The sequence below is a fragment of the Cimex lectularius genome, unplaced genomic scaffold (genome assembly GCF_000648675.2).
Source record: "Cimex lectularius strain Harlan isolate CLEC.00 unplaced genomic scaffold, Clec_2.1 scaffold62, whole genome shotgun sequence".
NCBI classification, from domain to species: Eukaryota; Metazoa; Arthropoda; class Insecta; order Hemiptera; family Cimicidae; genus Cimex; species Cimex lectularius.
Window position 1 is genome coordinate 1,363,459 of NW_019392785.1, and position 51,774 is coordinate 1,415,232.

Below are 51,774 nucleotides of genomic sequence, written 5' to 3' on the forward strand. Positions count from 1 at the left end.
TGGAAAAAGCGTTAGGCCTAATCTTTACGGTCCGGCTCTCCGGGGCCATAAGGTCTCGTGCCCGATGGTTGACCGGCAGCCTTTTTAATGACCGATTTGGTATTCAAATTCGCCAGTTGGACTCAGCGGACCTTGGCAGCGCGTGCCGCACAAAAACCGTACGATCTTTGGACTAGGAAACCATAAAACCGTCTGTCCACATGCGGGCGTTATGACTCTAAACGAGCATCACGCTTAGTAACGTCAAACGCCTCACGGCTACTAGAAACAAGTTCCAACATATTATTTCTCCTAAAAAGTCCTTTATTTACTGTGGATATGGATAAAAATAATTTAGTAAGAATTATTGATAACCTTTTTTTCTAGAATCACGTTCCGATCGAATTGCCCTAATTGGTAGTGACTGATGATAGTGAACCGATTTTTGTGATATTCTTGATAATTTTGAAATTATTTGCAAGTTCATCCTTGATAGTTTTGAAATTATTTCCAAGTTAAACGTCTCACGCATAAAATAAGTAACATTCTTTAATATAACAAGTGGTAACATGAACTGCTAATTGCTTAGATTGCAGTGCCAAAAGTTCAATTATGTCGTCAAATCTTAAAATAAAAGTTGCAAATAGTATATCGAATTTACTACCTAAAATCAAAACAACTCCCAATCTTCTGATCATTTTGTTAAGTATCCCTTCCAGACAATACCACGATTGATTTATCATCAAATCATCAACTTGGGTCTATGGTTCTATTTAAGACTTTCATTCTATAGTGTATAACATTAATAAATAATTATTTTTATGTAAGGTCTTGGTTGAGATAAAAAGTCAGTGTCACGAGCGGGATTCGAACCCACGATCTTCGGCTAAACACGCCGCTGCTCTACCACTTGAACTTTCGTGACATATCCGGCCCGTGGCACTAACTTTTTCATTTTAACCAAACCTTACAAAAAAAAAAAAATAAAATAAAATAAATAAAAAAAAAAAATAAATTAAAAAAAAACTTAATTAATTGAAAGTTAAGTTATGAGTTGAGGGCTTTTAGGCCTTCTGTTTCCTTTTCAAAAAGGCCACAAGAGAGAATTTTGTAGTGCACGTCATCATCCGTGCCGCGTTCGGGGCGTAAAGTACTGTTGGACCTTTTGAAATTAAAGAGATATACCAAGATGTTGCCATGACCTGTAAAGGTTTACGCTAATGATATATAGTATTCTTTCTATGTAAGGTCTTGGTTGAGATAAAAAGTCAGTGTCACGAGCGGGATTCGAACTCACGATCTTCGGCTAAACACGCCGCTGCTCTACCACTTGAGCAATCGTGAGTTCGATTCTCTCGGACACCAACTTTCCGTCTCAACCTACAACTGTTCGAATTTTCCCACTTTTTGCCATTTTCAATGTTAATAAATAACAGCAGTCACTACGTATCATTTTACTTACTTGTTTTTTTGTACAGCTCGAATAAAACACCATTGTCACGTTGAACTGTAACTGAATTGTAACTGATTAAGATGTACACTAGTACAAGGCCAGAAAAATAAAAAATTGTAACTGCTTTCACAAACTCGTCCCCATGAAGACATTGACGACCACTATTCGAGTAACGGGTCTCGGTCGTAAAAACCCTTTAATTTTTATTGGTAACGAACTATTTTTTGAGGAGAGTTTTAAAAAACCCAAGCATATTACATCACATATATTAATGTTTTCCTTTTTTGCTCAACCAAATGGTTATAGAAAATGCCTAACATCTTTAATTTTGGAGAAATGATGATGATGGGAATTATAGATAACAGGAAGCAGGGGTTTTGTATTTCCCAAGCACTACAGCCATTTGGCTTAATGTTGTTTACCCTAGTTCCTTAGTTCAGTTCAATTGACTAGATGTAAGAAGTACATATTAGGTAACTGACTGTCATTACTACTATGTCTCTTTTTGGTACCCTAGGTTATGTCTTGATTGACCGGTTGCTTCATACTCTAACTTGATATGAGTGGCAGTTTCATTGCATAATCTAAAAATATAATTATCATTTAATATATCCATTTGTAAGTGTTTTCTTAAATGCCAGTGACTGGTATATAGGCCTACTTTCCTGAGTGTTCCCTTTCTAACTGTACCTTTTCCTTTTGTTTTGTGTGAACCCATTCTGATTTCATAAAGTTCAGTTTGTCTGCTTGTTCATTAACCAAAATTCTTTTGTGCCCTAGTACCCAAGATACCGTCAGGTTGTTATGTTTCCCTAACATTTAGTTTAGGAGATTCATTGATTATCTTGAATGTGACTTTTTTACGTAATAATGCTTTAAGAACAGCTTGGCTGTTCGATCTCATGAGCTTTTTGTCACTGTTCCTCTTTTTTTATGGTAGAGCATTGATAGCATGTATTTCTTGGTGAGGCCTTAACTGACTTCGATTTATGCTGATTCATTTCCAACCAATTGTTAATCAGCATAGACGTTTGTGAAATAATACTGGGTGATTTGAGAATGGATTGAATTTTATCAGTGGTTGAGTTAGTTGTGATTTATGCTATCTATCCCACGCCACCCACTATAAAATATTCAGGTTTCAAGAGTATATTTTACATGTAAAATATCGGAGTAGAATAAATTTAAACAATCCTGTTGTATTATCATGTGGGATCATCCTAAACACAAGTTGGGATTCTGTAATAGCTTCCTCTTTTCGGTTGGATACTTTTGGCGTTCAAACCATGTGCTTTCACTCTGCTTTCTGTTCATCACTTATCGCTCATCTGCCACGGCTCGGATAACAGATGAAACTACGCTCTACGTGGAAAACCCATTTCACGCTTTTCGGTCCTCGTTCTTTTTTTCGGTTGACAATTATTCCTTGTAACCCACCCTAATGTTAACTATATTTATTTTAGAAAAAAAAACGTATTTACACAAAGAAAAGTAAAAGTAATCCTTCATGCAGTACAGAAAATAAATTATAAAAAGAAAAGTGATTTTATGAAGATCAGCTCCAATAACTTTTCACACGTAACATAAAACTCTTCCTTTTCAACAGTAGTCATAAAACACTTTATAAGCATTCACATGATAATTATCATCAAAGACAAATATTTACATTTTTAACATGGTACAAAAATTTTCGAGAAAAAAGTTGCTGGATTATTCAAAACTTTTTTCAAATATCAAAATTTTATGACAATCTGTAATTGTTGGTTACATGGTTACATTTTCATGTAATTTGATGATACATAGCTATATTTAAAACTATTTAAATCTTTACATCTATCACATATTCAATATTATCTCCCTCTTCCCTACGTACTTGTAAAAAGGAGGTCGCAGGGCCTTTCCTCTTAAGACGGCATAGGGGCTTGTAGTGAATGTAGCGAACTTGGTAAATTTTTGTGGAATTAAGTTTTGGTTAAATGGGATTTTAAGGTAGTGTGGAGGGCAGTATTGGAGACATAATACGTAACATTTATATGTGATCTGAAGACTTTAGATTAAAAGGATTGGTGACGTGCGACGTGGTGGGTTTAGTAGTTCCCCATAGTTTTATATTGTATGGCCAAATCGGTTGTAGTAGCGTTTTGTAAAGTGTAATTTTGTTTTCCATCTATGGCTTGATTGTCGTCCTATAAATTTGTAAAGTTAACCGTAGCGTCAGTGTAGGCCTTGTCGTTTCAGTCGTGTATACTTAATGCATAATTCAGAACCATTTAGACAGAATAGAATATTTATTGTTCAAGAAATCAAAACAAATCCTTTCATACAAGTAATACGTAAAGTATACGACTTAAGAACTATTACATCATTTACAACGAGATGTAAACGTTGTTGACATTCAATCCATTATATTTCGTGGTCCGATTGACCAAATAACGTCTTTCAATTAATTAATCTTTATATAAGGTATTGGTTGAAATGAAAAAGTTAGTGTCACGAGCGGGATTCGAACCCACGACCTTCGGCTAAATACGCCGCTGCTCTACCACTTGACCTATCTTGACTTCGATACAGGGGTGGTAGAGCAGCGGCGAATTTAGCCGAAGGTCCTGGGTTCGAATCCCGCTCGTGACACCAACTTTTTTATCTCAGCTAAAACTTTACATAAAGATTAATTAATTGAAAGAAATTTTTGACAGTGTTTTCCTTTCTCAAAGTTTATAAAATTAAAATAACTTAAAAAATAAATTAGAAAACACTAAATTTTTGAGCTATTCATTCTACATATTATTTTATCAAGTATTAATAGTAACAATACTAATTTAATAGATACTCAAATTTAATTATGTAAAATGTTTTAATAAAAGTAATCAAACGATCAAAAGTAAAAAGGAAGTAATCAAAATTTAAATTTACTTCCTTAAATCAATTTTTCCTCTAAGTCACGTAATATTTTACTTGTTGGGCGAACGATCAGGAAGATAATTTTCGATTTCCTTTGCAAGGGAAAAACATAAATTAGATGGCATACGTGCGATGTGTAATCATGTAATTTTAATGATTTTCAAGCATTGAAGTCATTTTTTGTTAACGTTTGTTTCAGCCAGTATTACATCATAAAAATCGGGATTTTTCCTTGTGGCAAAGAGACCATTTAGTCTCAAGTGATCTACAATCTCCATAATTGTTTATTCTAGGTGATTACTCATTGTTTTCTCTCGTTCACATATTATTGCAGGTTTATAAATGATGTGGGAGGTTCATGGGCAGAAAAGTAGCTAAAGTCTTTTTTTAAAAAATGCAGCCATTTAAGCCTCTCGATCTGTTACCGACTCTCTGTTTTTATGAAGTATTGTTTACATCGTTTTACACTTTGGTCGTAGTTTTCTTCTTTTCAAAACGTTTGGAAGTAGCAATGTTCCAAATAAATGTGATTACAAAAAGTATCTTTTACTTTTTTTTCTCTTTGGTCATCCTTTCCTTCTGTTTAAAACTTTTAGAAGCAGCTATGTTCCAAATAAGTGTGATTACAAAAAGTATCTCTTACTTCTTCTTTTCTTTGGTCGTTGTCTTCTTCTTTTCAAAACTTTTGGAAGTAGCAATGTTCCATATAAGTGTGATTACAAAAAGTATCTTTTACTTCTTTTTTTCTTTGGTCGTCCTTTTCTTCTGTTTAAAACTTTTAGAAGCAGCTATGTTCCAAATAAGTGTGATTACAGCAATTCACCCTGTATACTTGCATACAGTTTGCGATCATTTTGATTTTATATTCTTACCGTTTTGGTTTGTTAGAAATACCAAAAAACACGCTTTACCACCTTTTATGTACGAGGAATATAGTTTTCTTTTTTTCAATAAACATTCTCACGATTAGACCCATATGACAAGGATAGGACACTTCCAGCAGGCCCCGATGATATTCTACTCTATATTCTTGTTCGAAGCTTTGTAAGTTTCTGAAAAACAGGGGCAGCATCACTCGTCCATCTCAGGGTGATGCAATTTATCTAACAGTATTAAAGAAAGAAACGGATGGAAAGGAGAACGGGTTTCATATCTAAATGTTTTATTGCGTTCAATAGGCGAGGTGATCAAAAGGAATCCGGGATCGCTTCACGCTCAGAAAGAAATTGGTGCAATAGGACGCTCAACCCGGGATACCGGTGAAATACTTGAACCTTTTCTGGCGTAAATAATGAAAGCCGTTTACAGTTGGCAAGAAAAACTCTAAAATATTGTAGCAAAAAAGAACTCATAAACATGATCAAAGATCTTACGTTATGTTTTTTCGTTCGGGGATTCGGTCGAAATCTTCTTCAGGGCTTCTTAACATTATCAGTCAAAATTTTTCACATTTCTCATGTTTGTTTATTTACTTTTTACTACTGGCCAGTTTTTATATGTTCAATAAACATACAATAAATATACGTTTGGTTTGTCAGGAGGTACTACTCTTAGCCAACTTTTCTTTATTTATGTTCGTTCGTAATAATTTGCAAATCTGACCAAAATCGAATTTATTAATTAAAAATTGCTATTTTATATAAAACACAACACCTGAAACCAATTTGGTTACAGGACAATTCCCAAGGTTATTTCTAGGTTCTAAATATCGGGTTGTCCGGAAAATAATGCAGGATTTTAAGTTTTCATTTAAAAAAATCTATATAAAATATTCTGTTTACGTTTACAGGATTACTCATTTGTATNCGTTGTCTTCTTCTTTTCAAAACTTTTGGAAGTAGCAATGTTCCATATAAGTGTGATTACAAAAAGTATCTTTTACTTCTTTTTTTCTTTGGTCGTCCTTTTCTTCTGTTTAAAACTTTTAGAAGCAGCTATGTTCCAAAGAAGTGTGATTACAAAAAGTATCTCTTACTTCTTTTTTGCGTTTTTACTTCTTTGGTCGTCGTTTTCTTCTTTTTAAAACTTTTAGAACTAGCTATTATCCAAATAAGTGTGATTACAAAAAGTATTTTTTACTTCTTTTTCTCTTTGGTCGTCGCTTCCTTCCTTTTTAAATCCTTTCGAAATGCTTTTATAAGAAAACTAAGTCGATATACTAAAATGCTAGCTTCTCGTTTATACTTGTAGAGTAGCCACTAGACATACCAATATATACATCCTATACAAACGTAGAAAGAAGTCTGGTCAAATTCATTCTCCCCAAAGCACTCGATATTCTTCGGGTCGGGGTTGATTCCACATCATTCTCACTTGTAACTTACTTTTACTCCCCATATGTCATTCATTCACTTACCCCAGAGCACTAGATATTCCTCGGAGCGGGGGTCGAAAACCCGTATTTCAGGTTTAAAATAAGAGTCAAACAATGTTATTGATTCAAAAGCTTTTATTGTTCGTTATTATGTTACAAAAAAATAATGTTGAATAATTTGGCTAAAATAATCGTATAGCCTCTTAAATATAAATGATAAAACTGAAATAACTTACCTATAACGAATGGTACAATCCATGCAATTCATAACATTAAAAAAAATGATTCTAATGTGATTCAGGTAAACTAAGAATAATGCAATAATGGTAGTTTAAAATCATAACTTAAAAAGTGAAAAGTAAATGCCTGGGCAAATTACAAAAATATATATACAAAATTGTTTATTAAAAATTAAATGTGTAGTTAGTGTAATAAGGATCCTGAGCTATCGAACTTTTTTATTTATTTAAAAAAATACAACTTAAAGAAATGGTTCTGTCCAGTATTTGATAGTCGGACCGACTACTTGGGGTGGAATGCATCTTTCGATGACACCGGTCGTTCTCACTTTGTTCCTCAACTTGACGTCCTTCGGTTTTGTGACGTTTCTGTGATTAGTCATGAGCCTGCTTGGCGTCATGATTGATTTTTGACTCAACCCTGTTGCCTCGAGAAAGTTATCGTAGCTGACCCCGGGAGATCCTTCTTCCTTCTCTTTCTCGGTTTTTTTCTGCTCCTCTTCTTCTTTCTTTATTCCTAAATCTTCGAACCTGCGTACCATCTGTGAAACGGTCGGTTTTATTTCCTCCTTCGCCCCTTGCGAAGTGAGCAGAGTGGCGACCGGCGATGCGACTTTTATCATATTGGGCATACCGACTTTTGGCGGGGATTTGAAACCGAACGCAGTCCTCGTCGGGCTTTCTTGAATGCTGACTTTGAGCACTCCGCTGGAAGATCGAGGAGGCGTAAACATGTTATTGTAATCGATGTTTGCATTTTTTTTAGGTTTATGGTTAGGATGTAATAAGCCAGTCGGTATGTCACTGTGATGATTCCTCTCTTTGTGAGGTTTTATATGCAACCCCGTCACATCCAAAGTCCTCCCTCTTAACTGTTTGACTATTTCGTCGTCAAGAGCGGAGTTAGAAATGACATAAAGATCTTTATCTCCGTGATCTATCGGTTCTAGAATAGACAAAGGAATACCGAGTTGATCCTGAGAGATTTTATGGAACGGTTTGTCCGAAAACTCGACTTTTTTATTCTGAATTTTCGGTTTTGGAGGTAAAGGAGGGTTTATTCTGATCCTATCTTTGTCCAATTCGGAGAACGACGCTGATTTTTTCGATTGATTAGTGTCTTCTTCTTGCATGTCTTCGTCGAGAGGCGAATCCTCTTCGTCCATCCACACCGCGTGCCGCCTAGGATCCTTCTCGTCCTGTCTCAACGAGCGCTCCTCCAAAAAATCCTCTTGGTCCTTCAACAAAATCTGGTTTACGCACTGGAGCACCGGGTTGTCCTGGTACTTATCCGATTCTTCACCTTCGGGGATTCCAGTCGAAATATCCGGAACGCTTTTCGAAATCGGTGAAAACGACCCGCTGAATTTCGATACCGGGGAAAACGCGCTTAGGTCATGGACGTTTAAAACGCCTTTGGCCTGCATGACTGTGTAATCGCTTTCGTCTCCCAGGCAGGAACGAGTGCTCTCGGAAGACAGTGAATCAGGCTCTTTGCTTAAGTCGCTGATCCCTAATGAGCTGATAAGATCCGGTTTGGCATACTCCCTAAACACATCTTCCTCTTCCTCTACCTTAGTCTCCTCTTTGATTTCTTTACGAGGTTCCTCTTTGCCTTCTTTGAGCCTTTCAATCTCCAGCTTTTGGTTGTTAATTATATTGTCCTTTTCGGCTAGAAGGACTTTGATGCTCTTCTGTTCTCGTCTCAACCTGGCCTCTAAAACGAGCAGGGCGCGGAGCAGGCTGCTCAACTGTTTTTCTCGCTGTTCCCTGAAAGCGCGCATTTCGGCATCCTTCTCGGCCAACTTTTTTGTAAAAGCGGCGACCAGGTGGCGGCATCTCGCCGTCTGAACTTTCAACGCTTTCTTCGTTGACTCCAACTCCCTCCTTGTAGCTTTCAATTCCCCTTCCATCTGTAAATAAAAAGAAAAAGGTTAAAATAATGAAGTGTATTTTAAATCGATAAAGCTATGTAGAGGTTCAATAGGTAACACGAATCACAGACCATCTGGTCTCTCCTGGCTAGTTTCTAAAGAGAACCAATTTTGAATAGCCTTGTATATCCATTCACAGAACGTTTACAGGTCCATAATGATGATAATGGATACAAAAGCCTAAATCGTAGCGGCCTTGTGGCGCCCACACTTTTTGGTTCTTCTTTGCCATTTTCAAACAGTATGCGCATGATAAAACCTCTGTCAGACTTGAAAACGCGATATTCCTAAGTGTACTGCTTTTCTCAAAGAATATTTACACGGAACAGGAATAGAACTGTGGTTTGTGCAATCAGGAAATTACCGAAGCTTTGACAAAGAAACGCCCTTTAATGGAAATCTGGACTTATTAACGCTTGTCAAAAGCCATTTACTTGAACTTCGACCTTAATTTTATATAATGCGAAAAAGTAGTGTCAGAACAATTTTATGAACCTTTGATAAAGTCAGAGAAGATCTAACAAATTTAAAACAATAAAATCGATGTAAAACCTACATAATTATTATGCTTAACTGATAGAGATTAACTTAACTGAGATAGAATTTATAAATTTTGCAGACAAAAGTCATAGATATAAGCCATTTTAAGATGAACAACGAGATGGAAGTTATAACGGTCTAATTTTTTATCGTGCTGTATCCAGCCCTATGTTCAGCCAAATCTTCACCTTCGGCATGTGCTATTCAATAGCCTACCTTAAAACAGGCCGCGTCTGTTATAAGAAACCGCTTGATTGTTTTTTGTTGTTTAACAGCCGAATAGCAGGAAGTTCTGGGATCCCATAAAGACCGTGAAAGTAGTATCTGGCCGGGTTAGAGGAAGAAAGTCTGTCGATTTCGTCAAAAATCGCGGCCGTTCCCCTGGAAGTCAATTGCGAGATGTGTTCTGCCCGGTTAATGCCATGGCATTTTCTTCTTTCTCTCGTCCCCTTCACCGTCTCCGTCGAATGAGGTCTGATATTATCGGGCGTGAAATAAAGCGGTTTCTTATCTCAACGTTGCTCAAATAGATGACGATAGCGCAAAAAAACTTGTTAGCCAGGCATAAAGCGGAAACGCATTCGATTGTTATCGTAAAGAGAGACAAGTTGAGGTCGTTAGTATTGAAAAGCTAGCTCACAAATCTTACAGATATTTGATTCTATGTCCCTTGACTTCTTGAGTCAATTGCGGCATCTTTTGGCTAATGGATTTTATAGCAATAAATTTTGATCTTCACAAAACTGGATCAACCAATTGAGGGTGCAGGAAATATGTAGGACGCGTGTCGGTACAGAAGGAGGACGTTGATTAACCATTTCTTTCCCTTTGGTTTATTTTCCTTTAGAATCTGGATTCCGCTATGTACCGGATGAATATAAAGAAGCCCCCGACGGCGATTACTTTCGAATGCTGCCATTGTCCTGATCTTTATATCGTGACCATTGTTTCAATATATGTATAACTGGTCCGTTGATTAAGGCTTTCGATCGTGTCCACTTGTTGACCGCAATGTAATAACCATTTTCAGTTTTAGTATTAGTTTGCAACCTATTCGGAAGTATTTTGTTTTTTAAATTGTCTTTAATTGATTTTTACATCTGCATTCATTTGATGCAATAAGCAAAACAGATAAAATGCTACATATCAATTTATTTACGTTTTAGTGGTCAATTGACCATGTTACGTCTTTTAATTAATTATTCTTTCTATGTAAGGTCTTGGTTGAGATAAAAAAGTCACTGTTACAAGCGGGATTCGAACCCACGACCTTCGGGTAATACTACGCAACTCTATCAATTGAGCTATCGTGACCTTTACGAATTTTCCCTCTTTTTGCCCTTTTTCAAATGCCGTGTAATTGGATTCCCAGGAACTTAAGAGGTGGCCACGGGGAGCTGTTTAGTGAAGTGATACTTCTTTTAAGTATTAAATATTAATCCATTTACGTTTTTGTGTCAATTGACCAAGTTACTTCTTACAATTCATTAATCTTTATGTAAGGTATTGGTGAAATGAAAAAGTTAGTGTCACGAGCGGGATTCGAACCCACGACCTTCGGCTAAATACGGCTACCACTTGGGCTATCGCGGCTTCGATCCACTTGGACACCAACTTCCCATCTCACCCCCTCCGTGGCTATTTCATTAGTCGCCGAGAATCGAAAAGTTTACACGACTTTTGAAAAATGGCAAAAAGGAGGGAAAATTCGAAAGGTGAGGTTGAGAGTGGAAGTTAGTGTACGAGTGGATCGAAGTCACGATAGCTCAAGTGGTAGAGCAGCGGCGTATTTAGCCGAAGGCCGTGGGTTCGAATCCTGCTAGTGACACTTTTTTATCTCAACCAATACCTCACACAAAGATTAACTCTTTGAAATGTTATCCGGAAGAGCCGAATAATTTAGGGAATCCTAAACGAAGAGATTTTCTATGGAAGATAATTTAATCGGTGTGGCTAATTGTCTAGGAAGTCTATTAACGGATATAACGGACGAAGTATTATTTTGTCATCTAGTAACAAAAATAAAATTTGTTTGATAAAATAATTTAGATTACAAGAGTGGATGGTTGAATGAAGGTGTTAATCAGTTTTGGCTTATGATTTTTTAATATTTCTATCGTTCGTATCTAAGGGTTTTGGTTTGTAGTAAAACATACTATGTCAGGTTTGTATTTTGTAACTGTTATATGCATATAAAATGTATATGTGCAAATTACTGGTAATTGTTGTCGAATTTTGTTATATCACCTAGCGAAGTGTGCCACTCACGCTGTCATGACAATTTCCTTGAAGCAATTAGGCAATGACAGGATTTCTGAAAACCACCGTCACCGACAACTGGAAATTTATTCTACCAAGCGTACAGATTGAAATGAAAATTTGTATTTTCATACAGGGTTGTTTTACATGTTTTGACCAAACGTCACGACGACGAGAAAGAGCCGTGGGAAACTGAGTGGCGAGGGGGCGAAATTGCACGACGGCTAACCCGGTCTCACCTTGAAAAACGATTGCGCACGTCGGAATTTTGTTTGCATACCCTATTGGAATCGAGGAGGATCGTTGACCCGTTTATACCAGACCGCAGACCGGTGCAGTCCTGGAAAAAAAATTGCAACGCCCTTGACAACTGCCCGGACACGCTAATTTCGAACCGTTCTGTTTTGTCTCACAATGGCCCAGATTTCGAGACGTCCAAACTCTGGCATGTTAACACGCACACAGTTAACACTTCACCAGGAATTTCCCTATCGCAATATGTTTTTTTGCCAGCTTTGGTGTGGAAAGTTGTAACAATTCCGGGTGAGGCTTGTGAGGTGAGATATTCGAAAGTCTCCGTGGCGAAATCGTTGTGGGTGTCAGTATAAATGGCCTCACATTGTCTTTTAAAAAAAGATAATGCCTCAGGGGCGATCTCCGATGAAATATTATACCAAATCGTGCTTTTTTCCGCTTTCCCGGCAGATAAAGCTATTCCGATGTTGACGGGGAAAAACATGATAAAGGCGTCATTTAATACTTTAAAACATTGACATATTCTTGTAAATTCAATTCCACTGTCATAAATCTAGCAGAAAGTGACATACTAATTGTAAATAAATACATTGTAAATCAATAATATCGACAGTTGTATTAGGTTGTATTAAAACAATTCACTTAATCTGACAAACGGATAATACGGACCAGGTAGACTGAAGTTAAGTTTAATTGCAATTAATTTATAAGTTATTAATTATGGTGTTTAGGCACTAAAAGTAAAAATTGTAATAATAATATATTAATAATTTTAGATTTTTTAAAATTATTTTAGTTGCGCTCTATACATATTAGGACATATTACGAATGTTATCACAAAACGATTGACCATATGGCCACAGCACTAACACAGGTGTGCATAGTGCTCTCATAGGACATGCCATGAGAAACCAGCCAATGGTGGAACTCAGAGTATAGGATTAATGGGGAAGTAGGTCCAGAGAGCATCGCCCATTAAGGCAAAATGGCGGGTTCTCTGGATGGGTAGAGAGGGCTCGAGTAGCGATGGAACGAGAGGTTAGTATGAAACTTTTAGGATCGGGAATGGATCGGTTCTTAGACAAAAGGAATGCTGAAGTCGTTGTGAATAGTGAGACGATTTGTCCTAGGACTTTTGATCGGAAGAATTGGACACCCTGGATGTTGGATGGCTTGGCAGAACTCGACATTTCCACTCCACTCCGTATAGTCTTAAGTATCGAATTGATTAAAAGTAGCTTGTTTGTGCATGTACAGTCGAGGGGGTCAAAGGTATTTCCTGATTCACTCTTGTCTTTTACTTTATCTCCAGTCTTTGATAATCTGAAGTAATCTTGCATTTTGGAGGATGCTTGGTTAGAAGAGAGAAATGCGGTGTCGTCCGGTGGTTATTATGTTGGGTTGTGCAGGGAATTCAGTAGTATAATGATATACAGGATAGTAATAAGAATGCAACCTTGTCGGTTTCGGATAGCTTGAGGGAACCCAACTCCATAAGTTCAAACACAAAGTGGATGCTGTATAGTGTACAGCATAGAGTAGTTGAATTTTAAAGGTCAAAACAGATTTCCTAAAAGTCTTCGTAGTTGTCCAAGTTTTCTGTTAAGTTGTCTCTTAAGTCTTGTGTGGGGATTTCACGTTAGCCTGCTGTCTAGGTATGGTCTATTTGACTTGAATGGAAATCGGTATATCTTTATTTTAATGTACACGAAGCAAAACTATTGTTCAAAATAAACGTACACTGAATTCATTTTTATTCAGTCTTCTCCTTCACATTTTGCACCAGTCTTCGATTAGCTCATGATGTTCGTGGACGATGGAGGTTAGATAGCATTCCAGTGAGAGGTCAAAATTGCCGTATCGTCCGCCTATGTGATGGCATTAGTGTGTATGGGTAGGTCAACAATATAAATGTTATAAAGAACCAAGAATTGTGGGATGCCGGCTTGTAACAGTTTGACATCCAAAAACAAGTTGCCGATTTTAAAATCTAACTCTATATGTTAGAAAAACTCATTTCTATTGGGTTTTCTTGTTTCAATAACTACATACTAACGCTAAAACCGTTCAATTTTTTATTAAATGTTACATAAATGCGGCCTTTAAATTATCAATTCACCGAGGAAAAGAGACATGTCCAAAGATAAGTTTTGTTAAATATAAGCAAAGACGTGGTTAATCAGAGTGTTATAATATCAGGCATTATCATTACATCACATTTTCATGAAAAAGACAGTACAATTTTCATGCTAATTTTTCTGTTGATTTGACCGTCTTTGAATTCTTACATTTTTTCTGACAAAATTTCAAATTTCTTTTCAAATCCAGAATGACTCCGAACTTAAATTATATTGCTACATGAAATAGAAATTTAAACGAAAATAATTTTATTGAATATATGAATGCATTATCGTTATGCTAAATCCATTATATTTCATGGCCCGATTGACCACATAACATCTTTCAATCATTATTCAGAAATCGTGAGATGCGGTCGGTGTGATGTAGGTTTCAGAAAAACATTTTCTTTATCGTGCCAACGTCTTTATTGAGATCATCTTCAGGGCCTGGGATTTACAAACACGTTGGCACGATAAAGAAAATGATTTTCTAAAACCTACATCACACCAGACCGCATCTCACGATTTCTGAATAATTATCGATTAACGGTCACTAATTACCACACATCTTTCAATTAATTAATCTTTTTATGTAAAGTATTGGTTGAAATGACAAAGCTAGTGTCACGAGCGGGATTTGAACCCACGACCTTCGGCTAAATACGCCGCTGCTCTACCACTTGAGCTAGTGACTTCGATCCTCTCGGACACCACTTCCCACGTTATGCTCAATGTACAATAAAGTTAATGTTTTTAAACGTTTTAATCGTATGTTATTTTAAGGCGTCATAAATATGCTTATCCCAAGGAAAATACTACTCCTATGTATATCGACAAGAGTTTCTAAAAATTAAAGCTTCCCTTGAGGAAACAACAATTTATATATACAGACGGATCAAAGGACCAAGCTGGGACTGGCGCACGGTTTTTCTGTAGAGACCGCCAGTATATGTCCTCTTTACCCCATGCCTCCAGCAACCATACCGCCGAGCTGTATGCGCTGGATGAGTACATCAAGGAAGTGGCTACCTCGAGATTTTTAAAACTAACAATCTGCACAGACTGACAGTACGCTCTATTGAATTTGAAAAACATCTTTTCCCCCGATCCTCTAAGAACATTTTACATGTACTGCACGTTCTGCAGTGCCGGAATATAACGACTCTCTTTCTTTGTATCTGGGCCAGCGGAATAGTTGGGAATGAAGCAGCGGATAAAGACGCAAAACGGGCGATAGAACATGGCAAACTGTCAGGATTTACTCCCTAAGGGGATTTCGTTTCTCAATTGAAATAAATGATATGACTAGGGTGGCAACGAGTTTGGTACGGAAAGAGAAATGCTAAAATGGGAGAAGTTAAACCCCAAGTCAAATCTTGCGGACCTTCTTTTCGATCCTCAGACATGAAGAGTCCGTTTTAACTTGTTTAAGAATAGGACACACGAGACTCACACATGGCATCTCATTGTCAAGGAGGATCCCTCTAGCTGTTCAGTATGTGCCCATTACTGTGAAACAATTCTCACAGCCTGCAGAACATATGAGGACGATATGAAAAGTTGTAATATGCCAACTGCCTTTCAGAACTTCTAGGAGATAACAAAATAATAGGCTGATAAAATTTCTAAACAAAACTAATCTGTTTTCAAAAATTTAAAATAGAAATCTAGCCATAAGAGTGACATCATGTCTGATTTTAAGGCGTGAATAACCCTTATGTCGGTTGACACCTTTATGTATTTAAAAAAAATTGTTTATGTTTGAACCTTTCGAATGTTAAAATCGCGATGTTATTTTTAGATGCAGATAAAAATATATTGGACAGTAACTTGGTTCAGCATGTTTTTATCTGTGACTGTTTGTTCTTTTTTCATTAAAAAAATGCATTTATCTTTAAATATATTTACTTTGTCACTGTATTGTACAAACATTACTCAGTGGATTAATTGCTAGTTGCCTTCAACCGCGTCAAACAAAGATAAGCCAATATTTGTCACAGCGTCGACATTTTTTATTACTTCTTGCGATAGGCGAAGCCGTTTAAGACTAGACAGTCAACTTATGGATATTATGAAATTTCTCAAGTTCTTTCCCATCATCGATTATACACGTTTCTCATAATGACAAGTAGAACAATGAGGAAAGGTTTTTCAAATAAATTTAATACATTTTTGCCCGATTAAAACAACACGAACGAAACTGAAAGAAGAAAATACTAGGAAGGGAATTACATACAATGAGAGTAAGCAGGTCCGGTTACTGAAAAATCCGCCCTTAAACGGCACACCGTCCAACATGAAATTTCATTCTGTTTTTCAATCCGAAACCTAAATTTCAACCTGGGGAATACAAAAGGGTGACGTCTGGCTTTCACGAAATAGCGCATTATGTAAGCTCACACCCAGCATAATTGCATCTCAAGGTCCTCATCAATTCCCCTTTGTAGGCGCCTTCACGCTGAATGGCTAATTGAATCGATTGTATAACGGTTTAAAAATGGTTTTTTATAAACCACAGCAGAGCAGATTTGTTGAAAATAACGACTTTCTTGGTTTGTTTCAACCACACGCTTGCTCAATGATGACCTGAAAGATAACAATTTCGATTGCTTACATGGCCTCGCTTGTGTAAATGAAATCCAAATTCTAAATTTTTAAAAATTTACAGAAATAATTGTTGACTACAATTTAGTCTGTCTATCGTAATATGTTTCTTCTGTCGGGGTTGTCTCTTTGCTGTCAAAATGGGGACGTGCCGGAACGCGCCTGTCAGGCCAAAGTCAGCGAGACTAGGCAGACCAAATTGATCGGAAACGACCAACGTACAGGTTCATCAGCCCGCAGGCTTTAACAAGTTATCACGCAATGTTCTAATAGCATAATATACGGAGATGAAGTTTCTTTAATTATCTCGACACTGGGCGACAATTAGCACTATATTTCAATTATAACCTAATTTTCTTTATATTGAATTCATTTTTGAATGGTTAAACCAGATGGTTTTATTCACAAACTGGTCCGGATTTTGAGCAGTAAATGCTCATCATCACTGACTACGATCTGCTCGAATACTTATAGATAAATTGCAATTCTGATGATTACTCCTTCATAACCATTTTTCATTTTTTTAAATATTAATTTTCTGCTGAAAAAAGTAAATAAATAAAAATTCATCTTTGACCTACTATAAAATCAATTCGATTTCTATTTTAAGAATGGAAAGAATTTTCTTATACACAGGCATTGTATACCCTTGCTGGTAAACCTCCATGCTCGTAGGAGCTCTGTACTTTAGTTTTATTCAACATTATGGTTGAATTCCTGTCAAAGAAAGAAAAATATACCCTTCTTTTCTCTACTGCGGCGTAGCAACCAACCACTCCAAAAAAGGGTCCTTAATGAGTCCCCAACCCCATCGAGCAATACCCAAGGCATGAGGAACGCGAAGAGATTCTTAGAAGGGTCAATAGCAAGATTTACAAAAGGAGTAAGTGGAAGTTAACCGCAACAGAACCAGGATTCTGGTTTGACTCCTGACTGGGCACTACCGCTTAAGAATATGCATCGGATAGGAGTAAAGACAAAAGAAACACTGCACTGATACTGCCAGGAAGAAGTGGAGACCGCAGAATTCGTATTATGTTTTGTGAGGGTCTATGTAGGTGTAGATACTTGAAAGTAGCCGAAGAAAAGCCACAAGCGAGACCCTACACTAACGACCCATTTGGAAGTGTAAGCCAGTGAGTTATAAAAAATATAGGAGCAAAATAGATCTACTCAGGTCGAGGTGGGGAAGGCATTGTGGCCTTCTCATTTATCCTTATCCTTATTTTGATTATATTTTGCATTTATGCGTTTTGAAGGTAAGAACCTCTCTAGTGGAGGCTTATCATGGTTTTCATTAATAAACTGTAAGATTTCAAAATAAGGAGAACAGATTTAACTCATACTTATATGCTATGGTCGTGAAAAAGTTGAAACGTGTTAGAATAAGTTGGAACAAAAACAACGCACAAAAATCAATAATTTCGAAATCGGTATGGTGAATGGGCCCGACATTAAGAATCAATTAGGCGAAACCGCGAAATAAGCCCAGGTGACGAAATGGGATTTAGCGATGGTACTGATAAAGTTCGTTACCACGGACAGAGGAACGAACTTTCGATTGAATCGGTTCTTCCTTTCAAATTCCGTTCCCAGTTTTCTCATTGGCGCCCCACGATAGTACTATTTTTAGAAATATCCATTAAATATTTGAAATGTTTTAAAAGACTAAGAAGTTTAAAAATAACAGCATAAAACACCTTCAAAAATAGTATGTTGTTCTCTTACCGATTACTGACTTATATAACGTCATATCTGCACTCTCATTCGAATCCTATCCGACCTACCTCCATCGTCCAAGAACATAATGAGCTAATAGAAGACTGGTGCAAAATGTGAAGGGCAAGACTGAATGAATAAAAATAGGCATTGCTCGTAGTCCTCATGCAATTCCTACTTTTATAAAACCTCGAGAATCACCTACCCCGGATGTTGGCAGTTAGGGTCAGATGTCAGTCTTATCCGTCCGGCCACCGATGTGACTTCCAGGGGCTATCGACAAATAGGTCAAATCAGCCCCCGTCGCAATCAGTTCCTAAATCCACAATCTAAAATCACTCAGTTAGGGTGGTGGAATACTCCCTATGACTTTTACACCCATTTTTTAATTGATTTAATTGAGGGTCGATGTTTACTCAATATTCCACCATCGGTCCTCTCTCACTACATTTTCACGCTAAGAAATACATTCACTCACAACACACACTAGGGCCAAGAACTATCTGTACTTTTTATTAAAAAACAATCCTGTTTCTCCAAGAATCGGAAGAGAGGTCCCTCTTGCCTGCCTTGCTTCTTCAGCACAATTCTAACATCTTATGGCATTCCTACGCGCTTTCTATATGGAGCCAAGGAATCGCACCCTTCAATTTGGTGGGACACATCGCGCAACCTTTGTGGACACACATGCCGACACATATGTTTATGTACCGGGCTTTGGCGGGTCCTTGTGTCAACCTTGCATGGCCGTTGCTATCTTTTCAAACGTTAATGCTAGAATTAATTGCATAAATAAAACAAATATCCTTAATTTAATTGATTTTTAACTCTTACTTTAAATTTTTTTCCGAATTTCTTTTCAAATAATGTAGTGTTCGGCCCATATTAATAAATGAATTACACTAATTTATTGAAATTGAAACATTGAGATTGGGACCAAATAAAGGGTCGCTGAGATCCGATCCCGCCCCTTCCATTGATGAGTGCCGTGTCAATTTCTTTCAAATGCGGCCACCGGTCCCCTTAGGCGTCAGAAAAAGTCCAGTGACGACGGTGGGGATCGAACCCTCGACCGCGGGATCTACTAGCCGAGAGCCTGACGCCTTAACCACTCGGCTACCGCGGCCCTCAATGCAGACTATTAATAATAGATAATAAAAACATGATTATGTTTTCCTTTTTCTATGTTTTTGGCTACTAAAATTCGTTTGCTTTTTAAAAAATTATTTCGAAAATACGTATTTAGTACTTCATTTAACCAAATGTAATTTTTTAAATTATTACATTTAATTAGAAGAATTTTTTTCAATTCGGATTTATTATCTTATATCTCATTTATTGTCTTTCCTTACAAGGTTTTAAAACAAATTTCTTTAGAGCGTGATTTTATTTTGATGATAGATGATGCTGAGAGTATACATTTTATATTTTTGATCATAAAGAAGTCTGCTATTACAAATGTTATATTTAGTGTCATATTTTGCTGTACATGTTTTTTGGTTGTATTTTGTTGTTGGTTTTCTTTCAGAAAATGTTTTTAAGAAGTCGTGTTGACGTTATCTACTATTTCACAAAGCCCTGCACACTTAAATCGAGAATAGTATTTCTGTAGTGGCTAGATAGATCATTGCTGTTCTAAATCATTGCGAAATAGGTTCGTGAGCAAGAAACGCCATGTCGTTGAGTATTAAAGTGTCATTATAGAAGATCAACAAGCCAGAATGATTGTGTTACGCTTTCAATCACTCTCGACACGTATATCAATGAGGTCATGAGTAAGCAATCGCGACTGGGAAAAAAAATCTTTAACAGAGATACGCTTAAAGAGGCACCACTGCCTCTTTGCCACGAGGACACACCCTGATAGGAATGACAGATAATTCGCTGAGAAAACTGGGTCGGCCCTCGGGCCGGTGGCCGTTCACCGCAGGCAATTGCCGATCGTGAAATTCTGACGTTGAAGCTGACGAAAAGCGGCTCTGATGAATCGGAAAAGGTACTGTGCAGGAATGCGCCTCGGGAGCGATTTCCTTCAGTGTTTTTCTCGGCCTCGTTTTTCTAAAGGCCGCTTCTACCACGACCGAAGGCCTTCCCACGGTTCGACGTTTTTTGTCCTCGCTTTGTCTTTTCCCGAATTCTTTGGGAATGTGAGACAGACAAATGATCCGAGCCCGTCGTGCAAAGGCCACTGACTCGAGATAAGTACGTCCAAAATTCAATTCAGCCTTCAACAATTTCCTAAGATATAGAACCTTCCGATCGTAAAAGTTAAAGAACCCGGTCGGTTGAAGACTTTGGCCTATATTTTTGAAGTGAAATAACAATTACCGGCATTTCGGTCACTTATTGGGTCTGTCTTCACTCGGGGCTTTGTTGAAGTACTCATACATGTTTCGGTATTGCACCATCTTCGTATGGAACAAACCCACGAGCGAAGACGGACTCAATAAATGACCCAATGCTGATTCCTTCGCAGACTAACTCTCAGTATTAGATCAAATTAGTAGTACCAAGATTTTCGAAATTCAATATTATATAATGTATTATTTTAAGTAAATAAAATTTATTGGAGAAAAAGGAGTAAACGAGCTGACGATATACCAATAATTGGTAATTGGGCGTACTAAAAAACTCTTTAATTCACAAACTAGAGATGTTAATTAAGGTTGATTTAAAAATAAAAGGTGTCCTCAAATTATAACAAAAACCTTTTTTTTGTATACATGATATAGAACATCTGTACCGTATTACATTAGGCCTACAAGTTAGTATCGCTTTGAATAATAACAAAAAACTCCAAAAAATATTCAAAAGTTTACCTGCTTGGAGAATGAAATCTTGACATTGTTTGCCGAAAGATTTTGAAAAATGTGTGAGAGTGCCTAAGTCAACACGACACACAAGAATGACACAATTACGCAGAAAACAAACACTTTGAGCCCTGAAGATGATCTGAATAAAGATCGAAACGTTGGCTCGATAAAAAAAAATGTTTTTCTAAAACCTACGTCATACTCCAGACCGCCTCTCACGATCTCCTAATAATGATTTTGACAAATTTGAACATAAATTAGCATTTTATAATATTATTATTTTATTAATAGAATAATTTGAAAGATTGAAGCAACCAGAAAAGTTAAATATCTCGGATACAATTGAGATTCAGACATAGTACAGCAAGGACTAATTATACCAATTTGACATGTAAGATACCTCCTGAAATACGTTTCTTCACGGGACACGTTATGTATCGCAATGACTTTGTTATGAATATACACGGAAAGACAAAAAACCGGACACTCGTGCTTACAACATATTCGAGCTATATATTGTCGAGCATAATCACTCAATAAAAAAAAGTTGTCTTCAACTACAGCTTTCAGAAGAACTTCCTCAATTTGACTTAGCGCTGGGTCTGTTTGATAGCCAGTTCTGTAGATGTAATATTCGGGGTGTAATATACTGCGCCGTTTAAGAGCTATTGTATTCCCCGAACTCTGCCGGCTAAAGCACACCGGTGAGTCCTATTTCAACAAGGAACTTGATTAATAGGCCCGATTTCAATGGTTGAAGATCTTCTATGGTCACATTGTACATCCAAAAACACTTCCTCCTACGGGAAAGTGTAGGTCCGCAGTTTGTTAGTAGATGTGTTGGTGTCTCCTCTGCTTCTTTGCAGAATCTGCATGTGCCGTCTTGGATTACTTCAATCTTCTTTAAGTGTCCATTTAGCTTGCAGTGTCCTGTTAAGAATCCTATTAGGATTCGCAGTTTGTTCCTGCTTCCCTTGACACATTCTGTAATTTCTTTTTTTTCCGAATTTTGTTAAGAGATTCTTGGATTGCCTGTGTCCAATGAGTGAATTCCCCTGTTCCTCCATTTTCTTTTTGTCAAGGGTGCCCGTTTTCTAATTGCCTTCCACTCCCATGTGTCCTGGGACCCAACAGAGGCTTTTGTTCTGCGTACCTAATATGTTTAATTTGGTTTTGTAGTTCAGCACCATCCTTGAACTAATGATATTTGAGCTTAGTAATTCGGTGGCTGCTTGGCTATCTGATATGATAGCTATGTTCTTGTTCTTGTATCCTTTATTCACGTTGAGTTGAGTTCATCTCTCGATTGAGTGAATCTCAGCTTGGATGATACTGGTGTATTTTTCCCATGGGTTCTGAGTATTTGGTTCCAGGACCGAATACTCCATAGTCGGTTCTGTACGGGCATGGATGTTGATTCCATCCCGTACCATAACGGTCATTGAAAAGGCTGTGACTCACCCATGGCACATGAAGCTAAGCGTTCTCCACTTGTTCTCCACTATCGGTTCCGGTTATCTGATTGCCACAAACCATCAGTGAGAACAGCTCCCAATTGTTCCGTGTCCAAGCGAGATGTTAATTTGCGAATAGTCGCCTTTCTACTCGATGCCTGTCCAGCAGTAGAGACTAGGATAGTCCCACGAAACCTTCTGACGACTGTTTTTGAGCTCACCCCTACATACACGGGCAGTGTGGTGTTGCCCTATTAAGAAAGCCGTTAATTGACGGTTCCGTAGTGCGAGAAGAGCAATAAAACGATCGTCCCTAGCCGTCGACCACTACCTCGAGATTTCCTGAAGACCATCGTAGATGGTAGAGCGCGGCACACCAGCACTTGGATTATTTGACGTGGGTCAAAACCCGACCGAGATCTTTTCGACTTAAAAACCTGCTTTTAATAGAAAAAACTTACTCAAATTTATCATTTTATAAAAGAAAACAATTTAAAAAATCGATTAACTCACTGGGCAAGTTGGCTGTTAAAGAGATGAAATTGAACTGATTTTCTTTATTTTTAATCTAAAGAGCGTAAAAGCATTAGTAACACTCCATTTAGGAACAGAACAAGTATTACTGTTGTGTTTTACGTTTTAAGTCAACTATTAATCTTTATATCTAGTTATTATGAAAAATAAATAAATAAATAGAACTATCCGGCCTTTTTGTCTATGAATGTATAGGAGTTTTAGATTACCATTTAAAATTAGTATGGTTGATGAAGCCGTTTTTTTGCTGTTTAAGAAAGGAAACGGCCGACTGGCTTTTCTCAGGTTGGCTTGTGTTCCGCTGCGCTTATTATTTCCACAACAGTGATCTTCATTGCTGAGTTCATTGATTCAAACTGTAAAACCCCAACCGTTTTTAAAAAATTCACGGACAAAATCGAAACCGAGAACGTATCAGATTGAAAGATTATAGTATTTGTATAAAGAAAATTTATATCAGAACAAATAAAACAAAAGCATTTCTTCCTCAGTGCGGTTAAATATTCAAGCCACGAAGCCACTCGGCACGCTAGGTTGTTTTTGTGTGAAAGGAAAACTGAAAATAACACCATCCGCTAACCCGTGTCGCCACGTAGAAATGATGAATTCAAAACGTTTTCCGACTCTATGCTTTTCTCATTAGTTATTCATTCATTTGTAGATTAGCCGAGCCAAATAGTCGCATTGGCTGAATTCTTTCAAATTGCCATCGCGTGAAATAGCAATCTGTCTGAAAGTAACGAATGTCGAATGTATATTTTTGACTGAATGAATATCTGAGAGAAGTGTGCCAAAAGAAAAATACCGTCCAGTATCATTGTAATACTTGGTTTTCGATAAATCGGTCAAAAAATCTAGTTTTAATATTTGACTGTGCAATATTAATTGGCAAAACCTGCAGCTTAAAATTTCTTTCAATTTGGTGATACTGTCTCAGGCATTAAAAATTAATCGTGTATTATATGTAACAAAATGTATTTTGAGCATCCTAACAATTCCCCACATATACAACGAATTGTTAGCATCAGATAAGAAAGCCGAGTGGTTCACATGGTCTATACACAGATTAAATCCTTTATCCCGGATAATCCCTGGGATGGGACATATATTTAGCAACGGCGTTTCTTTTGTCAGTCATTTGTCAATACAACCCTACTTCAAACAATATTTACTGTGTAAATAATAAGAAATGAGTTTAAAAGTGACTCAAATAAAGTATTGATGGATCTTAGCAAAGTTACGTCTCTTGGACCTATTAACGTGAGAGAGTAATAGAGTAAGTGTGTGTGTGTGTGTGTGTGTGTGAGAGAGAGAGAGAGAGAGAGAGAGAGAGAGAGAGAGAGAGTGAGTGAGAGAGAGAGAGAGAGAATGAATATCGTTTTGTTTTACTATCTCGCAAATTTAGGCTCCGATCGACCTCTCTTAAAATTAACAAGAAACGAGAGAAAGTGAGTGTGTGTGTGAAATTTTATTTGACACTTACCTCCATAAGGCCCTAACATTTAACTCAAAATCTCACAATAACATCAACGACAAACGAATCTAACGGTTAAACATTCAATTAATTTTTACGTATTCCCTATTAGTCATTTATAATTTTTACTATTAGAACCGCATTGATTCAGTAGAAATCGATGATTGTTACGCAAACACATACAAACAGAAAAAACATAATGTGTGAAATAATTTAGATTATTTTAACGACTATTTAATTGTTAAGTTACGAAACTAGTGTAGAATGTCATCAAAATAAGTATTTTACAAATAACATACATAGATTGTTGTTAATTCTACCCAGTTATAATAATTAAAGAAATATTTCAGCAAAAATGTAATGATTGAAGTAAAATTCACGGTTTATTGACAATTTCCTTTCTCCTGGCAATTTTATTTACGCCCAGTTTTGCAATGTTACGGAAGATTCGAGCCGACCCAACCCGTATTTTTGAAACAATAACTCTCCTACGAATAAGAGTCCTTACGCAAGAATGACTTTTTTCCGGGGCAATTGATGAATTGTACAACAGTTGGGAATTCTCGTTTTGAAGACACGTAGAGCCGCTCCCGATCACTTTTCCCCGGGTGGGAGACGTGCTGGAAAGTGCGCTGCCCTCGCCGACGACCCTGCTCCCCATTGTATTCAAAACGCTAGTATTACGCTGTAAACAGCGCTTATGAGCTACAACACTGCTCCCATAACGGAGCATTGTCATTATGAGTGTGATAATTGCCTCATGCAACGGTGAATCCGTGTAAATGGCAATTGGGCAACCTCACTCCCTTAAAAACAAGTTATGCAATTTAAAGTATTAACCAAGTCCAGTAACCTTGAAAGTTGCTTACAAAGCGGTCATTCAAATGTCTTCCATTGACTCTGCCAAACCTGATGGTGTTGCTTGGTCTGAGAGTAAATGGATGGTTCCGGGTTCAACTGTTCCTGCTGGTTTACGTCTCAAATAAACGGCGGCCCAGTACAGTGATCAGTGTCGATCAGTTCAACATTCTACTAAACTTAAAGGATGTCAACATCTCCAAACAATAAATATATTTGTCGGGAGAAAACATTGTTTTTAAAAAGAAAAAAAAGCTCAGAATGGCCGTGTTGTGACAATACTATTTTATTAAAGAAGAATAACTTTTCAGGAAGTATAACTTGTTTAAAATATTTGGTAATCAGAAAAAGATAAGATTTAATAGCCCGACTTTTTATTGTAACCGTAACTTTATTTTATAGTCAGAATGTTAGATCAATCCACACAGTTCAATAATTCCTTGGTTATTTAAAGATGTCGTGCGAAGACTATTGTTTTTGTACAGCTAATTAATTGTGTATCTAATTATTAATTAATTATGTAAAGATGTACTGAACAATTAGAATGAAGATATGTAGGGACACATTTCGTGTCTTCCATGGACGTTCAAGAATTCCTCTCCAAATGCTCAAAGGTGAAGCCAGAGGATGTTAGCTGGCACGGGGAAGAAAGCACCACGAAGGTATTCTGGGGAGAGCTTTTTTAAAAGGTCGGTGCTACCAAAAGGATAGTCATCAGTCTCTGGCAAATCAGTGGATGACATTCGGAATAGTCAGTGGTTGGGTGACACTGATCAGTTAGTCTTGAGACAGTTACAGTTTAAAGTTGGACACTGGTCAGTAATGAGTTAGAAGTTGGATTTTGAATGGGGTTGGTTGCAAAAATGGAGACGAGTGAGCTAAACCTTTGTTAGAATTTTATGGAATGGAAAAATAAATAATATGCAGCTAAAACAAAGGGGGAGAATAGTGTACCAAAAGTGAATGAACAATGAGGAGTCTGGAACTTTTTTCCCTTCTTCTTTACCTTTCCTTCACCCACCCCATGTGACCATACAGGGTCATATTGTATTAACCCTCATTCAGATACTGGCCAAGTTTTAAGCAATAAAAAAGAGCAATATTCCTCATAAAAGTAGGAGTAAAGTGAGGTTGGCCACAGTGTATATCGCTGTTTTTATAAGCTGATTTTTTTGGGAGGGAGTTTGGAAGTTTTATCTTTCCTTATGGGTTCTCTCAGGATATGGCTAAAAAAAGAACAGATTTGACCACAGTGTAAATATCATTTCGTTGATAGGCTAATTTTTTGAGGGAGTTTGGAACTTGGCCCTTTTATCGTTAATTGTTTTATTTTGGTTGTTGAGAGAGCTTTTCAAGGATTATTGCCACCAAAGAACGCACTACGTCCGCTTTAACATCTAACTCAACAGTGTTCTCTTTACTTTAGTTTGCTTTTTGGGTCTGTAGTTCAAATAAATGTTTATTCATTGTTTATTGTAACGTTATCAACGAGTCCTTGGCTTGTGCGATTTTTTACAAAAAGTCGAAGTTTCTTTTTTTTCGCCCTTGGACCGATAATGACAACAATGACCATCGAACGGTGCGTTTATCGCCGTGTGACGACCGGACGTTCACTGTCTCGGCCTTATCGGGGCGACCGCTGTCATTTCAAATGTAAATGAGAGCAGAATTTAAACTGAAGGAACAAAGACAATCGTCGCCCACATTTGTTTTAGACACGGAACAACGTCAAATCCAAATTATGAATGCACGATAGTAATCAAATCGTATCATACTAAGTTAATAACAAAATGGAGATTAGGCTGGTTTATTCTGCGCTATCACTAGTCAAAATGAAGGATACAATGCTTAAGAACAAACTGCAATCATTTTATATAACAAATAATATAAGCCTTATATATGCAAAAAAAATTATTTGGCAGTTTAAATCTTTTACCGTTTAATAAAAATTTTTCTAGATCTAAAATATAAATTATCTAATAAAACGTGATGCTTGCTAATAATAAGCTGAATAAACATAAAATGGTAAATTTGTTATTATTTACGAATGCTAGGCGGAAATGGATATAAGACCAGTGGCGTGTATGCGAGGGTGACGAACCTGTGTAGTTTGGTCGTTCCCTCGTCAGACCGTTTCGACATTGCGCCATCTTCTTTGAAAAGTGAAATAATAATAGACCCAGTAATACAATCTGAGTCGATCAGTTCAACTAAAATGTATTTTCATCCACTCGTGGTTCATAGAAATTAGGTATGCTAGGCAGAAATGGATATACGACCACTGGTGTGGTATGCAAGGGTGACGAACCTGTACTTTGGTCGTTCCCTCGCCAGACCGTTTCGACATTGCGCCATCTTCTGTGAAAAGTAAAATAATAATAGACCCAGTAATGCAATCTGAGTCGATCAGTTCAACTAAAATGTATTTTCATCCACTCGTGGATCATAGAAATTAGGTATGCTAGGCAGAAATGGATATACGACCACTGGTGTGGTATGCGAGGGTGACGAACCTGTACTTTGGTCGTTCCCTCGTCAGATCGTTTCTACCTTCCGCCATCTTCTGTGAAAAGTAAAGTAATAATAGACCCAGAAATGCAATCTGAGTCGATCAGTTCAACTAAAATGTATCTTCATCCACTTGTGGACCATACAAATTAGGTAGAATGAATGATACAAGTTGAAACGACTTCTTTATCATTGAGGCGATAAAAAGTTATCCAAATCTTCACATTTCAAAACAACGTACAACTGATTAGTATTTTGATTTTGACTTATATAGGCTCAACTCCGCACATGTTCGGACATACAAACATCTAGTTGAGCCTATTGCCTTCTCGTAGACCGCGGGTAATTCAAGCTTTTGCTATTTTCAGTAAACCGCTTGCAGGCTCGAGAATCACCCACCGCGAGTGCTGGCAGTCCGAGGTCAGACCTCAGTCTTATTTGTCCAGCCACCGAGGTTGGGCTCCGGGTGGGGGGGGGCTTCTGCCAGCAGCTCGTGAATTCAGTACCCAAAGCATACAGTCCAAACCCATTCGTACTCACGTTCATTCTTAAATACATTCACTCCTATTTGGTATCCTTCGTTCAATTAAGGTGATGGAGTACTCGATATTCCGCCATCGACCCTCTCACACCACACATTCACACTAATAAATACATTAACCCTCTCAGCACAACCTTTACACATATACAACTAAATTAATTGAGGGTTGTTGAGGTTCTCGACATAAAACTGTCTAAACTCCACAAAGGATGTATCTATGCCGAAGCCAGATATTTTCCGTCCAAAGCTAGCTCACTTTATAAACCTCTAAAAGTCTAGCTCAATCGCCTCCATTTTTGCTACCAACAACTATCCCCTTCATCCAACTTCATTGGGCACTGACTAGTGACTAACTTTAAACTCTAAATTATAACAGTCCCGTGATGACCAGTATCAAATCAACTCCAGTTAATTACTCAGTAATGACTAATCTGTACTAGTGTCAACCTTCCTTTCTACGGAGGGGATTCTCGAGTGTCCAGTGGAGTGTTTTCTATCTGCCTGAAAAGTTTTTCTTCTTTAATCAAATAGTCTTATATTTTGAGGGTTTTCTCCTTAAAAAGTTGTCGGATATGTTGACATCCTATAGGGATAGGGATAGGGATAGGGATAAAAGAGGTGGCCACAAAGCCTAATGCACTTCGACCTGAATAGATTTATTGTACTCTCCTGTTATATAACTCACTAGCTAGCTTCAGGTTATTAACCAGCCTCCTCAACTTTGCAGCAGCTCCTTGGTGTAGGATCTTGCTTGTGATTTTTCTTGTCCTAGTTGCACGAACCTGCACCCACATAAATCTTCACAGAAACATAAAATGTGTTCTGTGTCTCCTCTTCCTCCTGGCAGTATATGCACAGTGTTTCTTCTGTCTGTACGTCTATACGGTGCATGAGCTTCTTTAGTGGCAGTGCCCTGTCAGGAGTCCAACCGGAACCTTGGTTCGGTTGTGGTGGCCTTCCAGTAATTCTTTTGTAAGTTTTGCGGATGGTCTTTCTATGAATACTCCGCGTGCCTCATACCTGTGGTATTATTCCACCAGGTTTTGTACTCATTAAGGATCCTTTATAAGACGAATCCTCTTTTGGGGCGGGATGCTAAGCTGCAGTAGGGTTCATGACCCAGAGAGTTCGTTTTGGCCCCCTTTTCGTTGGCTTTATGCCCCGAGTGTCCAGAGACCCATGCCAGAGTCAGATCATTGGTGTCGCTGACTTCCTCAGGCCTCCATGCAGTTTCACTCTTTGCCTTCGCCTCGCATGAGTCTAGGGCCCTCAGTGCTGACATCCTATAAGTTTAATAAGTTAAATGTTGAACTGATCGACATTGATCACTTTACTGCATCCGTCAATTCTCTGAAACGAATCCCAGCCAGAATAGATTAACCTGGAACCACCCATTACAATCATCTATTCTCAAACCAGGTAGCCCCATAAGTTTGGTACAATGAATGGTAGACATTTTAAGGGCCGCTTTGTCAAGAAACATCCACAATTATTAGACTTAATTAGTACTTTAAAATTATTGTAAAACTTACTTTTAAACATGGTGTAATTCACAATTTCCATTCACGCGGGCTTTAGCTAATTTTATTATTGCTTCTTGTAAGGAATCATTGTTTCTCTTCGAAAGCTATGCACGAGTAAACGCCAAGTAGCCGGATGCAGCTGAAGGGATTTACCGGATTTACAACAAAACGTGACTTGTAAAGTGTTTTAATAAAACGTAAAGAGCTTTTTTGAAAAGAGAGCAGCTGCTTATCTCATTCCCAGCATCGACCTTCAACTTTTCAACTTTCTTTCTCCGGATCCGGGGGCGGGTGCGACATTTCGAAAACCCGTTTTCCACTAAGGAGATTAGCTATTAAATCCGTAGATCGCATGATTACCGAGGCGAGTTCTATCAGAGGGCTTTTCCTCTTTTGTTTTTATTGCAGTCAATGTAAAGCTTAAAACTTTTGAAATAAGAATGAATCTATGAACATATTGTTGTGGAATTGGATTTTTCTTAATTAATTTTTGGTGATCCTCTTCGTCCTGATATGATTACTTAAGATAAATTTGTCTAGGATTTTTATGTTCATGTTTGGAAAGAAATGGTGTTGTTTTAATGAAGAGATAATTTTATTGAAAACTTAAAATGTAATCAGTCAAAATTTTGAAGGGATATGGTAGAAAATTGGGCAAATTATAGAACCACGTCCTGAAATATTGGATAACTGTAGGTTCCATAAAAAAAATCATGAATATATTTGTAAGTGTGGACATTTTGATAATCGAAGGTTATACCTATTGCCAAATTGCCAATTTACAGTGAGGCGAGTCCTTCACAAAACACAATAGAGCTTAAAAGTTCAAAAATGGCGACGATACGATTTTTTCTCGAATTTACAGTTACGCGAATCGTGACACTGTTGGCCGGTAGCGTTTATCAGGCATCCTTGACCCGTTTTAAAATCGATTTTGCTGAGAGTTAAAGACCGGTGAGAAGCAAATTGTTATTGATTTTGTTTTTAATAGTGTTATTAAGTCTGACCGGTGAAAGGGACTTAGTAGACCAACGCTCTTAAACATTACAATTGATTCCCAGCGAAGAAATACAACTAATTACAAACTAACACTAATTATAAAATACTAAAATTTATATTCCCACCGAAGTAAAACATGGAAAGCGGTAAATGGAATGTTTTGTATAATCACTTGAGTTTTTCCGTTAGTGATTTTCTACTGATTTCTTTTGTTTCATCAATTTCTTTTTAATTCAAATATGATATAAAATACTTAGTCGTCTGGCAACCACCAGATATCAATTATATAATAACAGACTTCAAAGGACTAAGCCTGCAAAGAAAGAAATATAACATCCCGAATGACTAAGCGCGGCCTTGGGGCCTGCAGCTAGCCCAAATCGCTGATCCACTATCTCAGGGCCATAAATATTTTTAATTGCATACATATCTTACCGTTCTGTTCTGATTTATGATATCATTGAGACATGTGTTATTTATGGGAACGAATGTATTTATTTGCGTGAGTGGAGGGGATTATCCTCAATTACCCCATGGAATATCGACTACTCTGGGATAGTGTGATGAATTGAGGTGAGTGGATGTAATTTGTTAGCGTGAATGACAGGGCTGTTCTCACACAGGTCTTTCACATTGCGTCGCACCTTGGCCCCTTTGGACTTTTGCGGATGTTCTGTATTGCTAGTAGGTCGCTCTATTTCATATATATAAATATGTTATATGTATATTGATTAAACATGGAATTACACGAACGCCCAGGTATGTTGAACATCAGCACATGTTTGCTTCTCACACGGCACCCTTTCAATCTCATAATCTCCATAATCTCAGCTACATATTCGATCATTGCTCTGTAGTTTCTTTGACGAAACATAGGACAATTGCCAATTACCGAAGAATATGGAGTGCTCTGGGATAGAGCGAATAGTAACCATACTATTATGTTTTATTTAGTATGTTTTTATGTACGTGTTTGTTATCTGTGTTATTTTATCAACGGGACGAGGCCCTGAGACAAACAAAAGAGAGAGAGTCGGTAACCGTTATGTCGTATAATATCAATAACATGGCCGGAGAAACATGAAAAGAAATTAGAAAGAATAAAACGCGAGAAAGGCAGGAAAATAATTGAGGGCTGGTAATGTCCAAATAGTTTGCCAGCCCTAACAAAAATAACTTTCTTTGAAAGAAGAAATATTTTTATGCAAATCCTTATATGTTTAGCGGCCATACTTGACCTACTTAATTATGCCAATTAATTATACTTTTTATCAAAAGTGTTGGTTGAGATGAAAAAGCTAGTCTAGCTAGCCGAAGGTCGTGGGTTCGAATCCCGCTCATGACACTTTCATTTTCAACTTAGCCAAGACCAAGAAATCAACACAGAACAGACACATGTAAACTCAGTCGCAGCTACTCCAATATCATTAATCAAATTCAATATCGATAACATATATTATTAACATATACGAATATCATCACATCACACAAAACATATAATATAACATATAAAACATTCATCACAGTCCACACATCAAACATTTTTACGTAGTCTAATTTTTCAACAATTTAGCTTTCCTTTTCCTAATTATCCCCGTCTACATAATCCTGAAAGGATAATCTGGCCGAACCATTATCAACGTTTTTCCCCATCGTCGGCTTTTTTCACCTCAAAGAAATGTCTTTCTATACCGATTTCCTTCCCAACCCCTTCAAAATCCAACGTAAAAACATAAAACAGCAATATCTCACTGGCACTCTCAACACGACACGCAAGAATGGCACAATTACATAGAAAACAAACATTTTGAGTGAGTAGAAATACTTTGAATGAATGTAAAAAATATTATTTTGCTTTGTATAAATTCACTTTTTTCCACATCCTACATGTATTTGTTAAATTTAAACAATGTTTGTAAATCCCAGGCCCTGAAGATGATCTCAATAAAGATCGAAACGTTGGCACGATAAAGAAAATGTTTTTCTGAAACCTACATCACACCAGGTCGCATCTCACTATTTCCGAATAATTAACCAAGTCCTTAGATAAAAAGTATAATTAATTGAAATATGTTTATACAGATTACGGTGAATTGGAAAAATTGATTTCTTCTCTAGCCTAAATTGCAGCTTCTTCTCGTCTCTAAAACTGACAAACAACGATGATAAAGTAGGCAATGATTCTCTTTGCCCACTTTTGTGTCTACCCGTGTGTGTTTGTAACATTTCTGTGTCATTCTAATTCTTAAACTTTATTGTTAATATATTATACATATACGCAGATATAGGATTAGTAAACTTTGTACCATAGGGACCTATAAAAACATGGATGTATGTAAAATATCATCCCAATATTCTGTTAAAATTTTTCCTTGAGGCCTGCGAGGTGATGAACTTGCAGTTCGTTCGACGTTCCTCATTCACCATGTCAGTTGTATAAAACTGACAATTCCACTGCTGAAGATGACAAAATTAGCGTGTGAACTGGCGAAAACTGCTTCTAAAACATGATTAACCGCGTTTTTATCAATAACTATGCTCCGTAATATCATACTTGTCTAAGCTTTCTTTTCCTTCTCGTTTAATGGTATTATCAACTTATTAAATTCCTCTGGCATTGGCAAAGACGATTGTTCTTGTGTTATGTGTTTATAACGTAACTGAATTTTTTTCGACACTACAAATGGAACTGTGGGAGTTTCTGTTTATTTTAGGCATATCAAATGAAATGGAAGACAATAGTTGGTATTTCAAAATTCTATTATACACAAGGTTCATTAAGAGTTCTTTGTTCGCAAAAAGCCTCTTTTTATGCTTTCCAATGTTATAAAAATATGGGACGAAAAGGTTTCTTTGGCATTTGTGGTTTGTTCTCTCGCAAGGCCGCCATTTCTGTGATTCGACCATGTCGATAGATCATGAAGACCTGGAAGAACGTGGGAGTCGAAGGGCTTCCCGTTTAACTTACGACCCGGATTCCCCCAGAAGTCATAATTAATGGCATTTGGAAAGTGGGCCTCCCCACCGAAAGCTTCCTCAATCGGAACCGGAATCGCCGGCAACACATCCCGGCCGGCTTCGCCGATGATGATTTATGTCTTTTTTGTATTCTGACAATAAGAAAGCAACCTGATTTTGGTGCTGGCTCCAAAAAAATAAACAATCTACACAAAGAGACATCTTTTTTTGTATAGCTAAATTGATGTAACTGAATATTAAACAAAAATTTTGATTTATTTTTTGTTTTAAATTTTAAAACAAACAGGCAAGAACAATAAATTATTCGTGTATATAAAAATTAACTTTTCGAAATGTTCTTTGATCGAGGTAAATGTTAATATTTCATCAATTAATTACTCTTTTTATGTAAGGTCTTCGTTGGGATAAAAAAGTCAGTGTCACGAGCGCGATTCGAACCCACAAACTTCGGCTAAATACGCCGCTGCTCCACCACTTGTGTTCCATAGCCTTAAACCCAAAACGATTGTACACTAGTTTCTCATATTAATCGTTTTCTTCATCTTGGGAAAGCTCTGATGATGGCACTATAAAGTGCCGAAAGCTCAGTGAACCCAGCATTTAGTCTTTGTTTCACCCGCCCGCCTAATGACCTCTACGAAGATTCCAATCTCCCTACATAAAAAAATTCTGTTTTCTCCCAGAATCGGAACAGGGGGCCCAGATACTTTCTGGCTTGCTCAAACTTCCCATAGGTGGCATACGCTCCCTATCTGGAACCTATACGATAAGATCCTCCAAAGGCCACCTACCCACAGTGCTCTTGATACGTGAGAGCTTCTTTGCCGATCCGGTCCACCGACACTGCCGCTTAATTTTCATAATGTTATTTTATTGCACTATAAGCATCAGAGAGTCGTATCGAGGTGGTTATTTTCGGAGATTGAAATTGTCCCCAACAAGAGTACGAGATGGCCGACAGAGAATCTCTTGCAGAAGTAACCGTGCTGTGGGAGTCGGTGCAGATTAGGACCATCATCAAAGGGCAAATAGCAACTGAATCTACATGGTATTTAAAAGTTAACCTAGAATCAAATAAAACAACCAGATCCTTAATGTCATTCGATAGTGATGTAATAATATTTTCAATAACTAAATTTAAAAAAATGGTTCTTAAGATATACTACATAACACTTATTTACATTTAGTCATAAAATTACAATAAATTAATGAAATCATTATGAACTTTCACGCAATCTTGAGTTGAATTAATTACCGTGTAAAATTTAAAGTTAAAAATATTTTAAACTTGAAGAATTCAAAACAATCAATCTACGTTATCATTTATAAATAGATCAAATAACGTATAAATGACCGCCCTAAGGAACACCAGTTGTATAAACAATAGGTAGGATTGTAACTGTACAATCCAGTTGCTACTGAGCAAGTTTTACTATATGATCCATCCAAAGACGGGTGACAAAGTCTAAAAGCTTCGATTTTTTTAGTACATAATATAATTCCATTATATTTCGTGGTCCGATTGACCAAATAACTTCTTTCAATTAATTAATCTCTATGTAAGGTATTGGTTGAAATGAAAAAGTTAGTGTCACCCAATACCTCACATAAAGATAATTAATTGAAACATAATAGTAATCTCTAGATTTATACACCATTTAGAAAGTATCTATTAAAATATGTGCAAAATTTAAGTTTTAATATTTTCAAAATGATTAACAAAAATAAATCATAGCCCTAACAACCCCACAAAACAAATAATACTCCAGAAAAAGTCCATCATAACTATATAGGCAACATATCTTCTCAAAATTTCTATGTTAAAAAAGATGCACAGGTTTTTGTCACGGCAGGAAGCCCTTATTAAATAATATGCAAATATGCCATTATAGAAAACTATTTTGATCGTAAAAACGATGTTACATTTTATAGTCGTTGTTTTATACGGAATTTTAAAAGACTGGTGAACCAAACTTGGACAACCTGCCGGAACCAGTGGCCGGACGAAACGACCCCAGTGAACCAAAAAGCCAAAATATTCAAGATCGGACAGGAAGCCAAAATAGGGGTCAAAGCGGTCACAAACGTTTTCTTTAACGGACAGGCGGGTTATTTAAATAGACAGTTTAATATTTTGAATCGATTAAATTAACAATTCCACGAGGAAGTAGTGCTCTTTGGTTCTGCATTACTCAATAATTCCATATATTTTTGTACAATTCTTAGCCAACATGGCTTACTTGTTTTGAATTCACTTCTTTAAGGCTGATTGTTTTGTCTAAAAAAAATCTGATATAGCGTATATATCTTAGAAAGAATGTTATTAACGGGGTACGGAAAAGTTAACAGAGTAGTTTTTTGTTGGAAATTTCGTCTAATTATTATATATGAAGAAATATAATAGAATAGTTTATTTTATAGTTAACATTTTACAATTCGACAATCTGGACTGCTAAGAAGATGTTTTATTGTATACAATAATTATAATTTTGTGTTCCTAGCATATGTTTAGAGTGAATGAAATTATTAGCGTGAATTTGTAGGGTGAGAGGACCAGTGGCGGAATATTGAGTACACCATCGTCCCTTAATACGATAGTTATATAATAGGAGTAAAGGATGATGGAGGAATATCAAGTACTCCACGGCTCTCAGTGAATGATATGTAAATAGTAAATACTGTAGTAGGAGTAGTCACTACTAAGCAGTTAAGTGGAATTGAGTTGACACTGGCCAGTTGGTCACGAGACAGTCTAGGGTTTAAAGTTAATCACTGATCAGTGCTCAGTGATGAGTTAGAAGTTGGATTATGAATGCGAAAGTTATTTCTACAAAAATGAAGACTAATGGGCTTGAACTTTGTTGGATTTTGATGGGGTGAGCAAGCCCTAGAGGCCTCTAGCTTCGGCTTAGATACCTCCTCGTGGATTTTCAGCGGTTAATATAGTTTTGAAATGCAAAGGATATAACGTTATATACATATATTGGCTGTTCTAGCATTAAAATATTTTGATGAAGAAGAAATTGACCACGACGATTAATGTGTTTGGGGTCTGGTTTCTGGTCAGGTAGAGAAAGAAGTAGACTCTTTGATCACTTACTAAGGTTTCGACCTTTATAAGACCATCATCAGGGCAGCATCTTATTTCTCATATTAACATTACAGAATGACGGAAAAAAACCCTGACGACATCGACTATGTGTCCCGAAGTACATGAGGTTGGTTAAGTTGAAATTACAAGTTTTTTCTGTTTTTTTCAAGTATAGTGATTCTCCAAAATGAGATCGACTGGACCTGCACTTTGGGGATACCACTATCCTTGAAAATAATTGAAAAAAAAAACTTGTCGTAATTTCAACTTAACCAACCTCATATACTTCGAGACCTCGTAGTCGATGTCGTCGGGTTTTTTTCGTCATTCTGTAATGTTAATATGAGAAATAGGATGCTGCTCTGATGATGGTATTATAAAGGCCGAAAGCTTGGCAAGTAATCACAGAGTCTACTTCTTTCTCTACCTGACCAGAAACCTGATCCCAAACACATTAAAATATTTGGCAGTTTTATTTACACACAAATATAACTGAAAGCTAGAAATACAACAACCTAATACATCTTTCCATCAATAAAGCCACAAAATTGTGTAAAACAGATCCTTTGGCTGAACCGCCTAATACAATTTAAAAGCTAAAATTCTAAGAGGGAAGTTTATAATGAGATTTTAATGAGTATGTACATGGTTAACTATTTGCACTGTAATATTTTAGTTTTTCCTAAAATTACTAAGCTAAGCTAATAGCGTGTGCTTTCTTAAAAGTTTTTGACTTCTTGATCTCATTAAACTAAAATTGCCTTGAATCGCCCGACAATTAATTTTCACATTGTGCGTTAGAACTACTACAACACAAGTCCTCAGCATTTACCAAAATATCGTCATCACTCAAGAGAAAAATCATTAACATCCTTGAACGATGCTTTGCTTACAAGCTTGCAAGATACGACTACAACCTGAACTACTACAAATGCAAACCCCATAGGTATCGTTAGCGGCATCCGCTATGCAAAATGTCTCTAATGGCCGACTCAGATTTGCCACGCTCGCGGTCTTGGGTTCGAATCCCGGCATAGCCCATGGATTTAAATATGAGTAATAGGAATAAAGTCATGTAAGTTGGTTTGACCCATCGTCTGCGACAGTTGGTCGTTAAGCCCTTCTGTAAGACAGGAATTACTTTTCAGAAATAACGAACGGCTTCTTTAAATAATTTTTTTAATAAAATAAAAATATCAGAGCCAAAGCTCCAGCGAGTTAAAAATTGGCTGAACAAGGCAAAAAAAGTTTTATAGCGGATTAAAGCGACTGTTAGATTGTTTGATCATTACTATTATCTCCGGCCACGCCTGATCTCGCCGTTTGTCCTTGGTAAGGCACGTTTCAGACCCGAGGGAAAAAATTCTCGCTACGGTATACGTATAAAATACGTATAATACGTCATAATCTGCCGGTACTTGCGTGCACCCGCGTTTGCGTAGCGATAAACCCAACTGAAGATCAACATGCATAAGTATTTATGTAGTTTACAATAGTTAAGGTAAAATATGAATAATTGGTGCTTGTTTTAATCGGTGATGAGGCCAGGAAGGAAAAAAAACACTGCTTCCTCTGTCAAGGTTTCGGCCGTCTATGACGCCTTCATCAGGAGTTAATATGAAACATTTTTTAAGAATGGAGTTAGCTTTTTTCTGCGACTTTTTTCTTTGGAAGAAATTTTTTAACATTTAGACATTTATTCAAAGGACACGGTGGCCGCAACGGTTGAGGTGTTGACACCACGACTCACCACTATATGGTTAATATCCCTGACTTTGAATCCAGCTGCCGAAATCGAATCCAACATACCAACAATTTTATTAAACATCGCCCTAAAAAAAAAGCATAATCATAGATAATATTTTATGATCAAATCAGGCAGTTTCTGATTATTTTATATATATCTAATTAATAAAAAATCGAATAAGTTTAAAGTGATAGGAGTACCGATCACGTTTTTACTCACGAATACTCATGATCTCGGTACAGTCCTATTTTAAGGTCATCATCAGGGCAGAACAATCTAAAAGATGTCTACAAATTGATGTAATTAAGTTTTTAATGCATAAATATTTCAAATTTCTTTGAAGATGTAGTTTCAACATTGTCGAGGACAGATCTTACCTTATTTATCGCATAAGGTATAACTTTAAAAGCCCTAGAATTTAGCAGCTTAGGTTGTTTATTAAACCTATTGCTTCATCCGTTATGAAAGGATTCATTGGTAGCTAAAGAAAAACTTTATGATTAAAAGGTAAAGTAAATATCAATAATTGATTATTTTTATAAACACAACAAGAATTTATGTTTCCTTGAAATTATATTGAGATAAGACAAAAAATAATCGTTGATATTGATATTTTTGTCGTGACAGAACAAAATGTTTATATATTTTAAATTTTAGTTAAGTTTTAAACTCAAAATCATATTTGTAAATGATAAATTCTAAAATTTATTTCATCTCTATTATGCTTATAATTACTATGCTACAAATAGTAATGATTAGAGACCGGATGTATATGAGAAATAAAACATAAACTAGGTACATACATATGAATTTATTTTTTAACAAATATGCAAAAAATAAAAATACACTTATCTATTATATTTAGTTATTTAGTTTAGTTATGCATTTTATAAATTATAATATAATAAATTATAATTAACCCATATAATTTGAATAATGTGTAAAAAGGAAGAATATATAGAATTTTCAATCAATAAAACTGTATATTTCTAATGCTAAAAATGCTATGAAATAAAAATGCATTTAAATAAATGTATATTTCTAAGGCTAAAAAATTCTATAAAATATAAACGCATCTAAAAAAAGTATATTTTTAGGGCTACAAAAATTCTATAAAATAAAAAACCATTAAAAAAAAGGATTAAGGAATTATACAAATGTAATTGTATTATGCATTGAAAAATATGAAAATACAACAAAAATTAAAAAAAATTAAATTATTATTAGAAATAATGGACTTTTTTAAATAGTATGTTAAATGTTTAAAATTTTTGTTGTATTTTCACATTTTTCAAATGCATAATACAATTACATATGTATAATTCCTTAATCCTTTTGTTACAATACAATATTATTGTTTATGTCTTGAAATGACTAGTTCTCTGAAACCCTTCTTAAGTTTTCTGCTCATTTTTTTTTAAATTTCCATAATTTTATTTTTTATTTTATTAAGTACGGATCAAAATATGTAAATTCAGGTGAAATATGAAATTATACGTGAAATCATCCAAATTTGTATAAATATGTAAAATAAAGTACGGTTTATTCGCTTGTAAATAACATGAAATAAACATTTCAAAAACGGTGTACAAGGCTTAGAAAAAATATGTGAATAAGATTAACTTGATTATAATCAATAGATGTTTTACAAATTCTTCGTATGCCAGTGATTTATCTATTAATTCCATCCACATCCCCCAATTTGAATACATATAAATCCGGTCCCTAATAATAATTATATACGTAATAAATAATTCATTTGTTTTGCCGAGTTGAGGTTCTAATAAGGTTTTCTGGTGTTTTTGTTTTGGCAAAATAACAATTGTTCAGGATTTGACGTTTTGATCAAATTTTAATTACGGTTTTGTGTGTAGATGATTGCCGATTTATTCGTGCTCTTGTCGGTGGCTTTATTGTATTGTTACACGCTGGGCCTCGCATCTGTCTGCCCGTTCAACTCTCCTTTTTATCGATCATCGACTAACAAATAGCACTACAGGACATCACCGTAATAGATACGGACATCATTAATTTTTTTCTGCCTGAGCAATGCGTTTTTTCCCTCGCGCCTTAATTAAAAATTCTTTAGACTTATCCAGGTAGAAGGAAAGACCTATAGGCTTGTATGTAACCAGCCATGCGTTACATCAATGCAAATGTTGAAATGTATTATTTAAGAAATATATTTACAATCGAATATTTTTGTAAAACTATTCCTGATCTGAGATAGTTTGGTCTGAGATAAATAACATTACTACGACGGGGTCTCGATGTATGGTTGAAATTTAAAATATAATAGGGTTATTCGCGATGTTTGTTAGATGTTAACTCGTGTTAACCGGATAGAGAAATGTCCAGTAAGATCGTGACGCCCCCTTCTTTTCTCAGCATGTTAAACTTCTATTTTTCCACAATGCTGCGCGTGGCAATTGGTAGAACCGAAAATAAAGCTATAACAGACCTTGAAGGCTTGTTGTTGTTTGTTTTAGTTTTCTTTTGTGTTAAATTGTAAGATACCAGAAGTTAATAAAAAAAAGGAAAATTAATCAACTCTTTCATTCAATATGCTATCTATGCACTCGAAAAGTACTAACAAATGACACGCTTCAATTCTTGCCGGCATACCTAACCTATATCCTAACCTATAACAGCCTACAACTTTATGGGATATGGGATGTATCTAGTATGAATAAGAGTACAAGGTCAGGTCAGAAATTAACAAAAGAAATTTATTGGTCTGATTTAATTAATGCGTATTTAAGAATAAAAATACGTGTAAACAAAAAACAGCTGTTAAATTCATGGCTGCCATGTTGGTTACCTACGCCCTAACGGATAGCAATGTAACTACAATTTCGACTTAACACCTAACATTGGCTCTGGCCTGTTAGATCGAGCAATGTTAACTAGCCGATTCTAACAAGTCTACGTCATCATTTTTCTCGATCTAACAGGACCTAACAGATTTAACAGGGTTAACACAAAGATCGTGAATACCCCTAATATTGTGGTAGGAGTGGCTGAAACGGCGTTTAGCAGATACCATGACTTGACGGGCATGGCGATATAAAGTTTTGAAATGCCCGTCTTGAAACTAGTCTTCCAATTTTAGATCAGTGCGCATTGTCCCGATAAGGATCTTTTTCAAAAAATTTAAAGCACGGTTGCAACAACCTATAATGAGCATCTATACATGCCCTACATGATTAATTGTTTGTCTATGCAAATTTTATTGGTGCTCTATATAGTTATATATTTTCGACAACTTTGAGGTCATTAGTTATAGGACTGTTCTCAGGTTATCATGTAAATTTGGCTGTTTCTGGTCTACAAAGCACATTTATTAAAAAAATATCTAATACTGAAAACCACTTAACATAGTTAATGACCTGCAATTAAAAACATACTTCAGTTACGCATAATAACGTAATGTTTTTAATGTAGTGTTAGTATTGTAAATAGACTGAATGTTTATTGACTTATTCATTGATTCGGTAATAAACTCGAATATTGTTTTATTAAGGAAACGACGATATTTTAATATTTACATAAAAGATATGCTGTATTTTAGTTAATAAAATGAAGAAACAGTTAAACGGCTGTACAACCTTGAAATAGCATAAGCGGTATATGTCACAGACTTGTGAAACTCTTCCAGTTCCCCTCGTTCCGGGCGTTTGCAAATCGGCCTCAAATCCTAGTTTTTTCGTTTCAAACCAGAAGCCGGATTCGTGGTCGGATGAGAATTGTAAAATGGGCCGAAAGAATTGCAGCGTATGTTATTCCACATGACCCGAATAATACTGCGGACCGCCGGTTGCACAATTGCACCTTATCTAGCCGTTTTGCAACCCGGATCGATATCGTTCCAAGCCGGAATCCGGCCCGCTCCTGAGAACGGTCCAGAAGAAGAAAGTGCCGAGGAATGTGGGTCGGAGGCCCGGTCTTTCGGCCAAGGAAAGGGAATCGGCCTTTCTCGCCTGCGAAGGAAGTCGAAGAAAATAATTATAATGAAACTCATTATAATTATTAAAAAAAACGATAATTGTTCTGTAAAAGTTGATTCTTTTCACGAATAGATAAAAGGAAAAAAAACCGCGGTCGAGAAAGATATGCTGGTATAACAATGGATCTAGGACGCAAGAAGGTGGGTTCGAGGAAGTACACTTGTCTTTCAAACCTAAGTTCTTTCGATTGAGAGTTTTATTCAATTCTGAACAGGGAATACCAAAATTTAGAATCACTGCATCACATTGAAGATGGGTCAGAATTAAAAGACCAAATTAAACAAGCCGAGGATTGAAAGAAGCCATTGGGCCCCAGGGCATGGTAGATTTGAAGGTAATAAAGAAGCGGATGACCTTGTCCATTGACCTGACAAGAAGATGCCACATTGCTCACAAGAACCGAAAGAATCTTAATGTAGAATTAGATGAGATTAATATTGTTTTGGTAAGAAATTAATTCTTTCAATTATAGAGTTAATTAGCTCAATATTTACATTTTTTGTCAATAATACTTTTCTTTAATTACTAAATTAAAAGGTTTTATTTCTCTTCAGTTTCTGTTTTCAACTCTTTACTTACGTCGAATAATTTAATAGGTAATAGGTCTTTGGATGAAATGCATTTATGAAAACTAAAAACGGAACAATGCGACTGTTGCAAACTGAAAATTTGTGAGCAGGATTTGATACCATTGCTGTAAATATTCGTAAAGTCCAAACGGTGGTTTGCTCGAGAAGGATAGTTTGTCATTGAAGGTGATGCGCGCAGTCCTTTTGAGTTTGACGCCGATATATTAGAAGAAAAGTTTCTTTTGACGACCCAAGAACTAAGCGAGATGTTAAATGTTTCTCATGCAATCATTGTAAACCACTTCCAAGGATTTGGGTTTCTTCAAAAGTACGCTGCATGGATGCTACATGAACTCGGCTAAAGGAATTTGGCGGATCGCATCTCATTTGCTCTTCCCTCTTCTGTCGTCACTCTTAGGACCCATTTCTTCATAGATTGGTAACTGTGGCAATGGATCATATACAAAAATATAGTCCGCGTAAAAACTTATTGCCAACCCGGTCAACAGCCCCCAGTTGTTCTAAAACAACAAATACACGAGACACGGTGCTCATTACTGTAAAGAAAGGTCCCGGGTTCGAATCCGACGTACTTACAAATGGGCTTTTTTTCAAACCTGAGGGTTTACATGACCTCTGCTGTTGCAAACCCTCGTAAAAAAAAAAAAAATGCTTCGCATTTGGTGGACAGGTCCGAACCCTTGCATTTTGAGCTTTTGCCACAAGGAAAATGGCAGCTACCCAGTTCAGAACTTTAAATAAAGCAAATGCAACCTGCACTAGCAACCAGAAATTAGCATTTCACCACAACGCCCGCCCCCACGTAGCTTTGAGGACCAAACAATTATTAACTAATCTGAATTGGAAAATTTTCCGCACAACCATACTCTCAGGACATTTCACCTTGTGACTACTATTTATTTTGGTCATTACAAAATTTTTTTAATAGCAAAACGTTGAAAATTTTGAAAACAGCTATTCAAACATTCCTAGGAGGATAGTAGAAAAGATAGGATTATACATGTTACCTGAAATGTGACACCAAGTAATTGCAAACAATGATCAATACATCTCCAAATAATTAAAAACATGCCAGGTAAAAAACAAAAGGAAAATAAAAATACATATTGTATTTTAAGGCATTTTTTTCTTGCCAACTCAAAAGAAACAAAGAGAATGCCCCATTTGGCACAACAATCTGAAAAAAATTCAAGATTTGAAAGACAAGAAAAGCAAAAGTTTAGCAGGTTTCTTGAAGGAACAACTGCAAATTCAATGGTCATTTGAGAAAATAGGCATTAACTAACTCAGTGTGCAGATTCTGCAATTAGGAGGAGGAATGGGTATAGGGATAAAAGAGGCGGCCACAAGACCTACAGCACCTCCTGAAAAGATCTATTGTGCTCCCCTGTTATATATAACTCACTGCCCAGCTTCAGGCTATTAACCAGCCTCCACAGCTTTGCCAGCGGCTCCTTGGTGTAGAATCTTTGTGGTTTTTCTTGTCCTAGTTGCAAGAACCTGCATCTACATAAACCTCCACTGTGCTCTGTGGTCTCCTCATCTTCCTGGCAGTATCTGCCCAGTGTTTCTTCTGTCTGTTCTCCTATCTGGTGCATGTGTTTTTTAGGTGGCAGTGCCTGTCAGGAGTCCAACAGAAATCCTGGTTCGGTTGCGGTCGCCTTCCAGTAATTCTTTTGTAAGTTGTAAGTTTTGCGTATGATCCTTCTATGGATCTCTTCGCGTGCCTCATACCTATGATATTATTCCAACACGTTTTGGACTCATTAAGGATCAATTTTAAGATTAATCCTCTTTTGCGACAGGCTGCTAAGCTGCAGTAGGGTTCTGGAACGAGAGAGTCCATGTTGGCCCCCTTTTTAGCCAAGGTGTCAACCTTTTCGTTACCTCTATGCCCCGAGTGCCCAGGCTTAGCTCATTAGTGCCGCAGACTTCTATCAGAGACCCCATGCAGTTCCAAACCCTCTTTGCCTACGCCTCGCATGAGGCTCTAAGTACTGCCTGGCTGACAGAGAAAATGGCTGTCTTCCGGGAATCTATTCCTAACCTTCTTATTTCCCTGGCGCATTGTTCAATCGCTATGATTCCCGACTGGAAATCTGTAGCATATTTACCTAGGTTTCCCGTGTGTTTGGGGAAGTAGAACACAACAGCAGGAAATACAACCGGATCAAGTAACCGAATTATTCGGTGAATCGAACTCACCTGGATACTATAAGTTAGAACAGGGGGATAATATATCTTAAAGGATGCAGTATTACATAGCATCTGTGTTATATTAAGATACACGAAATAATATTGCCATACAGTTAAAACGGACTCATTTCTTATATGCAAACGCATGCTGTCCTCGTAAAAAAAAACTAAAAAAAAACAAACACCTAAATGCCTTCCTGTTGCATTTTGTTTTATAAAAAGCCGATTATATTTCTTCACGGCCCTCCCGGCTTCGGTGAGAAAAGGCGGAGGGGTTAAAGGAATTTTGAGGGTGTCGCAATCCAAGGTCGGCTCGACTACCTGAAGTAATTTAGAGTTTTCAGTCACTGGTTAATGCGGCCTCTTCGTTCTGCAGTTGTTTTTACTGGATTCTTCAGGATTTGAGACCGCCCTGGGCAATTATCCGGAGCGGTCTCCGCATGAAGGATCCTAGCGTCAGCCGACCGTAAACGCAACACAAAACGAATGGCATCGCTACTGATTCCAAGAAACTCTGAAGGGTTCAATTGAAATCAAACTTTTATTGGCTAAAACGAAAAGGAAACCTGAAATTTAATATTACTTTATACAATATTCTTTAAGTATTTGATATATATCGGACTGACATAGATTTCTAGGCATTTGTACAAAGGGTAACGGATCATCACGTCTATTCCTCCTGTTTTGATGCCGATTCCATAAATCATCTATTATTGTTCTCAATCCCCCACGGTATTCCGAATAAGCACGTTTGAGCTTTGCGTGAAAGTCCTAGAGGCTGGGCTTGAGTCGATTAGCATTGACACGCCAGGAATTTAGGTTAGTTCGGCCCTTGATAAATATTCAATGGAATCAATCCCCTTGTCCGGACTGGACCCCCGTAATAAAACGTTTCTTAACAGAAAAAATCTCTTATCTCCCTTTATGGGCTTTTTTTAAGTCATAAACCCTTAATAACCCGAGTCGAGATATAACAATGCCATAACGCAAGACTTATAACACGAAAACTGTTCGGTAATAAAAATATTGGAATCTCTAGTTGGGCAAACTTTACAGAGGTCCTATCTTCCATCTAAAGGAAATAAAATGTGTTATACAGGGTGAATCACAAACTATGAGCGAAACTCAAGGCGATTCAGCTTATTTGTAACAAAAAATATTCTATACATTTTTTAAAAATTCTCAATAGTTTCGGAGATATTTATAAATTAATTTCTTTTCTCAAAAACTATGATTTTTTTAGGTTAAAACCGTCATAGGTTTTTTGCTCTTTAAGGTATACCAAATCGGATAGCATTATTAGAAAGAGGGATAAATTTCCCATTATATAGTGACAAACACGTTTTTTTAAATGATTCCTTTAAGTATTTCATTTTAACGATTACCGAATTATAACTAATTAGAACTCTGCTTAGAGAGAGAATTTTTAAAAAAATGTATAGAATATTTTTTGTTGCAAATAAGCTGAATCTCCTTGAGTTTCGCGCATATTTTGTGAATCACCCTGTATAACTCTTTTTATTTCCTTTAGATGGAAGATATGGTAAAGTTTGCCCAACTAGAAATTCCAATACTTTTATTACCGAACAGTTTTCGTGTTACAAGTCACAAATTAGCATATGCACTTTGATCTTCGAGCATAGTTTTTGAATCATCCTGCATGGATAAAGAATAATTATTTTATTAAAGAATAAATTAACTACGTGAATTGTTAAAAAGTATAAAAACTTCAAGTTTGAATTTGGATTTATATAAGATCAAATATGCACGTGTATGTACATACATACATACATGTGCAATGTCTATCACTTCTCGCGATCCACCGGCAATTCCAGATTCTGTAATTTGCAATAAATTACTGGCACCTTGAGAATCACCCACCCTTGGGATATACCTCGGTCTGTGTGCAGCCATCGAGGTTGTTGGGCTCCGACAGCTGTCAACAGCTAGTTCGATTCATCACCCAATGCTTGCAGTTCCTACATCCAAATCCATTCAAAGTCTCACTCATTCTTAAGTACATTCTTTCCTATTCCATAGCATTATCTCAATTAGTGTGGTGGTATAGTCGATATCCCTCCATCACCCTATCTAATTGAAGGTCGATAGGGTACTCATACCACCATCAGCCCTACAACAAACTACAATTTCACGCTAATAAATACATTCACTCTCAACATACACTACGGACACAAAACTAACAATCTTATATACATCCCTTCTTACAAACAGTCCAACTTATAATCTTATAAACAGTCCTGTTTCATACAAAAATCGGAACAGGAGACTCATATACTCGCCGCTGTGTTAAGCATGAGGCTTATATCGGATGGCATTCCTACACGCTCTCTATATAGAAACAAGGAATTGCACTCTTCAATTCCGAGCAATCTTTCTCCACATGCCAGATACATTCGCAAAAATGACCGAATAATAAGTATCCGCGGGTCAACCTCGTATGGCCTATCCTTAATTGGGTGAGGATGACCGTTCTTCTACGAGTCAGAACCTCCGACGGCCACCCATTGACACCGCCACTTTTTTTCAATCATGTTTTTTGTTACAAAAAGCTTCAAGTTACTATCCTTCTTGTTTCATTGTTCATGCAGAGATTTATTGCAATTATTAGTGATAATATAAGAATCTAATTATGACTAATCTTGTTGACTATTTGGGTAATTTTTTATGGCAACCGCATGATCATAATTAGTGAAAATCTATGGTTTTTGGTCTTGGAGAAAAAACTTAGGTTGAATGAGTGACCGTTACTAGACACCTCTTTGGGCTTACCAACCGTCCTTCGAATCATTGTTCAAATCCTTTTTAGCTTTCGGTGCTAAATAATTCGAAGATGACCAGATTATTATTTGCTAACCTCTCTAGTTAGAAGGTCGAAACCAATAACGAAACGAATTTATTTTTATGACGTGGGTGTATCTTACTGCACTGAAGGTCCCGGCCGTGATTCACCGGCTACACGAGATATCCGAGTGGGTGTAAAAAAATCAAATTTTCCTCTGGGAAAAAGATCGTTTGGGCGAATTTAAACTGAATTATCGGTGTCCATATTGGCAAGCGGACTGCCATAAGGGGAGAGGCGAATCAAGGAGGGTACGAGAAGAATAGAAGGGTCGGTGAAAGGGCGAGTGGCGGTTGGGAAATAGGCGAAGGAATTTCAAAATATCAGACAAGGTAAAAGCCTTCTGGAGCCGAGTTCCTGCCTCGGATATTGAATCTTTACCTTTTAAAATTATTATATTGTATCACGTATTGAAGTGACATAAGGGAATTATTTTTTAATATTTTAAAACTTTTGTATAAACTATATAATTAATAACTATCCGACATTAAATAATATATTTTATATCAACGTTCAATGAAATGAATACATCCTTTTTTTACGGCTGTTAGTAAAACGCATGCTCATGATCTTCGGTGAGGTCACAACAGAACGACAATTCTTTATGTTTTATGGAATTAATTAAAAATAAAAACAACATATAAAATTTTAATGGGAAAAGATCTTCGGTGAGGTCACAAGAGAACGACAATTCTTTAAGTTTTTGTCGAGCTTTCTACGATTATCTCGTCATCATTAGGGCCTATTTATTATGGGAAAATATAACAGTATAAATATAACATATTGTATAATTTAAAAACAAAATTAAAAGCAACAAAATTTAAAGTTTTACATTACGTTGTTTTTAATTAATTCCATACTTTATCTTGTTAATATATAGAGACTGAGCTTCACCTAATTTTAAATAATTTTATCACAAATGCAGTTTTTCTCAAGACATATATCAACACTCATCGAGTTAAAGAAAGAAAAATATAATTGTTTTTTAATTTTGTTTTTAAATTAAACAATCTGTTCTAACTGCTATATTTTCCTACAATTTTGCTACATTTTCCTAAATAGGCCCTGATGATGACGATATAAACGTCGAAAACTCGGCAAAACTTGAAGAATTGTCGTTCTGTTGTGACCTCACAGATGATCCTTTTTCCAAGTTGTTTAACAGCAGGTCGATCATCTCATCTTTAAATGAATGAATTTTGAGGAAAGTACTTAAACAAAGAGCCATAAATTTTATTCGAATGAGGCATATTGTGCCTTCTAATGACTTTTATATCTTATGGCTGCTGAAAAAATTGTAATAAAAAGTTATTAAAATCTGACTGCAGGGCCACAAACAAAATTACTAGAGAAATGTACTATAATTTTTCAGTATCAGATTCAAGTTGGACCTCTTTAAAATAAAATATCTCATTAAATTTTGCTTTAAAAATTTAAAACAGAATTTTGACAACATTAAGCGTTTTTTTTTTCAAAAATTTAAATGGAACCTTCAAAGACAATTAGTGCAATACTAATTGAAGTAATGCTAGGCGCTTTTTTGCACCTATAGGTGCTAAATAATGCCAAATTTTGGGCCAAGCTGAAAGAAATTTCGACCACCAGTTCGCCTAAAAACCGACAAATATAATTCTCTTTTTCTTTCAGTCTGCAATTTTCCATTTATAGCCTTTCATCGATATAATATATGAAGTATATTTAAGATAAATTTGAATATGAATCTGGGTGAATTTTAAAAAATTGATTTGGTTTTCTGTTTGGTATGTTGGTGGAAAATAAATTTCAACTTTTGATCTTAGAAGAGCTTTTTTATTCTCTTACAAACATTGAGCAATGTTCGGTATTTTAACATTCATCTAAACATATTAACTTCCAACAGTATTTTAGAATCTATACCATGAGAGAAGAAAAATATTAGCGCATTTTTAAAACACCTGGTGTAATATAAGTCTTTGGGAGAAATCAGCTCGGCCAAAAGGTATTGCACATCGCCCATGCGACAGGAGCTTATAAAATGTCCATGTGTTCTTTTAAACGAGGAAAATATATCTGTAGGCGTTATTTATTCTTAAAGAAAAAAAATAAACACGTGTATTTAACCACTCCAGACGGCAATCGAGCAATTCATCTAACCTTTAAATATTTCCCTTTCTTTGGTCTCTTGACCTTAAAAAGAGTACTTTCATAAAAGATTATCCTAGGTCAAGATAGTTCATTTTGAGCCTTCACTTTTCGAATAGCCTAAATTTATTCAAACTCGCAAGAAAACAAAATTCTACGCGCGTTTTTTAAAGGTATGTTTAAAAATATAAAGTCAAATGTTGAAATGGTTTTTATGCTTGTAGAAATTTATGTTTAAATGATATTTGAAAAAAAAAATCGTATGCTATAATCGAGTGGTTCTGCTATGTATTGCAGTATTTTATATTTCGTTCTGAAAAAAATGTACTTTTATGATAGAATTATACGAGTTTTTAAAAGTCATTAAGGGGTAGGAAAGGTGTTCTATTGAAGGATGTAACTTTAGGACGACCGGATCTTTACCTGGTTGAGCCAGGTCTGTTCTTAGGGAAATCATCGCCGATCTTTTGGAATAGAAACAATTTGACGAATTACCTGTTTTTTGGTATCCACTTGCGCGTGCGGGGGCAGCTGCAAATTGGCCGTCTTCATTGTCGGAAATTCTCGTTCGTAATGGGCCAGGATGGAACAGACACTCGCCCGGAAAGGGCCCGAAGGTGAATAGCGGAATGCAGAGCCGAAGAACCCGTCGGACTCCTTCCCCCACCGGCTGCACATCCCACCACCACCTGGACAGGCCTCTGCTCTTTCCTACCTGGCCGACGACGCGGACCACCGCCAAAAACGATACCGATTTTTGGAATTTGTACACGCATTTGCAGGCGCGAACGGTTGACAGGTCGACGGCAAAGACCTTCCTGATGATGACCCCCCACTTTGAAATTTCTTTTATGACGGTTTAAAACGGTACTAATACAATAAAAAGTAAACGGCTTAAAAGGCAGGAACATTAGGCATTATAGTAGAAGTAAAACCTCTACAGAATTAACAGAAACTTGCACTACCATGATAATTTTATTATTTTATGGTAACTTCTCGTAAAACATCGCTCACTATCATTTTGAAAGATAACTGTTCCGAAAGTATTACTCGGATCAAACAATTGGATTGTCACACATGATAACAATGTCTGTTTTTTAACATCCCTTTTAAATAAGAAAAAATATTAATAACGAATGTCAAAAAGTAACCTTTACACTAC

General features: G+C 36.5%; 1 protein-coding gene across 1 annotated transcript; it reads right to left on the bottom strand.

The window, feature by feature from the left end:
- Nucleotides 1-6,807: 6,807 nt before the first annotated feature.
- Nucleotides 6,808-51,380, bottom strand: LOC106666417. The gene is made up of 2 exons (XM_014393607.2): nucleotides 51,108-51,380; nucleotides 6,808-8,799 (listed from the first exon to the last, which is right to left on the bottom strand). The coding sequence occupies exons 1-2, from the start codon at nucleotides 51,288-51,290 to the stop codon at nucleotides 7,129-7,131; spliced, it is 1,854 nt and encodes a 617-aa protein (XP_014249093.1). The 5' UTR covers nucleotides 51,291-51,380; the 3' UTR covers nucleotides 6,808-7,128.
- Nucleotides 51,381-51,774: the final 394 nt, after the last annotated feature.

Excerpts from the sequence above, each read along its gene's own strand:
- LOC106666417 (XM_014393607.2), bottom strand. The coding sequence starts at position 51,290 with ATGTGCAGCCGGTGGGGGAAGGAGTCCGACGGGTTCTTCGGCTCTGCA. Across the intron at positions 8,800-51,107 it reads AAGTGGATACCAAAAAACAG|ATGGAAGGGGAATTGAAAGC; the intron begins GTAATTCGTCAA and ends TTTTATTTACAG.